The following is a 72,089-nucleotide window of genomic DNA, read 5'->3' as shown; positions in this document are numbered from 1 at the left end:
ACAAGAAGAAACAAGTCCACAAGAAGCGTCGTTTTGAGGGACCAACCATCCGTTACCATTCCGTCCTGATGCCACTAGTCTCTCACTCAGTCCTAAAAGAAGAAAACGTGGATGTTGAAGGGTACGTGGGATTTACTGCTCGGCTTAATTGGCTTCAGGGGAAAATATTTTTTAACCATTTGTTTACAGTTTTGTCAGCTCGAATAGTCTGCTTCATCTGAATGACTCGGTAGAAAAATGTGAAATCATCATCATGTAGAATATTTGTGTAAAAGTAGTAATGATTTTCCCATTCTCTAAAGGTTGGATCAGGATGTCCCTCAGACTGCACCACAAAATCCAACGACACCTTCCCAGCAGCCTGCTGGAGGCCTGTGCTCTCGTACCTATGTAACATTCAGTGAGGACGAGGCTTTCGAGGCGTCCTTCCCACACGGTGCCCAGTCGAGTCCTCCGCTGCCCATCCAGGAGGTTTGTCCTGTCACCCACAAGGCTGCACTGTACAGAGACCCGGTCACTGATATTCCTTACGCTAACACGCGGGCCTTCCGCATCATCCGAGAAGCATACCGTAAATACGTGGCTGCTCATGGATTTCCAAACACTTCGGGTGGGGTGACGGGACTTGACTCCTCGGCAACGAAGGCTTCCCGCCAGAAAATGGTTGTCAAGCAGAGTGCTATGGCAACATAGATTAGTTAAACAAATGATTCATGAAAGAAGTCAGTGCTTCTGGTTTGAATTTATTAGTTCAAGTGGAGTGACTTGATCAAGTGACATGAGGAAAAAAAACACAACCAGTCTCTGTACACCACCATGGTGTAAAACCTGTTCTTCATCTCCATTCATACAAAATACCCATGGCATCAGAGATTTACTGCAAACGTTTCTGGGATATAATAGTCTCTGTGATTAACATGTTAAAAGTTGTTGAAGCAGCGAATCACCTAAACTATTTTTTCCATTGCTACTGTTGACTCGACAGTATGACATTTCAAGAAATAAAATAAATCAGTTAGCACATTTTCTTCAACTGCCAAAAAAAAGGTCTTACTTGTGTCTCTGTTTAATTAAAGAAATGTATGTTGTGCAAAAACACCCCGACACATCCAGGTTGAATCTGACTATGAAGCAAGGAATCTCTGTCTGAGTCTATGTGGGTATGTCCTTTGCATATCTCGACAACCGTTCATCCAATCTACTTCACACCTGTCACACTGCGGGTGTATTGCCAAGGGACTGCCGTGTCTGCAGCAGTAGTGGCGAGGCTTCAGCCTCTGGAGTCCAGCATGTTGTCTGCACGACTTGCATTCATTGTACTTCTTTTTGCTGCTGTATGGTGGACAAAGCCTGCTAATGTCACATGGGTCCATGAATACTACAGTTAGCGGATAAAATGTGACAACCGAGCTGGTCTTCACTTCCTTGGAGTCAAAACGAGCAGATAATCAACTGGAAGCAGAACGGAATCGAATCAGATTGTATTTCACCCGTGTGAGCGGGAGTAAGCCCTGTTCACATGGGTGAGTAACTCTGTATTTCCCTAGTGTATGACTTGATACTAAGTTGGAACACTAATATTGTTACTGCCAGCAAAATACCATATTATTAAATCCAGGATCTACTTCATAACTGCGGTGGTGATGTCAAAACAAGTGACTAATACTCCTATTTGGAAATGACCTCGCTGTATTTCACAGATGTTTCTGACCGTGAGTAACCTCGATTTGGGTGTGTTTCAGGGCAGGCAAACACCGTCTTGCTTTAGTTTTCAACCTTTCTCTAATGTTTGTATCGGCAGTGTCGGAAGAAATAGGCTAGTCATAACCTGCATTTTACATTTTCACTTCAAGTGGAGAGGCATCATCAGCACCATGCACACAATGCATTATATTACAATTGTTCTGTTTTGGAAGTGCAGTGTGTCGAGTGTGATGTTTGTGTGAGCTGCAAGCATCAACACCACAGGCCAAGCATTTGGCCCTCTCTGAACTGGCATGTTCTCAATGCAAACTGCACTAGTACATGAAAAACTGCAGATTGGCTTTGGAAGCAAAGGAGTTCTCCATCTTTACATCAGCATCTTTTTTTTTAATGAATTTTTTTTTTTTTACTGTCAATATAATCGATTTCTACAAATGTTCATATTTCTCAACCAAAATAAAAATGTAAGCTGATTTAATGTTTTTAATTCTGTAGTCGTGTTTTACAGCCTGTCACAACCAATCCATCGGCATATTAAAATTAATTCCATCTTTAATGCCCTTCACAACTTCAAATCCATCCGGAGTCGACCTTCACAGTGAGAGGTTTATGTCATTAAAACGAGTTAAACATTTCATATTTGTTTAAAAAAGAAAATAACGTATTTTATCATTCAGTCGAATGTCATTACTGAAACCGTTTAATAATTTTCTACCTGTATCTGGCAAATCATCGTGACAGTCTTAAACAATGTAATTGTAATTCCGTCGTGCTGTTTATTGCTAAATTTGAACAGAACAAATAACATTACAATATAAAATACCTTGTATGGTTTGTTATTGACAGACAACTTCGCGTCGGCCGGGGAGGTATTAGAAAAGGTGTTATTTCTGTTCCGTTTGTTGGAGTTCCAGTCTTGTATGTCACAGCGAACAATACTGCTATGTTGATCCCTCAAAGACGTTAAATGATGTTTAAGGGCACAATCACAGAGCAACAGGGTTTCTCTGAACACTGAGTGTTCGTCTAGTGTGGCACCTTTGACCCCTCTCGCATTGAACAAGAATCTCTCCCCTGCACGGCATCCTGGAACTTTCGGCCATCTCCACCACTTTGCTACATAAAAGTCCACCTGAACAAAAATAAGTTAAATATAAATGTTTAGTCACCTCGGTTTCAAGGGTAAAAACCACGCTGCTGAACTACAAGGAGTAGCTTTCACATTATTACTTTGATCAGGTTGTTTTTCAGCTGCAAAGTCTGACAGCTTTGACTTTCACACTGATGAGGCTGACGGCGTCATGGCTGACTGGTGAAGCTGGCCTTGAGTTCTTTTGGAGTTTGTTTCAGGTACAAATCTTGGCGAGTCTGCATTCATTTCAGTTCAGCCAGAAGGCATACATTGAACCTTTTGAAGGAACTCTCCCAAATTTCAGATTTGATGTTGCTGCCAAAAGGATTATGTTGCATTCAAGCGGATTTCCTCCTGCTGTTCTTCGAATGTCCTGGTGGTGTTGAGCGGAGCATCTAGCGCAGCACCCACGCAAGTCTTTGTGTCTGACGCACAAAAAGCACAGGCTTCATTTGATGATCTTTACCTGTCAAATGGTCTTTGATTCAGGGGAGAAAAAAAATGTAGAAGATCTCATGTAAGGCTCACTCATGTTGTTTCTCATTTGATTTGATTGATCCCAAAAATAATCTGATTGAAAAATTAATTTAAAGTAGATTCATCACCAGGATGAAATGACCGATGACACGATTGATTGATTGAGTGACATTATATTGGTTGAAATTGAACCAGCAACAATTTCAATAATTTGTCATGCAAAGACTGGTTTCATCCTCTTGAATATTGATATTCATTTAAAAATGTATATTTGATGCTTTTCTTTCTTATAGAAATCTGAATGGCTTACTCTGGTTTTTAATTGCTGTTGGAGAAAAAAAAGCAATTTGAAGACATTAAATTACATTCTAGGGAATTGTAAATGGCATGTTTCCTCTGTTTTCTGTTTTTATAGACCAAACGATCACCGGAAAACTAATATTCAACATGTCAATTGTGAACATTTGCTGTTTTCCTTAGTTTGTTGAATTGTTAAGAGAACATCTTTGGGTTTTGAACTGTTGGTCGTACAAAACCAGATATCTGAGGATGTCGTTTTGAGAAATTGTGACATGCATTTCAGACCAATCGATTCATCGAGAAAATGATTTGCAGAGTAATCGATAATGAAACTAATCATCAGTTGCGTTCTTATTAAGATTGATATCTTCCATGACGTAATCTCTATAGACGGACTCTACATTTATGTGCAGAATTCTGCATTTATATGCAGGCAACAGGACAATATTTTGTCATTGGAAGTGTTCTAGTTACCGTTTGTAGTCCGAGTCATATTGACCAATCACGTTCGAGCAGGCTTTGGTTGAATGTCGGTAAACAGTCTGTGTGGAGACTATGGACTGGACAAACTATGCACCGTGCACCATGGACTGTGCACCGTGCATCGTGGACTATGCACTGTGCACCAGGCACAGGACGAAATGCAACCTCCACCAGCTATTGTCTTGATGATGATTTAGCTTTTTATTGGTTTAGAATTAGCTTGTAAATTGCTACTTGTTAAACATTCCGGTCATACACTTTTTCTCTCAACTCCAACATCAGCGTCGCAATGAAAGTTGCTAATCGGACGGTAAACAATGAGCAGTGCACGGCTGGCTACACCGGAGCCCCAGAAGTACAGAAGCTTTTCTGTCGTCAGACAGAATGGGTTCTGAGAATTGTCCCTGACGAAATCCTCTCTCAAATTGCTTCAGCTTTTGGAGGAGTTAATGGATAGGCAACACTCTGTCAATGAGAACCTTTTTAGAATAATGTCACTTTGCACAGGTGAAGGTGAACAATAAGTGCTATTAATTATGACTGATCGACTAAAAGGAATAAGTTAATTACCCATTATACAACAGGAATTCACACACATATGAGCATTGATTTTCATGTCATCATAAATGGAATATTGAGGGCTGGTACCTTAAGTGACGTCAACACTTCTTTAACAAACCAGGCTGCTCAAATGACTCCAGGGATGAAGAACAAATCTGCTTCACTTGTCAGGCAGTCAGACGGTCTCTGTCATGACACAAATGATGGGGTGAAGTGAGGAGCAGAGGCGGATCGGCCATCTGGAAGTCTTCCTGGTTCGACTATCGACCTTACTTGCTCTGTATTTTTCATATGCCGAGTTGATAGTGACAGACTGTTTACACTTTGTCATAATCATGACAGCCTGCCAAACAAATTAACATCGACTTGACAGAAGATCAGACAAAGAAAATCCCCTTTAGACTGAGGTGACCAAACACCACAAATTGATTCTTTTTTGGTATCATGAACAAAGTATTCGGTTTGCTAACTGCAGCATAGGGCGCTGCTTTGGCAGTTAAACGAGCAGTTTTGAGACAACAAAATGAATCCAAAACGGGATGAAAGGTTCTGTGAAAAGATTGCTTAAAAAAAAAAAAAAAAAAGGGTGGTGGGTGTAGCAAAGACACATTGTCTTGAATAATCTCACCAGCTGTTTTAGGGTTAAGGTATGTAATTTAGCACACATTGTGTGCACATTTTCTCGTCGCATTTGTTTCCCACAGTAACGCCCCAGGTCACACTGTATTCAGCGGAGTGTATCTTTACTTTTTAAGGATGCAGATTACAAAGAACATGTCGCACAAAACCCTGTCTAAAGGTTTTGAATTGTCATGGTGTCACTTTACACCAGCAGCAACAGCAGGAGTGAGATTGGAGAAAAGGCATTTATTTTATTATGCCTTTTCAATTCTATCAACCTCAATACTTGTTCTTTGAAGGCAACTACTGCCCACACACTGTGCCACTTGCCTTGCCGAGGAAGAAAAATCAACAACACATTTAATTCAAAAATAACAAGTTATCCCTTAAAGCGATGATGATGAATTCAGTGTCGGGCTAAAGCCAGAGTCTCTGGCGGATAGACGGATGGAACAGGATGTAAAATACAATTAAAAGATATTTAGCCAGTAGTGTCTTTCAGAAGCATTACATCGATAACATTTATCATATCATCTGCAACATCAGAATACTGAAAGCTTTGTCTCCCACATACTGCACAGTGCATATGGTATCAATTGAACAGTTTTCAGAATCGGAAGAGAGGGAACTGCATTATCACTCGTTCTAGTGTGGTAGTTGCCATGGAGACGAGTGTAGGTGGTGTTCTGTGCTGTACTCCTTCCCTTGTCCTCTCCCCTCTTCTGTTGCCCACCCTCTCTCTTCTGCTATCTGCAACATCCGCGCAACTTTCATTCCTTCATATTTTATTCAAATAATTCTCCTTGGTTTTGGATTCTGCAGGATTTGGATTGAGAACATTTTCAGTTTGTACCACACTCGCATGAAGCCCGCCCAAAAGAACACATATGCAGAAAGTAAAATGGGGTTGAGAGCATTTTAGGTTCATGAGTATCATATTATTCAGCTTCTTTGACATTAGAGTTTCATTTATCCCGTTTGTCATGTTCGATGACTGCCTTTGTTGATCCCTCAGTTCATTCCAAGATGTCTTCTTTCCCCCATAGATTAGTTTATTGCTTTTCATCCAAGTTCTCGTGTATTCTTTGTCAATCGCTTCTTTTTGCAGACCTACTCTTTTATCAGTTGCCATGGAGATGTATGTGTTTCTGTGTGTGTGAGTGAGAATTGAGGGTGAGTGAAAGAGTGGGATGTTTCATTTCCAGTTCATGTTTTCTGTGTATTTTTGAAGACTGCGTGTGCTGTCCAGCGTCCCAACTTAGTCTTTGACATCAGCTGATGTTTGCTTCTCCCCATCAAATCTTTTCTCGCAACCTATACTTTGCTTTTGTTCGCTGCAGTTGGATCACCTTTGAAATCCCAATATAATATAATAATAGTGAGTAAGAAAGTACGCTTAATGCATGTTGTCTGTGCATTTTCAACAGATCCAACCGTGAATGATTGATTAAGAGGTGTATTACCATTTAGGAAAACGGTTATCTTCACTCACGTCTTCGTTTTCTAACCATTTTATATCCACCAGTGTCATGTGTATGTGAAGTAGAGACAGACAAAGACATAACCGGGTTACACCTTCTTTAATGGGGATTTATGTAACACAGTCTATATATATATATATATATATATATATGCCCACGAAATGATCGATGACACATTCAGGATTTAACAATTAGCAATACACATTTATGTAACATGTTTACATAGCAAGCATCCAAATACAAATTGCTGGTACGTTTGCACCATATGGACAGTGTTTGTTGGACTGACTGAACCGACAATTAAAGGGATTACAGAATATTAAAATACAAATGAGTCACCCACTGACTTTGACTTTTCCGTCACATGCCCATATGTATTATAGGAGGTATTGGTTTTGGCTCATATTGCTCCTCCACACATATGTAAACATCTGTGAAGCAACTAAATCCACAATCCTGCAAAACAAACGTATTCTGAATGAAGCCCAAGCTAAAAAGACAGACACTTTTGTACATGAGCATCTGTTTACTTGTCCTTAAGAGTCCTTCAGTTGTCATATTTCCTTCTGTGCTCAAGTGCTTTGGTGCCACTCGAGCTTTCCAAAGTTTGAGAAACTAAACCTGGTGATATCATCTGGGTTTTCTCAATAAGGGCTCTTAGACGTCTGTTTTGTAACAGAAAGCCTGCGCTATACACGGACATTTGAAAGCCGTCCTTTTACCAGACAGGGGAAGTTTAAGGATAGATGCTCTTGAGTTGACCTTTGGGAAACGTAGCATCTGGTGTTTTTGGACCTTGATGCATACTCGGGACTAAACTGGTCTGTTATTCAAACTGGACTTGGCCTCGCTGTACCTGAAGCAACATTCCCTCACCAACGCAACCTCTTGTTTTGTTTTAAGGCCGGGCTGATATCAGTCTGAACGCCCACTAAAAGTCTGGATATCTCTGCCGCTTCAATTTTAGTTATTCTTTATGGGTATGTACTAGAGAAACGGTTATTGATCACTAATTATCTCAATGTTACACATAGGCATGTGAGTATTGTATTACGATGGGCGAAAAGAAATCTGAATCTGTCCTTCAATCGGCCTCTGTGGCTGATTTGAATGAACTTTAATGGCCTGTGTGCTACATTTATCCATGGCAATATTACTGAGTTAGGGGCATTATTCCCAAGCCTGAAATATGACATAGTCATTTTTTAATATTTGTCATAAGAAACTAGATTTTGATGGTATAGGGCCTCAAGAATGGGCATAATGGTTGTGCTTTAGTCGTGCATTTCATGTTGAAAAACTATTTCTAAACTCTGAACCTAGGTCTTTTGGGTCCTCTGGTTTACATAGACACCTTTCAGCTTCAGACACCAATGTCTTAAACGTTGTTTACATAAAATATTATTTGTACGTCTTGACGGGTCCTAAAGCTATACAAAGCATAACTAAATAAGTTTATAGAAGTGTTTCAGGTGTGCAAGGTTGAGCCTTATCAGGAATGCAACCTGCTTCAAGAATGCGAGAGACAATAATCCCACTACACATATTCAAGAAGGAACTTGGATGAACTTTGTTATACTCAAGTCGTAATTATTCAGCGCAGTGTGTCATATAGTTTTATTTTCGGGCGTAACAAACTCAGAGACGTTTACAGCGCAGGGCGGGCGCGAGCTGCTTTTGGAGGCGTTGGTTTCTGTTTCTGTCTATCTCACGCGCTATCTCCGCCCTCGAGGGAGAGACTTCAACGTTTACCGGCCACCTTTTTCACGCACCGCCGGTAGATCAAAATCAGGTGTGACGGACTGCAAAGGACAACGGCGTCAATTTATCACCGGATCACCCCCCATCCTCCGCCTCCTCCTCGTTATGAATTTCTGGATTATGGGGACGTCGGTATGCCACGCAGCGTGAACTATAGCCGCTTTACAAGATACAATCACCACCGCTAAGGAGCACGTAAAAAAATAAAAAATTGTGCATGAATCAGATTCTGCTGCATATCGTCGGGATACCGCTTGTAAATACCGCTGGGATGTTTATTTGTGTGCTTTTCTGATTAAGTGCGCCCAGTTTGCAGGAGGCTGCGCGCCGCTCTGAGTTGGCGTAGCCCTCAGCATCCTTGATCGATATCCTCATTTTGATATTGGTACCCTGGTGGATTCATGTGCAGCGTGCAGTAGTTGGGACCATGCAGAACCCTCGCGGGGTCGTCGATCTCTGCAGTGCTGTACATGTAAACGCAGGTTAAGTGATGCATGGTGAACTAATTGGCTCCGCGGATCTTTAGAGCAAACGCGCTGATAGGACTTGTTATCGTCCCCGTATCCTAAAGCGACGCAGGGGGGCGTTTGAATTCACATGTGCCCAGAACAAGCAACTAAGATGACAAACACCGTCTTCAGAGGAGATTCTCTTTATTGCCGAGGAAACTGCATTGAGATCACATCTCCGTTCCTGGATTGCGATAGAGTTGGAGGACAGGGCGCACAGGAAGAAGAGAGGGAGGAGGAGCAGAGGAGAGCTGCTGAGCTGCACAACAGAGCCACTGCTGATAGGCGAGCTTTGGCTTCCGTGATGGACTGAGCTATAGGTGACGGGACCCCTGTGACAGCCAGCTGCACGTTTTCCTCAACAGCATTCACACTTCTCAAAGACATGTATGGACACACTGCAGCATAGGTGAGAACAGGAGGAGCTGCATGCATTGAATACATGCAATTGGCCTAATGATTGAAATACAGCTGTGTCTCAAAGTGGACAACACTGGCCTTTTATTTGGAAACAGCCTCTCAGGTCAAACTGATTCTACCTTTGTCCCAAAAAAGCAAGTAAACCTGGAACCTCAGCCCCTTCCCAAGTGCCCTGGAAACCCACCGGATTCTATCTGCAACCACAGATGTAACTAAGCTGTCAAGATTTCGTCACCAGGAAGTCCTGTGTTTCTGGGTAAGTGTTGTACGCATGTGTGGGCGGAAAGTAAAGTGGTATACTCCAAATATCTACCCCATCTCGCAGTGAAGTGTTCACCAAATGTGGCAGCTGGCCCGGAGAGGCTCGCTAATCGAGGTGTTGAAGCTGGTCGTCCACCTTCCAGTCTGAAGATTATTCTGCAACACAGGCAGGAGGCTCTGTAGTGCTCACCGGCGTTGCCCAGGTGTTCAGGTGTGCGGGGGCAGGCTCCTGCTCAACCTGTTTTTAAGGAGATGCATTGTAGGCCAGATGACCTCCGACGTGAATTCAGCCAAATGGGGACATCAGTGCAAAGGTAGAGCATCTAAGATTTGCCTAATGGGTCCTTGTGCAATTTGTCTTTCATGTGTTTCATGGTGCATTTTTTTTAGGAATCATTTGACTAGTTAATGTTGGAGACATTCTCCTAAAAATGTGTAGGTTGTTTAGAGAATTTGGCACAAAAGCAAAATGGGCCACTGTTGTGATTTGTTTGCGGTACAGCAAGGCTTCCCTCCTCAAGCATTGTCCAGTTGAATGTTTGATAAGACAATTTATGGAGGGTTTCCACATGTAAATGTTTTGATTATGCACCATGTTCTTTGCAGAATATGAGGCCAAAAGTACCACATGCTAAATTGACAAAGTACATAACATGCATTTTGTGCAACAAAATATGTTTTAGTACATTTTAGTTTATTGGTCTGGCATATGAAGCCACACAAGTTTCATAAATTAGCATCTAAAAGTTGCATTTCTAACTGCAAATTGTCACAAAGCTGCTTTCGTGAAGTGTCACTGCCCCAAGAGGCATTTAGGACACATAACAATAGATATCACATTACCTAAGATATCGTGGCACAAAATGTGACACTTCGTGCCCCACACTGAGTAAATATGATTTATTCATGTAATCTATTTTTTAAGAGAATTTAAAATCAGGTCCCTGCAATTCCCCACAAGGTGAAGTCAGTTTAAGGACCTGATTGATCGACCTATTGGTGTTGCACATTGAACACCTGCATAGTCTGGAGGTCCTGAAAGCGTCTTTCATTTGACTTAAAGTGGACATGGAGCAGTCAGCCAAGTTAAGCTGGTTTAATTAAATATTTAACTCATCTGACTAATGTAAGTATTAAACGGAGCATCGTAACTTTAGCAGCAGGAGCGCCGCTATGTTGCAGAACTCCTATTACGACACAAGGTTGGTTGGCTTGCTTGAGTTCAACATATACAACGGTAGAGACGGTGAAAGACAGACGCTGAGGAGCCACAGGACAGAAGAAGACAAAATGGAGGCTGCTATTGTACAGCTTACAGTGGAAAACAAATTGGTGAACAGGACTGCTGTGCAAAAGCCCTCCGATGGGAACTGACTCCAGCTGCAGCTGACTTGGTCTCCCCATCTGACTAGCTAGCTGCCAGCTCAACATTAGCATACCAAAACCCCCGCCTCAAAGTAACTTTTATTTTGGTTGATGTCACTAAAACAACCACGAGGGACCTTATTGGCCTCATGTCACCGATATGTTCTTCTCTGTCTTTTGCGCCTAAATCCTCCGTTATTCTCCGAACCTCTGTTGATCCCACATACTGTGCTTTCCAATCCACTGTTTATTCCTCAAAACAGAGGCGACTGCCGCCGTATATATCCTCAGCAGCATTTCTCTCGTGTCTTTTAGCTTTTCCTGTCGCCCTCCTGTTTTTAGGATTTCTTCTTTTGAATTTCTTTCATGCGTCTTGTTCATGGTTTTATTGCTGTAGGATTCATTGTTTTCTGTCTGCCTGTAATTCATCACACCTCCTTTAGTGGCAGTTTAAAAAAAATACCGCAGCTGTTACGAACTAATGTAAAGCATAAATATTACTTTTTGAACAATATCTTAGTTTTTCAACCCAAAGTGTTTCTGACCAACCCTGTTACGAATGCAACGACGTCACTCCAACATGGAGGCTCGCTAGCTAGATAGCTTGGTAAAAATCACAAGAATGAATCTATCATTTCATTCATGGTGTTTTTCTAATATATTTGGGCACTACCAATGCCATAATATGCATGTTACATGTCCTCTTTAAGTAGGAACAAAGTTGAAATTTCCAAATGGGATTTTGCAGGGTTACTTTACCTTTCTCAAATTAGTTTACTCTGACATTTGCCAAAAATAGTCCCACTTTTCCAGGACATTGCACTGTGGTTTCTGTGTGATGAATAGAGGAAAAGATAAAAGATAGATGTTTTTTTCTGCTATGGCAGTTTTCCTCCATTGCAGCTGGAAAATGGAGCTGGTTTTATTTGATGTTTGAACACTGTAAAGTATGATTGTAGGGCACTATCTTTACAGTCCATTATATTGCATTGCAGGCTCCTACATATTGAGCTAAACACACATAATGCAGTGGAGAGAGAGAGAGAGAGAGAGAGAATAGCTTCAGTTAATGAAATGTCTGAGGCTGCACACTTGATGGAACGAGAAAAGTCCGGTTCACTCTGACTTATTGCCCCTCGTAGGATTTCCTCATCCTCCTCCGTATGAAATGCCTTTCAGATATGACCTAGCCCATACATCTCTTTATGGAATTATTTTCTTCGTTTAGCTGAAATAGAGAGGCGAGAGTCATGGACATCTATTAATCTTTCTCTGTTCCTCGTGAACTGTTGAGAATCTGGACTCCTTGCCTCTCTGCCACAGTTGTCAGCCGGGAGCCTGACAGCCGGCAAAGATCTGAATCTACTCCAACAACAAGTTTCCATCATAATTCTGCTGCTCTTCAGCCATCTTCAATGCAACGCATGGAGGGGGCTTTCTCTCGCTGCCAAGGACAGAAAGGCTTTGTCAGTCTGTTTGTCAGAATGTTCTCTAAAAAAAAGTAGGTACTCCTGTCAGCGAGCTCCTGTCCTGCAATCGTCTCAAATTGTTTTCTTTTGCCTCAGGCCATGGATTTCTTTGTCATCCTCATTTTTTGAGCAACCCAACAGAGAAAACACAATATATTTTACCCCTCTGGTAATGCTTCTCCACCCTGAGCCTCTGTCCTCACTCAACACAGTCAATGGCACATTATACTCTTGTTTTCTCTTGCAGAACTGCCTCACAAACCGCTCCTCCTATTCACCGCCTCTGAATGTCTTCCTACATTGCCACTAGTTAGCCACCTCAGATTTTCTAAATGACCCAGTTGAGAAACTGAAGACAACAATATGTATTGCTCGTTTTTATTTTAGTTCCAATAAGAGAACCAGGCACATTAAACACAGATGTGTCGGTAGGAGTGCTTATCAATTAATCATAGTAACAGCTTGTGGTATCGCAGCATCATGACATTTAGTCTACACTGCTATAAAGGGCAGCTATGATAAGTTGAACCTTGTCATAAACACAAATATATAACTTACATTTGAACTAAAATGATCAAGTTTTGTTTTCTTCATATTTGTCTATATTATTGTTACTTTCCTTTCTTTTTTTATTTCCATGCACAATAGCGTTAATCTTCTTGCCATTATTGTTGTCAGTGACGGTGTATGAATCTTACAAACTAAAGAAACAACTTGTGCCTGTGCGATATAGCTGCATGGACACACCTTCAAAGACGTGGCTGCCGCATCAGAGTCAGTTTGGGTTGGTTGGTCAAGCGGAGGTCTGCAGTGGCGGACCTGGAGTTTTAACCCCAAGTGAGTCCTTTCAGACGTCTACTTCTCCCTACTGTCAACTGTACCTCACATTTACTGCCTCTTCTCCTGTCTGTTGTGGTCCAATGAGATTTGTCTCTGTTATATGTGTTTTTATATGTTCCCCTTTCCCCTGACATCCATCGACACCACTGTTGCTTATGGTAAACGGGAGGTTAAACATGCACTCCAGCCTCGGCTGTGACACTCTGCTCCTATTCCTCTGCCATTGCTTTTCAGCCCTATAAAGCTTTACAAAGTACCTCAATATATTGAGGATGTTTTACCCCTCAGTCCTCCACCGGAGCATCACTCACCCTCTGAGCCCTGCTTTGTCACACTCACAGAATTTTATTTTCGATTTTCTCTAGGTTTGATAGCGCCATTTGCCTTTTACACTGGCTTTGATACACTCCAGTCTTCCTCCTCCCTATGCTCTCTTTACTTCCCCAGATGAAAGCAGCCATTTCTGCTCCCTCCAGGGACAGGAAGGGAAATCATTTTCTGTTAGTTAGCGCAGCGTGTAAAGCTGTTGTTTCATTTCAAACATTAAGACCTACGCAGTAATGTTTTGAAGTGTTTAGAAGAAACAAACAAGATGCTGTTCGTTTTGTAGAGGAATTCTTAGTTGAGAATCACCTTGTTTTAAATGTGATGAGATAATACAGAAGTATTTCAGTACAGTAAAGAGCTTAAAATTGCTGCTTGATCTCTAATTTCATTTTCACAATTTTCAGCTATTTAATTTGGCTCTGCTCATTTACAAGCGCAGCAATAATGCTTCTAAATACAGTAGTAAAAATGAAGGTAGTTTGATGGAGAGCTGTGCACAAGCTGCGAACATGTTCCTATGGTAACTAGGCCACACTCCCCTTGGCCAGCTCTCACACACAGGCAGAGGGACAGGCAGGAGAGAGACGGGAATGCTGAAAGCACACGTGATGGAGAGCAACTTGATATAGGTTTTTTCCCAGGTTACTGCTCTTATGCCTTCTGCGCTTGAAGGATATTTACATGTTAAAATGTCAGTCTCTCAGCCTTGGGAAGTTGTGGTTACATTGCAGGATGCTGGAAGTCACTTTCTTTCTGTTCCTCCAAAATATCAAGACTCTTTATCGTGGCTCCCTCACGCCCACACAGCCGCTGCTTCTTCAACCCCTCCACCCACCTCTGCCTTGAGATCCTGCAGCTCTACCTCTTCTGAGCATTTTACATTTACTTGATTACGGTGCTGTTTCTATTGCACAGCTCCGGAGTGGTTCTGGAGGGTCACTTGTACCTTTTTTGGCCCTTACTGCCAGCAGTGTGCGTCTCTGTGTGCTCGGCATCTCCAGTGTCGTCCTGTGTTTTGTAAATCACTGCTCACACTTGAACCGTGTCGAAACCTCCTGGGTCGATGCCTCCAGCCTGTCAAAGAGCCACAAGGTTGATCCAGCAAAGCTTTGCGTCTGCCAGTCATGCCGGTTGATTGTTTGGACAGCTCGCTATTAATGAAAGGCCTTTACTTTCTGCACACATTTGCACTGTCTGTCTTCTGGGATGCTGTGATGAATTTATGATGGCTGATAATACTTTTGACAAGGTGTACTTTGGCAATTGGCTTTTTTATTTTTATTTTTTTAAACATGCACTTCAAGAGTTGGTTTCAAGAGTCAATTCACCCAATTTAAAAATGTAAAAAAACAAATATATTTTCTCACTTGCCCCTTGTGCTATGTATCCATTTTTTTTGATGATTTAAAGTGTGACATAACACCCTGTTTTGGCTTGAATACCTTTTTTGTTTTTTGTTTTTAATGATTCAAATCCAGCAGGCAATGATCGCAGTGGACTTTAATTTGCTTTGTACTTTGTGGGCATGGAGCACAAGACGTCACAGACGTTGTTGCTTTTATTTGTTTAGTTAAGAGTGTTTACATTGTTTGATACGGGTATCTGAAAGTATACGTTTGAAAGAGGTGGGACCTGCAGTATATTGCAGATTTGTTTTTCACATCTAAAATCACTTTTCAAAAAATCTAATCAAAGTGGTTTCAGTTGTCTAAAAATATATAAACAATTGAAATTAAACAGTTGTGTATATAAACAGCATTAAGTTAGATCCGTTTGAATAGATACATAACCTAAACTAGTAACTTTGAACTTGAAATGGCTGAACTGCTGTGATATATCAATTATTTGTCCAAACGTAATAATCTTGCATTCATTTGACAGTTTTACAATTAACCCAATTTGCCCCGACAACTGTTTTATGATTGACAGATCACAACAGGATTAAAATATGATTTAGTCAGGATACTTTGGCATATGGACTTATGTTATGGACATATTGGAGCTGTATGAAAAATATTAAATTCAGAGCCGTAATTACCATGATGTTGGTGACATAAACAGTATTTACTAGTCGGAATATGGCAATTAAGGAGGCTTCCATATGACATGAAGGTGACATCTGCCCCAGCAGGCCCGCCTGTGAGTCACCAGAGGCTCCTCGTTGTCAGAAGCTCCAGACCAGACATAACAATATTTTGTGTGTGTGTGTGTGTTAGGAAACACTCTCACTACAGGACAAAGTTAACTGCTGCACCATCAACACTGTGGACAGTCTCTATGAAATTAAGCTCACTCAATTTTTTCAGAAGGCTTGTCTTCTCCAAGGCAGTTAATAGTAAGATGTAAATCATAAAAGAGTCTTTTGTAGCCTCATTTGGTAGCATAAACAATGCAATGCAGACACTGATCATTTATCGCTGTGTAAATGTGTTTGGGGATGTTGAGTGGCCTCAGTAATCCCATAATATACTGTATGTCGAAACCAAAAAGTTAGTGACTTTATTTTAGGTGTTTAACTACACATTGCAAGTATTTATATCTAGCTGCAGTTAATAACATTACTTCTCTGTATAAAACAATTTATCACCTTGACATCTACAGTGTACACGGCCCCAGCAGTATTCCCTGTGGGTTAATGCCTTTTTCTTTTTCAGTCAGATGTCCTTGACACAGGCATCATAACATCATAACACAATTAAAACCCTTCCTTTGTGATTCCCTAACCTTTCCTCTAGCGCCACCATGAGGTTGACATTTTTATATTTTCTTAGTGAATATATGACGGAAGTCATTTTGAAAAGATATTCAAGTAATTTTAGTGATCTCTGATAGTTTACTGTTTTAGCAGTTACTAAACAGTTTAACATCACAAAACAAAAAGTGTCTTTCAGATTGATATTTTTTGTTGTTGTTTCCCAACATTTTCTGGAGCTCTTTCACGGCGGCCGTGTTTCCTTTGTGCATTGCATTATGGGAGTAGTTTGCATCAACAGCAGACCCAAAAATGTACCGTATTTAGTCAGCACTTGATTTTACTTCATTTTGTAACTTTTCTCGCGTGAACCTCTCTACTGAAAATCTGCGTAGAACTAGTTTGGATTTGTCAAATTGTCAAAGAAAAGGTATTTAATGTGGATTGGTGTCATCATAGCTGATTACCGTGTGGTCAATGAGGTCGTCCGTATTGGTGCTGATATCGATCTGGCGGATATCATTAAGTAGATCTTTTGGTAAATGTATAGCTTTTATGAGATTTCATGGCTATTTAAACACAACTTTGCAGTTTGTCCTGGGTAGAGCTGCTTATTTCGCGATCACTTCGCTTGAGGGATGGCAAGAAATGATACTTGCAAAAAAGGTAGTGATTTTATTCAATTTATTAAAATAATACAATTTCCAAATGTGTATTAATATAGAGATACTAAAGGTTGAATATGTTTCTCCAACACCCACTCAGTCTTCTTCTTTCTGTCTTTTTCTCCCTCTGTATCACAGTTAGCTAGAGGCTGTTTCCACCCACACACTCTGTCCTGACAGCAATTTACATTCAGAATAGCCCATGTGAACACATCCATGTGTTATAATGTTACGTTTATGTAAAGCACCACATGTAGCAGGTGACCGTTTTAGTGGCTGTGGTGTTAGAAATCGTAATTATGCTAATATTCATGTGCACGGGTCATTCGGTAAGAAGTGTCCGGATTCAGGCCCACGAGAGAAACGGACATTTCCTTCAGTGGAGAAGAGATCTGATCAGTTCTCTCTCTCCGCTGTTACCAGGAACACAGTGTTGTGCAGCGTGCTACTTTGTGACTTTCTTCATCTTTATTGTGCCGTTTTGTGCCGATCTCTTCCCCGGTTCAAGTAGAAGCCCTTGGAGTTGTTTCCATGGATACCAAACAATTAGCTTGGATTCAGAATAGAACCTGGAGAGCCGCCTATTTAGAGGCTTTGGGAGCTAGGAAACCATCGGATGACAGAGGATCTTGTTCCTCTGTTGCAACGCTAAAACACTGCTCCTTTGGGTAAAGGGAAATTCAAAAAAATGTTTATATATATATATTGCTCCAACAGATCAATCGCTGACAAAAATAGCAGAATGAATGTCAACATGAAACAAAATGTAGATTTTAGCTTCAAGACCCACCTATGGATGAATCTGTAACATTTTATGCCATACTTTCAAAGGATCAAATTATATGATGAGTGGTTTTGATTACACAACCAGCTTAGATAAAATGCTTAAATGCATTCAAGCCTAACAATATATGAATATATAATATGATGTAGCGTTGTACAACTAGGGCTAAAAAAAACGTCGCCTGGCTTTGTTGCATCTTTGGGCATGTGAGCGTGCTCCACTAGCTAGCTCACGCACGCCACGCTGCACTGGGCTCATGCGGCGCTTACAGCGGTTAATGCCGTCCCAAACGTCATCGTTTTTATTTCGCCTACTAAACTGCGATTGTTTGATTGTTTTATCGAACAGCCATCACTGGGCATAAAACCAGACCGATTTGAATTGCGGAACAAATTGCATGTGGGTGGCGATTCAGAGGCCTAGAAGCAGGCCAGGAAACAGGACAATTTTCAAGAGGAAGAAGAATTTCACACAACGTATAAATAAACATAGAAAGCTCTGTTTATGAAACCCTGCATGCATTTCTGTTGTTGTTTATATGCAGAGAAGAGGATTTTGGAGTCCCAAGGATGCTCCTGCTTTTGTGCGTCGGCCTCATCTTTCTTAGCAGACACACAGCAGTGTAGAGAAAGCATCAGATCGTATTCCCTACAGTCAGCTGTCTATACTTTTATAGATCCGTCATCATGTTATTGTTTGCACATGCCCGAAGTCAGACGAAGACCATTACGTTCAAGATGACTCATTGTTACTTTCCCCGCTAGATAAGGGTTCAATATTGTTCTCACATCAGGGTTTGCGTCTTTTGCATTGGCCTTGGATACAGGAAGTTTTACAATGGAGGGTTGATAAAAAGCCTCTATAACTGGCACAGTGTTGTTCTTTGTGTGTTTTTGGAGGCTGTAGCTGTCTGTCCTTGTTGGTAATCTTCAATCACATCCTATTCTGCATTTTTGGTGTGATGATGGGTTATTTGTGACTATTATGCGTTTGTCAGTTTTTCATGCTATTTCTCTTTCTGTATGTGACCTAAGCAGCTGCAAGGTAATGAGATAATGTGATAACTTTTCAACATGTAAGAAAATGTCCCTTTTTAAATGATTGGAAATTGAGTTAAGTGGGATAAGACCTCCTAAAGGGTGCGGACATATTGTACATTTTAGTGTTAATGTAACTATTCCATCAATAAATACCAGATAGTTTACGAGGAAAATAATACAACAATTCAAGTTATTATATCATGATTCATTATTATAATGACATTATTTGTCAGACTGTTAAGCTGCAATATTGTTCTATTGTGCTTTTTGTTCCTTTTGTGACTCATTTCAAGGGTCATTCTGTTATAACAACAAAACACTTTTCTTACATAATTTATCCTTTCTTAACTAAATCTGGTAAAACATTATATTTGGATGAGCTCAAAAAGTTATTGTCTTTTCTGATTTCAAACCATTTTCCTGTTATTGGCTGCCAAAGTAAGTGTGACACATTTGACATTAAATTGTCATCATTGTTGAACGTGTTGTGTAATTGCTTTTTAATTTAGATGACACAAGCACAGAGCACAATTTGATGGAAATTTACTCAGAAACAGCCCGACAGCTACAGTATATGAGACATTTAAATGGCCTCAACTCAGCACTCAGTAGTCTGATTCACAGACAAGGTTTGCACTTAGTTTGCACAGTTCATCATCAAAATCCTAATATATCAGCAATTTTGTATACTCTAAAAAGCATCTTTAATTACACATAATGTATTTCAATGTTGTGCCTGGATTCAGACGCAGGAGAATAATATCCTACATTTAGGAACTTGTGCTTTCATGTTGAACATCTGCTGACGAAGTATACATATTCCATGTCTATGTTCTTATTTATTTATCTCTTTCTTTGTCTTTTCTCAAAGACCAATCCCGCAGGGCAAGTTTTGCCTCTGTAAGACAGTCAAGCATGGAGACCCCTCCCAATGCCACCCCACAGCCCTTCAGACAGCCGGTGAGTACAGCAATGTCGGTCACACTCTCCCGATGCATATTTTAGCTTTCTGCTCACATAGGAAACACGTACACGGGAGCTTTTTTGGGCCCAGTTTGATTTGGATTTGAATTCCCACTGGTGAAGCAAAGTGTATGGGATGCTCGAGGGAGAGTCTACACTTTTATAGATGCTTTTCATACATTACGTTTCTAGCTCATCCTGCGATTAATATATGAATATTTGTATTGCATTATACAGTTGGGGCAGTGTTTTTACACTATATTATGTTCTATTTTACCTTATTGAAACTTCAGAGTTTTCTCAATCGAAGGCTGAAGGGCTCCATCAAGAGGGCCAAAAGTCAGCCCAAACTGGACCGGACCAGCAGCTTCAGACAAATGATTTTGCCGCGGTTTCGAAGTGCTGACCAAGAGAGGTAAGTTACCTTTACTGTATGGAGCATGGTATAATCCAAGGTAAAACCAAGTGTTATCTAATTCATCAGGGTTATAGCCTGTCCCAGCAATTGGCCGTAAGTCAGGAAAATACAGTGTACGAGTCTCAGAGGTCTGACAAATATATGTATTGTATATTGTATATGTATGAGTAATTTACTTGATATACATGTCCTTTGCTGTCAGGTTACCATAAAGTGTTTCCTTAATGCATGACTGTTGCATGTATGCTACCTTTTGTGTTGAATCCAGATCATGCTATAATGATGTGATCATGCGAAAAAGAAACATAATTATAACCGCAGCATGGATACTGTGTTCCTCGGGATCATATTCTTGGACTGTGGGAGGAAGCTGGAGCACCCAGCGAACACCCACACAAAGCCAGGGAGCGTACTCTTAACTCCACGCAGAGAGAACCAGAGACATTTTCCTATTTTTGCCTTTATTTGATAGTGTTAGAGCCTCACAAACGTAAGGAGGAAAAGAAGGGTATGGCACAGCGGAACACTGTGGCTGTATGTGTTTTAACCACTAGGATGCCCCTTTTTTACTGTGAGACTGTTGACATGCTGCTTCGTGTAATGAGTGTTACTTTGTGTACTGAGTGTTACTTTAGTGGGTTAGCTGTGACTACCTACTAGAATTGCTTCTGTCTGGAAACCTCTCACTTTAGCTGCTGAAGAATGCATTGAGCGGCAGCTACAACATTGCTAAACTCTATACCAAGCTTTAGAGTTGCCTCTTATTACAAGCTGATTATGTAATAGAATTATAGTGTATATTATAGTGCGTGTAATTGATTATCGTGCACTGAGTTGAAGTGAAATGGAGCCATTGTTACTAAAGGAACTGTTTATGAAAATACTTTTTTCAGCATATTTTTTACAGAGCAGCCTCTTGACTTGAACTGTGGCTTCTTATCAATCACTCTAACAAAAGCAGAATGCATTTGCATTTAGTTGTACATTTAGTTATACATTAACAGATTGCATTTTCTAGAGCTTTCAGGCACCCTGGGGGGGGGGGGGGGGGGGGGGGGGGGGGGAGGGGGGTGTTTGAGGGTTAACTACATCGGTCATCATGAAGCCTATCAGCCTTTTGGTGCATGCATATATATTTATATATATTTATATATATATATATATATATATATATATGAAAATGGTGACCATGTTTAAAGATTTTGACCTGACTGGCATTGAAACCTTGTCTTATTTAAATTAATTTGTGTTTTTTGCAGATGTTACTCTTTTCATCAGTGCATAAAAGGGAAAAAACATAAATACTGTCACGACTGTTATTTGGAAAAATATCTGACTCTTAGAGATCAGGATGCAGTGGCTTGTAACTCTGCCTCACGACAGCTCTTTCTTGACTTCTGACTTGAGGTCACACCCCGGAGGGTTCGGGCCTGCACAGTGACCAAAATGTTATGCAGTTTTACACAATCCAGTCACGACACACATATGGGAAATGTAAAGATGGAGAGCGGTAGAGGCAGAAAGTAAAAATGGAATGCTGACAGTACACTTTCCTCCCGCCACAAGAGATGCATAATAGACATTTTCAGGCCAGGTGTGGATGTCCATACTCAGAGATTTAAAATGTGTTTTTGAGCACAGGATGGAAACATCCCTTTTTAGTAAAATACAGGGCGAGTGCCATGGCAGAAGTCCAGTTCAAATGTTAAAATGAATCCCATTATTAGAAATGTATTCTGCGGAGGCTGCGCTGGGGAGGTGGTGGGGATATCCTCATGGTGTTGGGGATGGGGGGACTTTCCCCTCTAACCACGGCCGTTAACCAGCTCCGACCACTGCCTCAGACAGCTGCCTTCACAGCCCGCTTTGAGTTCTGCCCACACTCTTAATCCACTCATAGTGTTAAGTAGACTTTGCTATATACCATCGGCATCCAACTTCACACACTAGCTTTCCAACGCAGCTGCTCTACCTCTGCTGCCAAGTTGGTTTAAAAAAGCCTTTCTCATATACTGCATTCTGCGATGGTGCTGCTCCTCAAACAAGACGATTCACTGCACCTCTGACCAACGTTAAATCTGGGCTTAAATTAGTGCTCCTTATTTGCTGCATAATTATCAGGTGTTTCTTCAAAGCTTCTGCTTTTTCTTTTCCCTCAGTTTCCCACCATGTTCAAAGCCAGTGTTAATAATGCAGCGTCCTAGCTCTAGCTTCTCAGTACAGATAAACTCCACGTTGGAGTACGGGAGACACAGCTAGCCTGGCTCTGTCCAGTGAAAAGGGAGAGATACTCTTCTTCACTTTTTTTGCAGAGATGAGAAGTTAAAGTTAGATGAGAAGATGAATAACACTTTCATGGATGCATGTATGAAAAAAACAGCCTGCAGTCAATTAGCTTAGCTTAGCACAAAGACTGGAAACAGGGAGAAACACGCTAGCCTGGTTCTGTTCAAAGGGAATACAATCTACAATCATCTTACCCTCAGAATAAAGTGCTTTCCTCACTTCATTTTTTTTCAATTGGCCCACTGACCTTGCTATGCCTGAGAGACACAGTCTCACCTTTTTGCTTCCACTGCCGCTTTTCTTTTTCCTAATAGAGCTGCCCTCTTCTAAAGGTTAGCCAACGATCAGCTCTAATTTTTATAACTGCATTACAGTATTTCTGCAGACCTCGCCCCACAGAACTGCTTGCATTTATCCCCACTTACACAGCAGTCAATAACATTACATTACAATTTAAATTTTGTAATTATTGTGCCATTGTAGAAAATATAGGATTTGTATTTCCACAAACTGAGACGCTGTGGGGCAATTTCCCAAACATGCAGTATGAGTCACTTGAATTGAGTCAATAGAAAACACACACCAGAACTGAAAACCTGGTAGTCTTAGCTTTTCCATAAACTCATTTCAAAAGGATCAGATCTCAAATATCATATTGAAATTGTAGGAAGGACGATTTCTGAGCTGCAGTGACTACATTTTTGTTATATAAAACCCTTTCTTGATTGATAATCAAAAGACTATAAAATAAAATATGATTATGATATATATAATCAAATCTGAATTCTTCTCTCACCAGGACACGCTTGATGCAGAGCTTCAAAGAATCCCACTCCCATGAATCCCTACTTTCTCCTAGCAGTGCTGCGGAGGCTTTGGACCTAGTTTTAGATGAAGATGCCATAATCAAACCTGTACACTCAAGCATTTTAGGACAAGAGTACTGCTTTGAGGTGTGTTGTATATCCATGTCCTTCTTCCTGGCTTTACCTGCTTTCTAATAGACTTAAAAATGAATTGTGGACTTATTTGACCAATCAATTTAATTGAATACAACATAAATGTCTTAGTATGTCAAATTATGTTAAACTATACAGCTACTTCTCAGTTCTCTATGGAATGTGATAAATAGTGTTTTATTTACTGTAAATTAATAATCCTAGTGTTATGGAAAATGTGAAGACGTTAGCTATTCTATATCACATTTTATAAACCAACTGAGTAATCGGGGCAAACCAATCAACAGATTCATCGATAGTGAAAATGATTGTCTGTTGAAGCCATAATGCCATAACTTCATATTTCCTCTGAAGGTGACCACCAATTCAGGGACAAAATGTTTTGCCTGCCGTTCTGCCTCTGAGAGAGACAAGTGGATTGAAAATCTGCAACGAGCTGTCAAACCTAACAAGGTAGATAGCATAGATTGTGCATTTTAAACAGGGGTAAAATGACAAGATCCAAGGTGTAATTTAAAGGAAAGATGTTAATAAGGACTGATATAATGCAGTAACAGAACTCCTCGTTTCCCTCCCAGGACAACAGCAGACGGGTGGACAATGTGCTCAAGTTGTGGATCATTGAAGCTCGAGACCTTCCGGCTAAGAAACGCTACTATTGTGAACTGTGTCTGGATGACATGCTGTACGCACGCACCACCAGCAAACCCCGGACCGACACCGTGTTCTGGGGCGAGCATTTTGAATTTAACAATCTGCCTACCATTCGTAGCCTTCGTTTGCACCTCTACAAGGAAACTGACAAAAAAAGACGAAAGGTAATGGAAAAAAAAAGAAAACAGTAAAAACACATTTGATTGTGCTCCAAATATTTAGAATAATTGTTGTTGTTGTTATTGGTAATCTAGGAGAAAAGCACATATCTTGGCCTTGTCAGCATCCCTATCTCCAGCATCACGGGCCGGCAATTTGTGGAGCAGTGGTACCCGGTGATACAGTCCAGTGTCTTGGCCAAAAGCGGTGGTGTTGGAAGTACCAAAGTGATCAACGCCTCACTGCGGATCAAGTCTCGTTACCAGACGATGAACATCCTTCCTATGGAGCTTTACAAGGAGTTTGCGGAGTACATTACTAACAACTACAGAACACTGTGTGCCGTTCTGGAGCCGCTGTTGAGCGTTAAAAGCAAAGAGGAGGTTGCGTTCGCTCTGGTGCACATCCTGCAAAGCACAGGGAAGACAAAGGTAAACCGGGGGTCAAATGTAACCGGATTCCACGTGCACCTTGTTTTTTTTACATACTCTATTGCTGTTATCTGTATGATCTGTTGATTCCTTTACTACTGAACTTAAATGTACTGTTTTCTTAGGAGTTCCTGTCTGACATGGCGATGTGTGAGGTGGATCGGTTCATGGACCGTGAGCACTTGATCTTTCGTGAGAACACGCTGGCTACGAAGGCCGTGGAAGAGTACCTCAAACTGATAGGTCACAGATACCTCAAGGATGCTATAGGTGAGGCTGCTGTCGATCAACCCAACTCCATATCACGGTGTATGTAATCAGATGAAAGGAGTATTTTAAGCTCAAAGTGTGTCAGACGAGGCTTAATTCCATTATAAACATCTGTCATTTAGAAGAAAATGACCATGACATAGTTTAATTTTGAGCTCGTTTGATCTACATTTGTAAATAATTTGTGACATTTTCCAAATGACTGTTATTTGTTTGTGGTAGCAGCATTTTACAAATACGAGTTTCATGAAGACCTGTCTAAATGTCACATCTACAAATAGGAATTATAACATTTCAGTGGCACAACATTAAATGCTAATTTATTGTTTTATTCTCTAAAATAAGTAAGAATAGTTGGATTCACTGTTAAAGGTTTTTCTTGATGTACATAAACGCAATCAGTCTACTGTACTTAATACCAAGAAAGACATGTTGTATCCCATTTATTACAAATGTATATTTTACTATTAAGTTTGAATATTAACTTCCTCCAAACAGCTTTGCATATGTGCAATTGTGTCTTTCTGATCCATCCGTCAGAGTAGTTTATGGCAGAACGTTTTCTGGTACAAAATGCCTGCCTTTTGGGAAACATAATGGAAGTGGGATCTACAACCAACAGGTGACTTCATTCGAGCCTTATACGAGTCTGAGGAGAACTGTGAGGTGGATCCCATGCGTGTCCCGCCGTCAGTCCTCGCTGACCATCAAGCCAACCTGCGAATGTGTTGTGAGCTGTTACTCTGCAAGATCATCAACTCTCTCTGGTTGGTTTCCCCCCATATTTATTTTAAAACTGGATACACATATCTGTTCTGTATCTGTATTGATTGCCCTAAAACCTGCTAAATGCAACTCTCTGTCAAACGTGAATTTTCCACCATACCCATCACTTTGTGTGTAGAACAGTGTAGAACATTCAGACTGTTGGTTCCTACATTTCCTGAAGGCGGCATGATTGAGCAAAGGTTTCAATCTCACCCCTCCACTAAAGACTTGAAACAGAAAACCGGAAAAACAAAAAGATCTGACACAAAAAATATTTTATATTGAAAAAAAATCAAAAACAAAAGCAGAGGGCTTTACAATCTGTACAGCATACATCACCCTCTGTCCTTGAACCCTCACATCAGAAAAAGACCCCTCATCCAAAAAACTAAACAATAAACAATTATTTATATAAAATAGGTTTATATGAGATATGTATTTCCATGCATATATAATGATTGAATCATTCCAGAGATGATATTTAAAAATGTTTATGGTATAGTTACACTGTAACTGTTACAGGGTTTAAGATCTAGCTTTCTCTTTTTAAAGTTTCATCTTTACATCTAAAATTTTTGCTTTTCAATTTACAAAACCTTTGACCTCCATTTGTATCCATAGTAACAACAATTTGAAAACTTTCTTTGTGCATTTGAACATGATTATTTACAATTTAAATGTTTTTTTTCAGTGATTTCATCCACGTCTTGTTCATAAACACATTCTCCATCCGGATCAGAGTATGGTCAAATGATTTTCCAAATGTTTTAGGCTCCTGACCTTGCTAAATGCCTGAAGGCTTTAGATAAGCTTTAAAATGACCTTGCTGTTCACCTTGACAATGTGGAAATAAAATAATCTTCTTCTTTCAGCATATTTCCCCGAGAGCTGAAGGAAGTGTTTGCCTCTTGGAGAGCCCGATGTGCTGAGCGTGGAAGAGAGGATCTTGCCGATAGCCTCATCAGCTCCTCCCTATTCCTCCGCTTCATGTGCCCAGCCATCATGTCCCCCTCCCTGTTCAACCTAATGCAGGAGTACCCCGCGGAGCGCACGTCCCGCACGCTCACGCTTATTGCCAAGGTGATGCAGAACCTGGCCAGCTTCAGCAAGTGAGTCCCTGTCATTGCCTTTCCTCTTTCAACAACGTTAACTTGATTCAGTTCACTTTTAGATGTCTAGACGCTGACGCGTGTGCGAGATGGGATGCGTGTCACAGACACAAATTCCCATTTACGGAAATACAGGCTTGCAGTTTTAACTGCGAGGGTACAAGCTGTTACTCACCCACAGCGAGCTCCGAGGCTTCTAGCTGCGACACATTTGTTCCTACCTTCCTACCTTCAGTTCTTAGAATATTAAAACAAATCTTTGTGGTTAAATATGTAGGTACACTTACTTTATAATTAAGACGTCAAAGGTTTAATAATTTAACAGACACTTAGGGAACATTGGATACAAATTATCCTAAAATATTATAACTTATGTAATTTGTTTCCTCATTGACTCAGGCCGTAGTAACAATTTCCCAAAAGGAACGCACACAATAAAGAATAAATACCAAAAAGGTATCGAACAGAAACGACTAGAAAGGTGCACTGCGTAGAATGCAGTCTGCACAGCCACTGTTGTATTGTGTGATTGAACGAATACAACCCATAATTGGCTTACCCCCTGTCAAGCGCACCAAACGCCTGTAAGGCAATGTTAAACACACTTCATTCAAAGTAAAAACAAGTGGTGATGAATGCAGACAATCATCTCAAAGTCATCGTATAAGACACTACGTACAATCTTGCCAAAAACAAAAATTAAACTCACCAATCTGTCTTCCTTCGTAGCGGCGGCTGAGTTTCGGTGAGGTACATCAGTGTGTGTGTGTACTGATAGTTCTGCTAGGGAGAAACACATTATAAACAATGTAATGGTGGTCTATGTTAGCAACTATTATCAAAACCAAGATATGACTAAAAAATGGTGTGTATAACATACTCACTGCTCAATTGCTTTACATGCAGAGTGAATATGAGTAGGTAAAGGAAAAGGCAATCACTGTCACATAATATATATGACACAATATAATATAATAATATATTCAACTCAACTTCTACACATCCCTTAAGTGTAAATATTAGATCCTTCCGCAGTGCAATTTGGAGTATGTTTCATCTTCATCTTTCCTATTATTATTGTCTATGCAGATTTGGACCCAAGGAGGAATACATGTATTTCATGAACGAGTTTCTGGAAATGGAGTGGGGCTCCATGCAGCAGTTTCTCTATGAGATCTCCAACATGGAGGCCGGAGGAAACGCTGGAGGGTTTGAGGGCTACATCGACCTCGGAAGAGAGTTGTCCATGCTCCACAGTTTACTGTGGGAAGTCATGGGCCAGCTTAGCAAGGTGGGTGAAATAACATGCTGGAACTTTAAATAAAACATTTTAATATGATTTCTTTCTCTCACTGAAGAATGGAGAAAGAGTTGTAAAATGAGGTTCTGCAGTTATTTTTCTGTCAGACAGGATTTATATTATTTGAACTCCATTAAAACTGAGGTAGAATTAGCACTTTAATATTTAACTACAGTGCTTGCAATGTTAATTTATATATATATTTATATAGTTGTAACGTAATGAAAGTAATACATATTTTATGTTCAGCCCTAAATTGTCTTCAAAGTATGTGCTTTTTCATTTCTGAATTCGGTGTTCCTTGAAAGATATTCTGTGTTTTCTGAATGACATTTACATTTTATGAATGAACAAGTGAATCATATTGTATACAGCAGCGATTTACAACCCCTGGGGCAAATTAGACTGGGCTGCATGAAATGCTGAATAATCTAATCTCTCTTCCAATACCTACTCGGATACATAAAATTAGTGTATCTGCCATTAATGAGTACAAAGCTTCCTTTATCCCCAAATTAAATATTTACAACACATGATAAAATGATAAGGACTTTAAACTAAAGTTGGTTATGAGTACACAAGGAAATCAGTTCCCCCTTACCTTCTTCCTAGTTGTCATGACAGCTATATGAGAATAAAGGTCGGGAACAAAAGGCACGTGAGAATTGTTTTTTCTTGATTTTTAAAATGTTTCCGTGTTGAAGGACGCCATTCTCAAACTCGGACCCCTGCCAAGGCTGCTGAATGACATCAGCGTGGCCCTGAGGAACCCGCAGCTCCACATGCCTACAAACCACCAGCCGGACAGACCGAAGGACAGACTCTTCTCGCGCCCATCTTTCAATCGTCTCATGTCCTCTGACTTCCAAAGCCTTATGATGCGTGACTTAAACAGGTATCCTCGCATAGTTTCCTTTCTCATGTATTTTTGATTTCATCACTTCTACACATAACATTGGATTTGCATATCGTCCAATAGGACTGAGCCAAGACGGGTAATGCTAATGATTTTAAAATTTAAACAGATTGATTCCTGCGGACTTGATCAAGAGAGTGTGACTGGTCATATTGGCAAATATGCACCTGCAGCACATAAACAGAATAATTACAGTTTATGGGTGTAATTAACAGTAGCACATAAATAGGACAAGAAAAAATAATTAATAAGGATTCAGTTGCTCAAAAACAACAACACTGGAATATTTCTAAAAGCCCATAATGCTAATGCACCTCTTCAGGCCTTTTAAGTAGTTTATCAATCAGCAGTTGCCAGCACCATCTGTTCCCAGACTCTCTTACCCAAACCTGTTTCCTCTGTGTTCCCATTCATGTCGGCACTCTGCTATTGTCAAGAGACAGTTGCTCTCATTACAGCATAACTGTTTAAGTAAGAACTCTTAAAGTAAGAGAAACACTGTGGTAATATCAGAGGACTCCACTGCAGCTATTTTTGTGTCTATTATACTAAGCAATAGCGCTGTTTCGAGCAAAAATCTTTAGCAGTAAACATGTAATTGAATGAGAAAGACTTTAATCAGCTGCTGTTCGGCGTGAGAGGAGAAACTTCTGGAAATTCAAAGCAACACAAGGAACGACACACCTGCTACGAGTGATTGGCAGGATGGAGGTCATGCCTTCTCCTTGCTGGGTTTCCACACAGTTCAGAATGCAACAATTACATAATACAACTTATTTAGTTCTTCAACAACAGAAAATCTAGTCGACTGTGATTATATTGAATGACAGAATTCTTTGGTTTCTTCACATGTTTCACATGTTTCATTATGAAATGAGAATAGCAAAGGAATAATGCTACTGTCGTTTTTATTTATTATTAATTGATCAATATATTTTCTCCTGTTGATCCTTGGCTACCAATCTGATCAATTTGTTTTATCTTTATTTTATTTGAACATTTATTTACAACAAGCTATAGCAACAGCTAATGAGTGCATTTTATGACCACGTAATATTTATGTAAAACAGGCCAATAGTCAGACCCTTGCAAGGTGGAGCGAGATTAATCTAGTGGGTTGTATAATAATTTATAAATGAGGAAAAAAATTAAGATTATTCACCAAAATCACTTGATTAAACTTGCAATGTCATTCATGCAATGAGGAAAAAGAGATCGGACCATCTGTCCTCTGCTTACGCTCGTCTTTCTACATACGACGATTTAATGGGATAATGTAAAATAATAGAATCCGGTATAAAATATCTATTTGAGATGGTGTTTATAAACGCATCGAAGCCATTTGTAACATGTCTCTCTTGTGTTTCTGCAGTTCAATTGACATCTCACGCCTGCCATCCCCTACGACTGGAATCTCAGCTGTAGAATCCCTCTCGTCGAATCTGAACATGAGGCGCCATGCAGAACGAGACCTCCGCTCGTCGAGGGAAGTGTTCTACGTGACGCGCCCGCCGCTGGCTCGGTCCAGCCCCGCATACTGCACAAGCAGCTCGGACATCACTGAACCGGATCCAAAGGTACAATGTCAAGGTCAGGTATCACACTGTTATTAAATTGAGGTGAGCACTTCGGCTTGATTGCTTTGTTTCTGAGTTAGTTGGGGCAACAATTTTTTGAATGAATTCCTATAACAAGATTGGATTATAATTACACTTTAGATCACAGTAACAGGTTTTTAGTGTTGTATTATTTAATCAGCAAAGCCATTTTCAAATCTCAAGACTTTCGATTTGATAACATAGTATTTGGTTGTAATGTAAGATTTTCTGAAATAATAACATTAAAAGGCCAAACATTACATTAAGTAAGTGTCACCTCATTTCCGGTCATCTTTGTGTGCTGATTTTACAAACGAAAGACAAATGAATTAGTTTTTAAGTAAAATATTTGGCATAGACTTTTTCAACACAACAGAAAATATAAAAGAAAAACAAGCCAATACATTTGTTTTTAAAAAACATGGAAAATAAGCTCAAATGAAAAAAAAGAACAGGAGAGTACTATAGTACTATGAGTAGCATACATATATAAACACAAGTAGCTGTCTAAAAACATCAATATAACTATATATGACTGCTAAATCTGTTTTGAAATTCAATTTAAAACTGAAGATATACACATTTACTGTACATTTAGAAATGGAGTAATGTCGTTTCCTTGTTGTGAGTCCTTGTATGTACTGAACTCCAGTCCAAAGTAAGGCTACAATAATAGATTTTACTGTTTTTCTCAGGTCCATAGTGTGAATAAAAGTGTGTCCATGATGGACCTTCAGGACTCTCGCATGAACAGCATTTCCAACCTCAACTCTGTGGGAGACATGCTCACCTCCTCTCAAGCCTCCATTGCCGGCTTGGGCCACAGCTTCGGAAACCTCTGTGGTCCTCTCCGTATGGGAGGGCATATGCCAGCGGGCTCCGCAGGCTCTGGTCTGAGGCTGAGCCAGATGGGCCACATAGGGGGGCCCACCGAATCCATCTCCCAACAGCAGCAGCAGGCAGCAGCCGCCATGCACTTCCCCCTGTCTTTCCAGAACCCGCTATTCCATCTGGCCGCCCAGAACTCCCCGGCTCAGTCTCAGCCTCCTCCCCCTCCTCTCCTCCTCGCCCCGGAGCAAGAGAATGGCCACCACGACTATGCACCGGCTTTTGGCAACAGTGCTTTCTCCCGCAGCGAGGACTTGTCCGCCCTGCGGTCACAAAGCAGTCTGGTGCAGCCCAGCATTGTCCACTCACACAGTTACAGTGATGATTTCACCCGGCAGAATCAGAGCAATGACTTCGCCTGGCACCAACTGTCACTGCAGGTTCAGGTAGGAATCTCTAATTTGTCAGAAAGACAGTTTGTAATGATATGCAATTTTCTTTTGCTTAACTTCTTATTTTTCAAATGTTTGCAAATCTTAAGCAATAAATATAGAGAATAATAATAGATAAAACATATAACTTAATTGTATATACAGGTGACCTTAACGGTTTGGTGTATACAATTATATTTATGGATGTAATCTGTAACTATCTATAATGAAGGTTTTTTTTATACAAACAGTGGACAGTGCGGTCTAATTTTGCAACAACATCTGGTATAACTACTCATTTTATAGGCAAAGAGCTGACTAGTCATCATTGATTGTAAAGCTAAATTGGTAACAACAGAACGTCTCTCACCTATTAATGAGTGTACGACCTGTAAAAGACAACTTCCATCAGGAGAAAAATTGGTCTCCATATTTATTCTGAAGTGTAGCTGAATACCCAGAATGATGTTGCATTTTGAAGCGTGTTTTAGCTCTCACTTATATTCACATCCGTTGTTCACTTGTATCTGTTTAAGTGTGATCTCTAACTACCTCTCTATCCATCTGTGATGTTTACAATGATTCAGATCACATTTTAAATCTTCAAACTGTTGAGTGTTGATTGCTTGACGCTGGATGGTGGTGGTTGGTTGCTTGCCTGTCAGACTTGTCACAGTCTACACTCATTTGCCACTTTATTGGAGTGCATTATACGAACAGGTTCAGTTATATTGTCCTCCAACATTTATATCAATGAGGGTGGGCTAAATAATAGAAACACCTCTGTATTTTTATGCCACTTGAAACTCCTGGCTAGCTTCTATACATTTGAGTGGCCAAATAAGGTTAAAGTCTCAACAACAATTGATACAACTTGATGGTTTTAAAGCTTCAAACTGCAGAGATGCCTAATTTATGGGACTACCTCTAGTCTAAAACATCAGTGGATCTTTTTTTTTTTTGTCCTTTCACCCTTGCAGTTCTTTGGATCCTGCTTAAACTTGTTTTCACTGTGTTCAGACTTGATTTTCAGGTTGCAGAACAAAGCTTGAATCCAACAGAATAGGAATGCCAGCAGAGACAGATACAAATCTAACAGCCAGCCTTCATCATCCAGACAACACTCTGAAGCATGATCACTGGTCTGCTCTGCTGAGCTCGGGGCGATCATTACTGTTGATACTTCTCATAATAGGTTCTACTATACATATTTTAACCCTCTTTGTATGTAGATCAGAGTCCATACTAGAGTTTGAGCATTTCCAGTAAAGCCGATTAACTTTTGAGAAAAAATATTTTATACACATGAAATAAATATATGTATAATTAGTTTCAAACTTGTTTTTAAACACATGGGATCCCAAATTATAATCCTACATTTAAATGTCCCTTGTTTGAGTGCTTGATTCTTGTGTTTTTGGGAACAGCTTTTAATTAATGTAAACTGACCTTTTTGGCTGAGACTTGATGATGTGTGCAGAAGTCTGTACAAAATGATAGTGTTTAGTGATGTGGTCATGTTGTCTTGAGCTATTTATGTCTCACTGCGTGGGCTTTAATAGAACAAACATCACAGGCCTCCTGTTTATTAATGCAGATGGTGTGTCGGAACAAGGATCTATCTATCCATCCATCATCCATCTACTTACCTTCCGAGACATTTCTGACCATCCAGAGCTCTCAAGTCGGCTGGGACAGCTATGCTTCTGTCCCCAGACTCGGAACAAAACACCAGTATTCAGTTTCTGTGCACATTTCTAGAACAAATCTAGAAAACCTTCTTTTTGCCACTTCCTTTCATTTAATCCAATAATTTGGGTCTGCTTCCTTCATATCTAGCCCTGCACTATAAGTAAACAGTGATTTTACTCTTTTGTAATTGTAGTCTTTTTATATGTTTATATGTTTCATATGCTGTTGGCTTTGTGTCTTATTGGACCACTGGGGGTCATCAAATCAATCAATCCTCTTGTCTCCTCTCAGGAGTCTCTTCAGCAACAGCACCTGATGGGAGTTGTATCCCAGTCAGCCACTGGGACGGGGACCCCCGCCTCCTTGGCCACACCACCTACTACAGTTCACCACGTGCGCCAGTCGTCCATGGCTGCGCCACAACACCTCAAGTCACAGCGGTCTATTAATACTTCAGCCACCGCCACACCTCCAAAGGTTCGCCCGCAGAGCAGGAACCTCCTCCTCGACTCTTCTGACCCAAACTTCAGTGGCAGTCAGCCGAAATTGCGCCATTCTCAACATCAACATCAACATCAACAGCAACAGCAACAACAGCAACTACAACAGCAACTACAACAGCAATTACAACAGCAACAACAACAACAACAGCAACAGCAACAGCAACATCAGCAACAGCAACATCAGCAACAGCAACATCAACTGCATCAACAGCAACATCAGCAGCATCAACAGCAACATCCGCAGCAACAACAAGAAGCGCAGCTGTCGGTGACAGACAGTCCAGCTCCCGGACTCCCATACCAGACAAGCTCCGCCAAAGAGAACCAGGGCCCTCAAGCAGCTGCAGAGGAGTCAACAGACACGCCCACAAAAAGCACCAAGAAGTCTCAACAGACACAACTGCAGACGCCACAGCCGCATCTGCTCAAACCAGGCAATAAACAGGTAAATCTAACTAAAGTCTCTTCATTTAAGAACTGTCCAGCCTAAATGTGGCGTTGTCCTGTTGTCAAGGCATTTCTATTACGAAGACGTGCGTTGATGTTGTTTCAGGGTTCTCAGTCGACCTTGAACACCCCGGCCCTCAATGAGCGGACAGTCGCGTGGGTGTCCAACATGCCACATCTCTCTGCTGACATTGAGAGCCTGCGGCCAGACCGTGAGGGTCAGCTGAAGGAGTACTCCAAGAGCATGGATGAATCGCGACTAGAGAGGGTCAGCAAGTTTTGGTTTACTCCCTTTTTTCATGAAGTTAACTCACTTGCTTCCTATGAATACTTAAAATATAAAAAGTATCATCTGGTCAGTTAACCTACAAAATGATTGTATAGAACAAACTCTAGTAACTTCTTTACTTGCATTCAGAGATGTTTAGTTTCAGTACATAGACCTTCATCAGGTTTCTTTACAAAACAATGGGAGAGAATGTCTTAAATAGGTTGGTAGACCCACGTAGACCAATCAGGTCACACTACACAATGACATCACTGAATCAATCATGAACATTGCATCAAGGCCTAGAATATCAGCATGAAAACATATACATAATTTCATACGGAAAGAGTTTCTTAAAAATTATTTGAAATAGACATAATGAAGAAAAGCTGCCATACCAAGATAAATGTTTATGCAATGTAGTTCAGAAATGGTTGGCGATTGACAAATATGTCACCTAGAATATATATATATATATATATATATATATATGTATATATATATATATATATACTGTGCTATAAGTAAGTGCCATAGGAGCGCTACTAAAGTGTTATTAATATACGAGTGTAATTCATTTGGGATGAGTACAAAACAAACAGAAACATAACAGAGAATATCTCATATCATTGCATTGAGATGAAACTCATCAGTCAAACGAAACAAAAAATAGTTAAAAAACATTTGCTTTTTCTAATATCTAAATATGCATCATCTGTTTCAACCTTTTCTGCTGTCTTGCAAGTATAAATTACGGCTATAACAGAATCGTACATGAGTTGCATAATGGTGGCTGTTGTGCATTTTCTCTGATAAACATCCCACATTCTTGCCTTCATTATAAATGCATGTCTATGCAGTGCTTATTGTACAGAATCAAAATGTGTGAATTCACACATTCAAGCCGACCACAGTTCCGCTGCAGGTTTGTCTGGTCTTTCCCACTTGCAGCTGAACATATAGAGAGGCACACCACAGCTCCGTGTCATTCAGGAAGAATCCTGAATACGAGTGTCGACACAGGTGAAGTGACTTTATTTTTATTTCAGGCAAAAGAGTACGAAGAAGAGATATATTCCTTGAAGGAGCGGCTGAAGATGTCTCATCGCAAGCTTGAAGAATATGAGCACAGACTTGTGTCGCAGGAACAGCAGACAAGCAAGATATTGATGCAGTATCAGAACCGCCTGGACGACAGTGAGCGCCGGCTAAAGCAGCAGCAAGTGGAGAAGGACTCTCAAATCAAAGGCATCATCAACAGGTGATTAGTGTTCAGGTTGAACTAGAGGTGGCAGAAATGAGGCTGTGCAAATTACCGCTGGGCTTTCTCTATTGACGCAACTTTCTACCAAGTACATAAATCCAGTAAAATATAAGTGAAAAGATTGAAGTGTAGCAAGTTATGGATTTCACCTGGAAAAACAAATGTTAGATTGCTACAACAAAACACATCTGCAAGGTAAAATGTATGAAAGGTGGTTAAATGTGGTGACGAGCTTTACAAATGATTTATTTGCCTCCATTTAAAACCCTTTATAGGGCACTCATTGAAATACTTTGTGAGGCAAATGACCATATATGGTTACTTGCACGATAGAGAGCTACAGAAATGTGTTTGGTCTGCTGTATAAATACTCAGACAAACACCGTCCGTCGTGAAGGAAGATGTAGCAAATGGCAACTTCTTCTTAACTTTAAGAGCTTCACAAAATATGATTAATGGCAGAATGGTAGGATTTGTTTGTTGCAGTATATAAAACACAACATTCAAAGGTGGCCCATCCCCCCCAGCTCAATGTCACCAGAAGCGCACACCCCCCTGACCACTGTTGCCAGAACACACAGTGCCTCACATGCAGTAGCAATTCAAGAGCGATGTACCTGACTTTGAGCTTTGTCTGCTTGGTGTTTCGACTCGCTATATTTGCGTTTTCTTTGGCGCTGTTTCCATCATTTTTGTAGCCTCCTCTTGGATGGGTGATTACAATCTGACACCTAGTCGCTATGCTCTTGTGGAATCTAGCCCTCATACCCTGCGCCGTGTGGCTGGAGGCTACACACCCAGTTACCAAAACCTGATGCCAAGAAACGGCCCGAACATAGCAACCCTAAAAGAAAAAAGAGAATGCAGGCAGAGGGGCGTGGTCTCTGCACACACAGACTGCCACACACCTCTAGTGGATCATACGTGATGATTGCGAGGCATTCCTGTTGTAGTAGACCATACATAGTTTTTTAAGAAAATTCTACTCATTTTGCAAGTCAAATATGACTTGCATGATGTCATATGTATCAATTCTTAAAGTAATGGTTCAACATTTTGGGCAGTATGCTTATTTGACAAACTTGCTGCAAGTTAAATGAGAAGATACCGCTCTCATGTTTGTGCTGGGAGGAATTAAGCATAGCTTGGCATAAAGACTGGAAGCAGGGGCAAACAGCCCTCCTGGTTCCTCCTGACTTTAGCCTCAGACTTAAAGATACTCCCTGGAGTTTGTGTTCGTCAACAAATTAAGTATATATTCACATAACACTATCCATTTTGGCACTTATATACATTTAGCTAGATTTCTAGCTGTTTTTATGCGCATCTTTGTAAAACACAATTTCTTTTGAAGGAATGTAAATACTGCAAAAAAAAACAAAAAACATTGTTACACTTTCCTTTTATTGATACCCCACATTTTCGACCTCAGCTAAGTGCAACATAGTTCAATGGAAATGGACTACGCACATGAAGCATGTGAATGTAAGTGTCCACTGAAGCTTCTGCTCCACTAAAGAGATGAAAAATGCCGCCAGACTAAAACATCTGTGTGGAGCTACGAGAAGAAGGTAACGTTCCTCAAATTAATATATGACACAAATATAAATACCATATTTTCTACATTGTTTTCTGTCGTTTGTTGTTTGACTGGCGCCTGCATTACAGTCGTGAATGAAAACGCACTTTGATTAACATTTTCTGAAAATTTGCACCACAATAATAACTTGTAACGCTGTAGAACTCAAAATGGAGACATCCAAAGGACTCACTCATCAACACATTTTCCCCTCGCACTAGTACTGGTGAAAAACTCCACAGGGTACCTTTCATGCACAGACAAGAGTGGTATCGATCTTCTCATCCAGCTCTCAGAGAGAAAGCAAATATGTGTATTTCCCAAAATGTAGAACTATTCCTTTAAATGTAGCTCATTTAAATATCACAACTGATATCAAAAATCATACCCATTAGGCTCATACTTTAATATGAAACACGTCACAAGTTTGGTTCAATTTATTTCAATAACTTGATTACAAGGACAGAAGAAAGAAGCAGACTAATTCTGACTGTAGCTCCATGTACTTAAAGGAAATGTTTCATGGATCAAAGTAGGATTCCTATCCAATGAAATGCTCGGTGCATCACATTACATTTATTTCTGAAAGCCATTTTTTTTAAATAACTTGAGTATACAGCACTCACGTCTCATTTCATTTGGTAGAAAACCTCCTTGAGTTAAATTAAACATGTTTCCCTGAGTACAGATACAGCAGACGGGTGCACACTGAACTATCCTGCATGCACTCATTTCACAAGTTGTGTATCTGAACAGCTGAATTTGAACTGCCGGAATTATTCTGACCACAGTTCCAATTCAGCTTCAGGAAGCTCTGAGGATAGCTGAATGCACCCAGAAAATTGTCAAGACCTTAATATCATCATATGGCTACATAATCCTACAATAAATTTGAAGAACACCGGCTTTATAATTATTTTTTTTTTTTGTCAACCGGTATGTTTGTTTCTATTTCCCTGTTGTCAGACTCATGGCTGTGGAAGATGAGCTGAGAGTGGGTGCCATTCCTGATATTAAGCCTCGAATCCTCACAGACCAGGTTTGTGCCTGTGTCTACGTCTTTTATCATCCCTATTTGCTAAACCGGTCATGTCCTAAAACAGCTTGCATCATTCTTACATCACATTCAGTGCTTTTGCCAAAGCCAGAGCAAGGGAAAAGTTTGCAGCTGTCAAACACTTCACCTATACCCATCTTTCAAAAGTACGTTTGTCACATCTGAAAAAAAACATGTCGCCATTATACCGCCGCGGAGGGGTAAAATACAGTGCTCATCCTAAAAATCAAGGGCTTGATGGAGCTTAAATGTTTGTGCAGAGGTTAATCTAGTTCTGTGAAGGAATAGCAAGTGTTCAGGGCTGAAGCTGGATATTATTTACCACGAAAAGATTATTACTATTATGACACAGAACGCATCCTTCGTCAGAAAACCTTGACTGTGACTCACCAGTGCGTCATAGTAATTCTGCAGGGCTCAGTGGCGTGAATGCACCGTGCGGGCTCAATGTGAAGTGTGTGTGTGTGTGCGTGTGTGTGTGTGTGTGTGTGTGTGTGTGCGTGTGTGTGTGTGTGTGTCGCTTTTACGCTGAAATAACTCAGTAGAAACAACATTTGCTGTCCTTGAAATACACTGTCAGTCTTTCAGTGCTCAATATCAAGAGCAAATAGACTAAATTTGCCCCCTTGAAAAATTCAGGGAACAAAATACTATTTTCTCCACTGGGCCTGCTGTGATATTGTTATTGTTTTTTTCAGCAGACTTCTTAAACAAATAGGAATGTGTGATGAGAATAGACGTCCAAACTCTGCAGCCCAATTTAGAGTGTAATAGAGCAGGATTAGTTTGCAAGCCGTCCTTTTTGGCTCAAAATATAGTCACAGCTGTAAAAGCATCACTCACGGTTTCAGTTAATGGATTCACAGTCAAAATAAGTGTTGAGAAATGCTTGTCTTTAGGATTATGAGCGTTTTGTTCATTACTCATTGTGAGTGTGAATATAATTTTTTGCCATGGACAGAAAACTGAATTAAGATTTAAAGGAACAATTCAGTATTTTAGGAAATATGTCTAATTTGCTTTCCTGCCAAGCGTTGAATAAGAACATTAATACAAGTCTTGTATCTGGATGTTAAATATGTAGCTGGAACCTGCAGTCGGTTAGCTTAGCTTAGCACAAAGACAGGACACAGGAGCAGTCATTTCCACAGGTCCCCGCTGATTACCTGCCAATGAAACAGTCAAGAAATACGCAAGCACATGATACCCCGTAAAATGTCAAAGTGACATTTTTTTTACTTTTTTGTATGGTTTAATCAAAATCAATATATAATGTGAGTGCTGGTAGGCAAATGTAGTTGCCTTTGGACAAAGTGAGGCTTGCTGTTTTTGAAGCTAAGCCCAGACCATGCGGGGCTGAGGTCCCTGCTGCTCTGCCTGAGCACGGCTGCCTAAAATGACAAAATGACATCTGCAGCTCAGCTGGGAATTCTCAAACTTATGGCACCAGTGTTTAATTGGTACGTTCCTTTTTTTATTCAGTTAACATTTCTATTTAACTGCTTTAATATCAATTATTATTAATATATGTGTTACCATCATTACTATGCAGTTGATTCAATGTGTTTGGGACACATTCAGTAACAACAATACAGAAAGTAACAGACTCCCTTAAAATGAGTTTTGTGATTTTTTTGAGTTAGGGGAAATTTTATAAACCTTGTGAAACGCTGTTCACGACAAACTCTTAATTATTTGTCGCCTCTTGTAAATTCGACAAATGTAATACATTATTACAGTTATTCAGAATCAGCTTTATTGGCCATGTGTGTGTACACATACATGGAATTTGACTCCGGTTACACATTGTTCTCGTTGTGTATATATATATATATATATATATATATATATATATATATATATATATATATATATATATATATATATATATATATATATATATATATATATATATATTAGATACAGTAAACAAGATAAATATAAAAAATACATTAAAGCCAACAGAGTAGTCAGAGCAGTGCATGGAGGTGCTGATGGAGGTGTCTGATTAATTGTTCATCAGAGTGAGGAGGTCTCAATATAAAAAAAGGAGTCAAAAGTCAGTTTATCATGGTGTGTTGCAGCATCGCCTTGTCGGCTAACATCACCATGTGTCTCGTAGTGAGCTGTAACTTAAGTCATAACTCATGCTCTGCTTATATGTTCACGTAACTTGGAACTCTTCAGACATTACACACTTTGTCGTCCTGGCTCAGCATGAGTTTGTGCCACTGCTTCCCTTCTTTTTTTTACCAGTCAACAAGTATTTCCACATGTGTTCCTGTCAACCATCTCTGAATTGTCTCGTCTTGCCTCCATTCTATTCCACATTTAAAGTGTTGAATTATTCGGAGCTAAATGAGCAGAATGCCCAGGCCAGGTGGCACCACTTTGCCCTGTTTCCAGTCGTTATGCGAAGCTGTTACAGACATGAGTAGTATTTTAGAGAGTGATCTTCTCGTCTAACTCTCGTAAATAAAGATTCCTTAAAACTGAATGAAGATGTAAACAGAGTAAGTAGTTATTTCATCTGTTTTCTCTCCCTCCTGTGTGTCCGGTCTGTCAACCAGGGCTATGGCCATCCAGGATCCTGACTGCCAATACCAAAGTGACCAGAGTTCTTGAAGGTCACTCAAGTGTAAGAAGATTCACATCCTACAAAACCCCTGAAGAAAAGCTCTGCAGTGGATCCAGCAGGACCACTGGAGGCTTCGTCTCGCAGCGTTCTTAAAAAACTTTGCACATATTCAAACTTTGCCTGTACCAGAACTTGACAATCAGTTAAGCGTGAGGACCAACGTGTGCAGTAAATTCTCTGCACATAATGACTGAAATATAAGCCAGTGCCACAACGATGGCAATACTGTACCTAACAAGTTTATTTATTTAAGAGGAAAAATGAGAAGAGATGCGTAAAGCACTGGGGATGAAGATGGATTCATGATTTCCCCCCGCTACAAGCAGCACACTTGCTTCTCACTTCAGTGGCTGCAGACACAATGTAGAAAAGGCTTTAATAAGCACAATATCCCCTCATGGTGACCTGTGACAAGCAACAAGCATGTTAATCAGTGGATCAGTTGCCATCTATGATCCTCAGAACAAGGGTCCAAGCAAAGACCTATATTACTATTTGATTCAGATTAAATCATTTAGTAACATATTCTCACTGCAAAACTCTTTTCACTGACAAAAGGTGGTTATCATTATGATTTTGCATCCTTTCTAGTACAGCCATCGATCTGAATAGATGCCAAATGTATCTTACAATCAACTAACTGCTTTAAAAACAATCTAAACCTTCTCGTTGGTAACATTGTCCTTCAGCACACAGTGTAAAGCCAGAACTAGTCTGTCTTTCAGTGTATAGAATAAGTATTTCTTAAAGCTACTAAACCTTTTTAAAAATGGAAATACTTTATAAATAATCTGACATTATAATGCGTTTTGTTCACTTTGTAATAATAATATTAATCATGATAAAGACTATATATGACATTTAAAAACAGTGATACAAAGTGCTTCGTAAAAGAAAAATCTACTGAAAATGTAAGAAAACATTGATTGTAATGTCTCTGGAGGAGCCTTGTCAAGTCCGAGACAATAATATCTCAGCTTGGCCTTGGAGACTCCAAATGTATAACACAACAGGCAAGGGCATTAACCAATCAATGAAAAGATGCTATTGGTTGCATTATGGGAAATTAGGGTCCTTTAACTTAATGGAAGTGCAATACTACTTCACTGGAGTTGCCCCTCCCCCTTGAGGGAAAACAAACTATACTATATCTATTTAACATTGTCTTTAGAGAAAAGTTATGTCCGAAAGATGATAGTGATAGCTGCAGTTTCTCCAGCAGCAATAGCAGGACTCCATCTGATCTTTAAAAGCCTCAAAAGTAAAGTATCAATCAGAGAAAAAAATCATGGCTTTCACTATTAATCTTTTTGGCCTTTTTACGTTTTGTTGTACAGCACTTTGTAACATTGGCTTGAAAAGTGCTGTTTGAATAATTTTTTGATAACTATGATTATAAACATTATGTGCAACTGGAAACAAATCATATTATAGCAAGTAGTGAATTACTCATCTGTTGTGTTTAATGTTTCTGAAGCATAGATGTGCAACAGTTCTGCATGTGCTTTTTAAATGCGAGGACGAGTAAGTCGATTTGTTGTTAGATATTATTCTAATCTACAAAAAAAGAAAACCTTTGACGTGGCTTTCTTATTGGAAGGCATCTTTTTATATCCAACCTGCTGACTTTTTTTTCCAATAGAGAGTGGCGTTCAGCCTTTTGCATTATACAACATCAAAGTACTGAGAGAAAGGACCAGAGAACAAAAACGGGAGTGACGGGGAAAACAATAAAGAGTTTCCAAGCAGGGATATGTAGTATATGTGCATAAAATTTGACTGCCTTACAGTCTGTGCCACAAGGCCCAAAATAACAATGCCAATAAAAAAAAAAAATTGTAAACTTTGTATATTAAATGTCCTATTTTGTAGTCAGGTGATGAATTAAAAAGCAGTGTGTTGGTTAACTCTGTATGTTAGTCAGAATCATTTATATTACAAATTTCATGGTTGATATCATTTATCTTAACCTCTTGCCTTTAAAAAGATACAAAGGTTTATGTTACCAGAAATGTATAAAATAGCTTAATGTATATCTATTCTTATATGTAAAATGTATTCAAATCAAGGGTAGGCCTTCAGGCATGTTTAACTTGTGGTAAAAACTGATTCTTATGGTATTAACTCTTAATGCTGCAATCCAGAGCTATAGTGCTATGGTGAGTCTGAGTTCATGGGATAAGAGCTGAATAAATTCCCAGCATAGCACATTTCTGTCCTGTGGAAAAATGAGACGTTCTGGAAGTATCTCGCCTATGTTTGTGTAACCAAAATAGCAGTGGTGCTTTCAACAATACTGGATTGCAGTTTTAAGTTATCTTTTGAAATGTGCGTTTTATTTATTTGGCCTACATTGCAATACAGTATGTTGAAATGTTATACTGCACATCTGTTTTCATTCAATGAGAAGCTGCAATCCATAAACTGGCAGATGTTTATGAAGACATACAAATCTATGATATTCCCATGTATTCTTGAAACGTTCATTATTTTAGCTGCAGTGGTACAGTCTGCTACCTCTGACATCTCTATACCACAACCTGAGAGGAGACGTTTTTTTCATGTGGCTAGATAGCCTCCATTTATTTCAGAGACAATGCTATCAAAAACCTTATGATTTTAATATAATTTGTCCTGGTTGCTGGTTCATTACTATTTTCGGATTTTCTATGTGTAACTTTTGCCATCACAGGGCCATTTCTAAAGTTCATCCTGTTTACTATTGTATTAAGTGCCATTACCATAATATTCATGCACATCTCCTTTACAGGATGAGATTGATTGTGTTCCAGGTATTCGCTCTCAGGAACACAGAGGTATTGCTAGCAAGAACTTTTGATATCTTCGATGCCAAATGCACAAGAGTATTGAAACACAATCTTTGGCAAATGTCCGAGCAAAGCTAAATACAATTTAAAAAAAAAAGAACATGCAAAAAAAAAAGCAACTACACTGCTTTTATATTTGGTTGTTTCCTGGCCCACATCTCATCCGTATACATGGTGTAATGAAATACGTTCTCTTGTATTATTTGTGACATAAAAAGGAAAGCTGAGTTTGGATTCTTGGCCCAAATGAAAAACATGACAAAGGATCCAGCGTAAAGCTTTGATAAGGCTTGGTGAAGAATATTATTGAAGTTACTGGTGAATAAGTGCTTTATGTTTACAGAATAAAGAGATTTTAGAAGATGTATGAACCTTTGCTGACCCAGGGGAGAGGAGCCTCCGCTTTGCTGCAGCTAAAGCAGGACCTAATAAATGAGATATCTTGTATATTTTGAATAACGGTATTTAACACTCATCAGCACATTTAGTTTATAAAATGGATGTATATCATAATATAATGAAACAAGTATTTTTCTTGGCAGCTATTATTCTGCACAATGAATCTACTGTGTCACAAATATATAGTTATTGGGATTTCTGACTTGAATTGGGCCTACTGGATGTAATACCTTAATTTACTTGACATTTCTTTGAAATAAGCCATGCCCCATGGATAAGCCATACCCTCCAGTCCCCTGATGTTGTATGGTGGATGTTTAATGTTGGTGGTTTTATTTACAATGGTAGTTATGTAGGTATGATTGCGCTTGTAATTATTATTATTATTATTATTATTATTATTATTAGTGTAAGTACACTTGATTGATATGATTTGTTTGAACTAAGGGAATGTATTCATTCTTCAGGTGATTTTTCCGAGTGATTTAAATAAACTAATAAATCCCGAAATGAAGATCTTTTATTTGAAGTGAGCAACTTAAGCATTTTTAGAAATTTGACTGAAATAATGGTATGTATGGTATTGTTGTCATACTATAATACAACTTTTTCAACATAATATACTTACAAAATAATAAAAAGCTTGGCATACTACACTGACTTTTTACAACATATTTTATGATAACCTTTTATCAACATACTAGACGATGACATATTTATGACTTTTTCGACATACTATTGTGACGACCCTCCACCTCTCATACACTAGGTGTCCCTGTTGCTGTGCATGTGGTTGTCTGTTGCAGGCGCTGAATGGAGGGTCATCAGCTGTGTGTCTGCTCTGCTTTTAAATACTCCTTAATTCGGCTGCCTTGTGATAAATAATGCATGCACGTTGGAAATAATTTGCTTCTTCTTAGTATCCCTGTTTTATCTCAGTCTCTAAGCTGGGCTGTAACACTATAATATTACTTTTTAATGATTTTTTTTCTCCATAATATGACAAAAAAAACATTATTTCGTATTTGAATATTTAGTATACCATAAGAATACCTTAACAAATGTTATAGTATAGATTGCCATAACAATGTACTAAAAGTTATAGTATATTGTCATTAGTAATGATTCACGAATAATTGATTCACTAGAAAGTCAATAGTATTTAATAAAAGAAAGATACAATTGTATGTAAGTAGTATGCAATAAAAAGCCATAATATAGTACAGCACTACACATTATGCCATCCATTTTTATGGCATACTATAGTTTATGACATTTGTATCGCATCATAAAATAAGACTTTTTATGATATTCTCTAAAATTATATTATTAATGGCATACCTTTTTATTACCCTTTTGGTATGGCATAGTACACTATGGCATATATATTTACTAAAATAATAATATGTCCTTATCACAAAGAGTTAATATTTAGAAATCTACAAAGCTGTAGCTATGTGCAATAATTTCAGCAATTTAGCTGTGAAAAATAGCAATTTAGTCACATAAAGCTTTTGAAAAGCCAACGAATAAATGTGCACACTCACATGCATACTCACACACACGTAGAGAGATACACGGATAGACTTGTGAAAGCTTTATTGCACATGAAGGAGGGGTACACTTGTTGTGGGTCTGTGTGACATGCAAAAGCACAGTAGTGTACAATGGGCAGGTTAGAGCAATTATATTTATTAATTTCTATTCAAATAAATGACACATGTTTATACTTGGACAAGACAACCGCAATACAACCATACAGTGCAATTGTTCTACACTGCAGTGGTAGACATTTGTGCATTACTTTTTTTCAATAAGACAACAATAAGAAGAATTGGAGAAGAAAATGAATAGGAGGGACATCTTGAGCAACACATTTGTAGTGAATCCGTGCATACATTTTCCAAAGTTTAATTTCATGCCTTCCCTATACAAGATACAAGTTGTGCAACCCATTCAGAAAGGTACAACTGTAGAACACAAGACCTACAAGAGCTTAAGTGTGTTTAAGATCCAGCTTATTCACAAAATATCTGAATTATACATGCTTTAAATTCTAACACAATCAAAGCACACTGTTAAAGAATTTGATCATTGCGTTGTGGTTTTACTGGGTGGACACCACTGTTGGAAGTGTTGTCAGGGGTTCGCATCTCCTTGAGTCAGTTTGGATTGTCTCGCTGTAGATGTTATTGAGTGGAATGGCCATCTGCCCAGTTTGTCCCGACCCCTCCTCAGAATGAATGCCATAGGGCATCTTGGACATGACAGCCAGGCTCAATTTGAAGAGCACGTTATGGAGAGCCACACGGTATTCTTTCCTCACCAGACAGTAGATGACAGGGTTGAAGCAGCTGCTGGTGAAAGCTAAGCAGTTGGCCACAGGGAAAAAGTATGTTTGAGCCAAGTAGAATGAGGGGCTGATATCAACGAAGTCAAGTTGGATCAGGACACCCCAAAGTGTGAGGATATTGTAGGGGAACCAGCAGGCGCAGAATGAAAGCACCACCACCGCCACAGACTTTGAAATGCCAGCCTTTCGCAGAGAGCTGCTGCCCTTCAAATTATGCCGACAGAGAAAACGCATCAGGAGCAGGTAGGAGAGGATGATAATGGCGTATGGCAGCAGAAATCCCAGAACAACTCGCAGAAGCTGGTTTATTCCAAGCCAGGCTGTACCATCTGGGAAACGGAGGAGGCATGCTGTGTCGTTGCCACTGCCCACATGTCTCAGGTCTGCAAACACAGCTCGGGGGGCTGCTCCTATGAGTGCTAAAGCCCAGATGAAAGCTGTGGCCACTGGAGAAGTGCAAGATCTGCTACACAGGGAGGCGCTGGGTTGGAGAGCAGTGGCCACATAGCAGTACCGGGTCAAACTCATAGCTGTCAGGAAAAAGCAGCTGGCATAAACATTGAGCCCAGTGAGTAAGGACACAGCCTTGCATGTGGCCAGGCCAAAAGGCCAGCTGTAGTCCATTGCAATGTCTACGGCCCAAAAAGGCAAGACCAGGGAGAACAGCAAGTGAGCCAAAGCTAAGTTGAACACAAAGAAGTTGATGGTGCCGGTGGTGATGGTGTGAGTCGAATACAGAAGGAACATCACGAGCAGGTTGCCCAACACGCCTGCTGTGGCCACAATAAAGTACACCACAGAGATGATTATTCTTAGCCAGGGGGCTCCATCATCATCAGGAAGCTTCAGCCCATTGTCGAAGCTTGTGTTGTGGAAAATCAGATGGGAGTTATTACAGAATGGACTACCACTGCAACCATTCAGGATACTGCTGAAGAGCTCAAGTCTCTTGAAGTCAGTGTTTGACATTTTTCAAAACTGAGGGCAATCCTGCTGAGGGTTCAGGTTGTCCAGCTGTTATTTGCAATGTTTGTTCTCCTTGTGCCAGTGCCAAAAACAAAATGTTAAATTCTGGTCTGTTTATTAGCTAACGGACATCTATCCCTGCAAGGAAAGAGGAAATGATTATGACATAATAGGCGCTGCAGTTTACGAGTAAATAAGGACATTAGCTTGTCAGATAAACAAATTACACTTGAGTGTTACCCACAGAGTTAGATAATCCAATTTGGATCTCAAAATGTTTCACTTTTTTGAGAGGAAACATTGAATACAAAAATGAAGTCATTAAATTAATTTCACCCTTTGAAGTGAAATTGTCATATAATATATATATTTTTAATTATTTTACAGTTTTCAAAGGTTTCAACTCCAAACGTGTTATTTATGGCAAGCAAAATGATTGGAAGTAAAGTGTTCGGAACTGGGTTTAAAATCCCTTTATTTAACATGAATGACTTAATTCTCTCATTAATGTCAGTATGTTTTCATCATCAAAGATCTGAAGCTGTTAACTCTGAGGCTGAGATCTGAGACGGTTAACTCCAAAGACAAGAATTAATTTTGAAGCAAGATGTGCTCGAGGCAGTATGCACCTCAGGAGTATTTTTCTCTTTTGGACTATAATAATTAAAGTTTTAATTTATTACTTGACGTGTGATAGATAAAAAGTGTAATAAACAAACACATCTAAACTATAAAGTTACAAAGAGATAGCAGACTGTGATGTGCTTTGCCCCTACAGTTCTTTTTTGGAATAACTAAATGTTAAATAAAAAAGATATAAAACAGTAAAGTAAATATATGGAAAATGTGCCTGTTAAACTAAAATCCACTTCCACATTTGTTATACATTTATATCTCTATATATTCTAAGCTATATGGAAAAAATGTAATCTTACCTGGTTATCATAAAGGAGGGGAATTGTCAGGGCGCAACAGTTTGTTTTCTTGAAGTCACCAGCTCTGCTGCACAACATGGGACAACAACAACATTGTGCATGTCCCCCATCCTGAATTCATGCTCCACCCCATCCTCATTTCCTCTCTGCATATTCAGACTGGAAGTCACCTGCAATGGCACCACTGAAACACACACGAAACAAGTGCAAGATAAAGTAAAAAAGTAAATGTAACCCCAACATAGATCAAAATACTCAAAAGAGAAATAACTGCTGTGTCGGTCTTGATTCCAGACAAAGAGATACTTTTTTTTTATTACGATTTTTTTTTCACTTCTTCACATTTCATCATATTGTCATCAAACATGTTGGATAGAGATAAACGCAAAACATGTCATTCATTATTGTTGTAAATGTGTTTATATTCCAGTGATCCTGTAACTTGTAGATTTTACCTGTCATAATGCTTGAATGCATCATGACAGAAGATTACACACGTACTCGAACCATTAATGCAATATTGAAATTTGTACCTTTATTTGACACTACGCAACAGCATACATTAAACATGACCACATTACAGTTGTCATGGTCTGACTTGCCTCTAAAAATGCTTGATTACATTTTTTATTCTGCTATGTTTTCCAATATAAAATTTTATTTTCTTCTTGTCCTTATTCAACTAGCACAGTTTGTATGGTGTCTCATAGATATATTGTTTAGTCTTAACTAAAACATAAAATTCAGTTCAGGATCTGTCAGGAAAGGTTAATGAATGGATTACTAGAATTTCAACATTCACACGTATTGCTTACTATTCTTTGCCTTTTGCATTAATTGAAAAGAGCACATACACTTCTTTATGCAGAGTAAATACTTCACATTAAATGGTTAAATTAGGCTTCCTAGGTCTTTGCACAGAGGCTGCAGGTAACAATGTGGTCAACACGTTGATGGTAATGTTGAAGGCACTTGGACCTTAAATGTACATATGTGAATAAATGAAGTGCATCAAAGCCAATTTGTTTTTTTTTCTATTTATATCTAGGGCATTGCTTCAAGATTAGATTGAGCAGCAGAGATGACTCCTAATTATAATTTGTTGATAGTGGAAAGAACATCAGCAGTGAATTACTAAATGAAATTAGCTTGGAATGGGCGGAAGAGTGGGTAAGTTGATGAATGCTGGTCTGTCAAAACTGAGCCATTTTCATAATCTAGCCGAACAAACCATGGAGCTCCCCAAGTGTTCATGTTTCCATTGGCAACAATGTGCTAAACAACCCATTAATTCCAACCTGAATGTTTTCCTCTGTTGCTTCAGCTTTGTTTAGATTGCATCTACGAACGGGACAATTCATTATTTCCTCAAATAAAAGAGGCAGAGATATTGTTAACTATTTTTTACATTGTGCTTTTTAAGAGTAACAGTTTGGCTTTTTTCTCTAATTCACCCGGTTTATAAGTAACTAGATAGGCCGCTTGCAACATTAATAAGTTAGTTTAGCCTGCAACAATAAGCACTGACCCAGAACACACAAGTCAGGAGACAGCTAGCTTATCTTAGCAGAAAGAGTGGACACAGGGAGAAACATATCTTTCAACCAGCATCTCTAAAACTCATGAATTAGCATGTCAAGTATGTTTAATTCTTACAAAGAATGACGAGTTACAATGATAACTTGTGGTTAAAAGGGGGGTTATACTGTATATGGAACTGTTTATTGGCCAGGGGAAATAACTTATTGTCATTGTGAGGTTGCCAGGTTGTTAGGTTGAGATGCACTCATCTGCTTCGGCATGAAGATCGACACCATGCTCAGCTCTATATGTCTAGATGTTCACTCAGAGCAACATAAGACCAACAAAATTGTAACAAAATGGTCCAACTTTTTGTGACTCCTCCCTCCGTGCTTTTTCAAATAATACAATAAAGAAAGTTACAATCCCTTTCAAGTAAACCAGATCGCTCCATCAGACAAAAACTAATAACATGTGCAATGACATTATTATAACATTGCAAATAAAGTTTTATCTCTGCAAAAAAAATACTTATTGTGGCTCCAAATAACCTGTTTTTCACTGAATATATTTTCAAGATAATAACAATAACGTTCAACCTGTGCAAAACAAAATGAGTGCAGATGTGTGAGCATCACGTTGTATCAGTATTAGTGGCTGCAGTGAGCTGCTTTCCTCTATCAATATTTTTTAAATGAGATGGTAGATTTGATACGGCCGCTCTTAATTCATGCTCAATGTTGAGCTTAGATCTATATTCTGTTTTGAGAGACGCAGCAGCAGAAAAGACCTCACGGAGATCTCACGGAGGCTTTAGCAGAACGCGAATTGTCGAGTCGCGCAATCGTAACCTGTTAACGGCGTAACGTAAACATTTCCACGAAAGTACAGGCATGTCTCCATGTATTTATTAATGACGTTTTATGTCCGTGTTACTTTGTACTTTTGTACTATGTAAAGTTATCATGTTCATGGAGAGAGTTCGTCCCGAAACCACCAGGTAGCGGTTCATCCCCATAGTTTCATGTTTAAGTGTCCTTGAGCAAGACACTGAAGCCCCAGAGCTTCACAGCAGCACACAACCCCTTAATTACTAAGGATGGGTAAAATGCAGAGAATAATTTCCCCACTGTGATATTAATAAAGGATTACATTAAAACATATATATCATTTTTATTTATTTAAAAAAAAACATCACCCCCCCGCGCCCCACCTGTAATACCTCTGCGCCCCACTAGAGGGTCGCGCCCCACAGTTTGAGAACCACGGACTTAGAGCCAGGACACCCTTAGCTTATTATAACATAACTCTGAAAACGGGGAAGCATCAGTATCTTTCAATAAAATGACTCTGAAAGAAAACAACGTGCATTCCCACAAATATATATATATATATATATATATATATATATATATATATATATATATATATATATATATAGAGAGAGAGAGAGAGAGAGAGAGAGAGAGAGATACTTTATATTGAATTTAGTATACGTACTGAGTCAGGTCTTATAAATTAATCTGCATATTAGATGCTGCAAAAAGACACCCAAAGAAGTTTTACAGATTCATATAAAATAATAAGAACTGATGGGTTATTTGTTTATCCTGAGACCCATATATTTTCTTGTTTATTAACATGTCAGGAAAATCTATGTATTGAATGACTCAACATTGTTGTCGGAGACATAATTCAAGCAAAAAGAATGTTGTATCGGATAGTTGAGGGAGAATCAGATTTGGAGCGTTCAGATGATGAGAGAGATGAGGATGAGTTTGAGTCTGGTGGTGAAGAAGAAGAAGAAGAAGAAGAAGAAGAAGAAGAAGAAGAAGAAGAAGAAGAAGGAGAAGGAGAAGAAGAAGAAGAAGAAGAAGATGATGATGATGATGATGATGATGATGATACAGGAGGCTCAGAGACAGGGATGAGCAGGAACAACGTGGTCCTCTGTGGGCCAGGAGCAGCACATAGGCCGATGTTTGATCCCAATGATGCACTACGACCTGACTGCATTTAATCCAAATAGATTTGTGTGAGGTTTAATTATTATTCCTGTTATTAGCTTTCATTTAATGGTGTTATTTTCCATCATAATAGATTCACACCTGTCTTACCTGGGCTTCTATACTGTCAAGATGACTCTACAACCCGTGCAGACTGGAGTCCAATTCAGGACTTTACACAGTACATTGACAGCAAAGTATTGGAAGATTGAGCAGCATTCATTCAAAGATGAAGACTTATTTTGTTTTATAATCCAGTTGAATGTAGTATTGGTTTAATATCACTCTATAGACATAATTTGTTAGTTTTCTTATCTTCTATATTTGGCTGTCTTTTCACATGGACATTGTCCTGTGGTCCACTACAGTGGACATGCTGTAAAATAAAAAATTCAAATAATTTTCAAAAAGTCTAAATTGTAAGATGTTTTTTTTTAACTCTGAATCGGTAGTAAATCACAAAAAATATGAATTTGGAAGACACTATTTTCCCTCAGTTCCCAGGAGGATGTGGTTAAAGTAAGTCCATGTTTAAAAATCTTCATGAAGGGTTTTTTTTTGTTACCTGTGCTTTAAAAATGGTAAAAGCAGTGTAACATCAAATTAGTGATGCAAAGGCTAATCACGAGAACAACACCATATTTCTCTGACAACAATCAATTGAAAAAGTACAAAAAAATAATCTAAATGTAAAATAAAGACAAATATAATATAATTAAATATGCTAATTGGAACCCACAATTGGGTCAGTGGTGTCATAAATAGGATTTTTGCAACAAAAATAGAGCTGGTCAGATATCTCTCAGGATCCACTGTTAAATGGATCATATACTTGGATTCGTGCTGCATTACTGAGCATGCCAGCTGAGTTGTGCCACGGGAATTGTGGAGATCTGTGAGTATTAAGTAAGTGTAGTGTACTGATGTGGCTTTGTCGCCACCCATTGTAAAAATGAGAATACAACACTTCACATGTCAGGACTAGGAGGAGGTCTGCAGCTTTCTTTAGAAGTGTGCCCTCTGGTGACAAATATCTGACTATACAACAAGCAGCCTGAGCCCATTAATGGTGGGACAAGTTGCACAGTGAAATAATATATCATACAATTCCTATTGTAGAATAAAACTATACATATATACTATATATAATGTAAATTACGTCTAAAATAAAAAGCAGAATCTAGGACCAGCTATACCTGCAACAGATTTGCAATAAAGATACTTTGTTTGTTGCTGTTGTTATTGTTGTTGTTGATCATCACATTTGGTGGTGGTGGTTTTGTTACTGTTGCCCCTTTGCTATTGCCATACATCTTGTTGTTGGGTTTTGTACAATGAAAACAGATAATCTTAATCCTGATAACACAAATTAAAACTAATCTGCACAACAATACAGGAGTACACTAGTACAATATAGGATATACTCAAATATGCACATTTACAGTAGCAATAAATCCTACCTTCATGAAGGTTGTATACCTATTGTTCAGTTTGTATTGACACAGTTTCAGAGACGTTGAGATGTTGATTGACCATTAAGGTCAATCAACAACACTTTTCCAAAACAAATATTTTTGTGTAAATGTTGTATTAGACTGAATACATTATCCCTAAATGCTACAGGCAACTGAATGGATTTTAGAGGGAATTTTCCACGTAAAACACAAGGTTAGTAAAAGGTTGGCTTTAGAGATTGACAGTTTTCATTGTTTAATTTATTTTAGCATTAATCTAAAGTAAGTATAATATCAGTGTCAAAATATTACTTAGACTAAAGTAAGGAGCACCAACATATAATATTATACACCTTAATCCATCAAAAAATAAATCCTAATGTATTTGTTGATTCATCTTTTTTGTTTAATCAATTATCTGAATCTGCAAAAATAACTAATGTTGTCAAATTAAGTAAAAAACACAATATTGGCATCCAACATGTCGTAAAGAAAATGTAATAGCCTATCTCAAAATCGTACAATAAGAAGCCCTACCTAATCACATTCCACCTGTGCTTACCATTGTTTTGTACCGCCATGATAGGTCACGCGCCATTGACACATTGGTGAAATGTGGTCTAAAACCAATTATTTTACTTCGGCTACTTTTTTTTTAGCTTAATAACACACGGAGTTCGACGGAAACTTTGTTTCCTTTATCGGTGGGAGTAAAGACCGACTGGAGACCACCGTGAGAGCTCGTGCACCTTTATATTTAGGGCACGACGTAAAACTACCGTTAATCTAAGATAAGTGTTCCGCGCGCGCCCAATGGTCGCCTCTCAACTCAACAGTTGCAGTTGAACGGGGCCGAGCCGCGCGCACGCAAAGATCACTCGTTATTAACGTTAATAACGTTATCTCTCGCGTCACTCATGTCCCCAACAACCACTGCTGCCGCTGCGCAGGAGGAGGAGGACCACACTGCGGGCCAGGTGCACCGCTGTGATTGAAACACACGGAAGTTTCTAACGCCGCCGAGGAGGAAAGAGATGAACCCGCAGCGGACGGTCGGACATCCTGATCTGGTGAAGTGTTAATCCGGTAAACGAAGCTCGCCATCGTTGTTTTTGTTTTTTTCATCGGTGATGGGATTCCTTCAGGAGCGACCTGCCGCCCAACGTTAACCCCCCAAGGTAAGTAGCGAGACGACGGGTAACTAACAAAAGATAGTGTGGCGACCAGGAGCGGGGTGCCGTTTGTTCAAAGTGTGGGTGCTCTGCTCGGGGGGAGTTTGTGTGGGCAAAGTTAACTAGGCGACAACAGCCGCGTCGCTATTATGGATGTCAGTTATAGGAACACACTCGGCCAAGTGTCCTCTGGATCTCGTGCTGGAGCAGCCTGCTACTCCTCCGCTGCCCACACTATCATCACCATCATCGGGCTATTATTATCATTATCATTATTATTATCATCTTTACTGCTGTTTGGCACAGCTGGGAACCGGCTACCAGCGGACATTGTCAACGCACGCAAACTTGTGGTAAGTGAGTGCAAATGGGACAGACAACAAGGCTGCCATTGTACCAGATCAGCGGCGGATTAACGGAATTCCTTTTCTCCGCACTGTCTCAATGGCCTCCAGTCTCTCTCTCTCTTCTCTCTCTCTCTCTCTCTCTCTCTCTCTCTCTCTCTCTCTCTCTCTCTCTCTCTCTGCCTGCCTGCCTCTGTGGGTATAACATCTTGATTTCTAGCTTTCTTCCCCCTCTGGTACTTGTTATAGTCGGTAAACTAAAACACCTCACAGCCAGCAGCCACCAAGCCAGAGATGTCCAACTGAGCCATTGTGGAACATGTGGATGGGATAGAGTTGACCAGTAGATGTTGTAGTTTGGGTTATTAGGGTTTGTAGCTGAAAAAAAGGTGTTTAGTAAACCTCAGGGTTGCAGCTGACAGTTCATTGCTGCTAAACAGTTTTATTTTTTTTTAATTATGAGAAATACCTGCTGCATATCTCACGGCGACGTCTCTAACTTGCTTGCTTTGTCCGACCAACAGTATACAATCAGAAGACATTTAATTTCCAACAGCAAAACAGAGATAAAACAATAACTTAATTTGCCAATTATCACAATTTCTGCTTCTGTCAATCGTTTAATCAACTTATTGCTTCATTCAAGTACTCAGCATTTGCAAGCAAGGTGTTGACACTGGCCTTTAAAATAGGTCTTTAGGGTGTTTTTGGTCTGTCCTGTGTTGTCTCATGACTGATCATCAGTGTTCACATTGAAGGATAAATTATGTAGGCTGTAAAAAGCCTAATTACATCCTACAGGCAATCAGACATGATGGAGGTTATATCCTCGTTCTGTTCTCGTACAAGAGAATAAGCAAACCCAGATTTTCTATTTCTTACTCGTCCACCCTTCCTCCATGCACTTGCACATCATGCACAACACAACATGCACAACATGCACAACATGCACCATCCCCAGCTCTCCCCCCTCCCCCCGTGTATGTGGCCAACCAACATGTGGGGAGGTAATCCCAGCTATTAGGGTAATCTCCTCAGCATGACGATCAATAGGGGAGGGTGTGCGACAACTACTAGACAAGAGTAGCGGGGGGACAACATTTGTGGTAAAGAAAAATGATTTAATCATCTAGATTAGGTCAGGAGGCCGGGGTCTGGACAGGGGCTTGTTGCTTAACGGGGGGAGGGGTGCAGACAGGAAGATGTGAGAGGTCAGACCATCTCCACTTTGGGCAGCTCCCTTGTGTGACAATGGACTGAGACATTTTGTTTTCCTTAATCTGGACTGAATGAAAACAACAAAAACACGGCTTTAGGTGGCCAGTGCCAAACTTAGACACTCTCTGCTACAAAAGTGTTGGTGTAATGAGGAAGCACATTCAATAATAAAGCAGATAACTACAAAGACATTTCTTTAGCAAGGTTATATTGGGGCTACACAAACCTGAAGTCCTAAACCAAAACAGCATTTAATAAAATGAAAAAATCCTCATAAATAGCCACGAGAAACTGTGGAGATGACCGATCCCAACGAATTCCATGTCGAGTCTTTGAGAGGAAATCTGGGTGTTGAAAACAGGTCAAAGTCATTATGCTGTTGTTCCTGTGAACGCTTTGTTGTTAAAACACTGCATGTGTCGATGGCTCGCATATTATCTCGTATAAAAACTGCTATTTCTCGTGCACATATGAACATGCTAACAATTTGAAAAAGTCACAGGCATGCCAGTAAATTACAGCAATTTTAATAAACAAAGTTACTATCTCTTCAAAAGCTACAGGATGTCATCACTTGACTTGCTGTCGTTATCTCAAAAACATAATTATTTTTTACTGCAGTTGTTATAGACTCACGGTATGTTTTCCCCTGTGTCATTGTGCAGTTTGTGTGATTAAAACACAAGTTACAAGTAAGAACATAAGCCGGTTCAATAGTTATATATACTGAAATACTAATATATAATGTTTCAAACGGTAAGAGTTGCACTTGGATGTAACTGCACATGGTCACAAGTCTGCAAAATATGTGGATATGCTTTTAAGAAATGTTGTGTGTGGATACATGCGCACGTTCTTGCTGAGTATGCATCCTCTTTTCTGATGTTCTCGCCTCACAGCAGAACATGCAGACGGGCCACGTACTGGATGTAGAGCAGTGCCAACATATGCTACCTGTCTCCCCCATGTTGTCATTGTCTGGATGGGGCGTGTTGTTCAAGCTACCTGGACCCCGAGTAGTCCAAACATATTAAACATTTTATAGTGACTACACATGCACAGATGGGAAAGGAAACAATAATAAAAACAATACCTTTTTGAAACGACAAACATTGTATTTACCTAGTTGCTGTACTATGCCATGGAAATAATTTTGATTTAATTCGATCCGAAACAGACTTCAGTGGTTTCAGCTTTTCAAAGATGAACATCTGCATTTCTCTGTTTAAATATATAAACATGGGCATCAGGAAATCGTGATAGACATTATTCTGCCATTTTATTATCATTATTTATTAGGAATTTTGCACATCAATTTGTAGTGAAAATAACTGCTAGTGTTAAGATCTGACAATACATTGTGTACAACATGTAACTAATTGTTGTACACCTCAAACATTTGCATCTCTGTTCCGTGGAACTGTTTCCACTGTAGATTCACATACTACTTGTTGTTATGAAGATTATTGTCATCTAGTTAAAAAATAAGGTACTGGTCTAATGCAGTGCAGCATTCCTCTTCGGTCACTAAGCAACTTTGCTTTGTTAACATCTCACCCACCAAAACTAAATATTAGTGCAAGTAAGAATGGAATGGGATTTGTGATGAATCAGACAAAAATAACCTGCCCAGTAAGCCTCCAGTGGAGGAACTGGAGTGCAAACACTGGCAAAATGTCCAGATGGAAGATGGGAGGGATGAGTAAGGCGTTCACAGATCCCTTCTGTTTGGCCCCATCGAGGCAGAGGGAGACGAGATTGGATGGTCTGAGGGAGTCGGGTTACTTATCTGCCCATTCTACTCCGAAGGAGCGGTGGTGTAAAAGATGCAATACTCCCCATGGGAAACCTAATCCAGACCCTGCTGCCAGCTGTCATTCTTTTGCTCTGGGGTAAAATCGCAGGTATCGCCTTACCCTTCAATCCTTACCTTAATCATAGCAGGAAATAGTAAATTGCACACTTTGTCCTGTACGACAACTCAACATCTTCTTTGTAATTTGAGATTTTTGATCATATGCATGACAAAGTCAATTTCAATTTCAAAGTCAAAAGCATTGATGGTACTCGTTTGATTTAGATTTTTTAAAATAAATTATTAACTTTGGCTAAAATTAATACTAGATTCTTATCCAAGTCACAGAAGGGAAAAAACATGCCATGTTCAATGCTTTTAATCTGGCAAAAAGAGCTATTTAACTGTGTCAAATTGGGCTCTGGTGAATTGTGATGGCCCTCTTACTATTTTCTAATGTTTTGTAGAACAAAAGATAAAATGACTAATTGAAAAAATTTGGTAATGAAATTAATCATTAGCTGCAGCTCTATTACCACACAACGCTAATTGATATGAATTTGTATTAAAGTGTCTTACAAAGTCAGACTGAAGGTGTCCTCTGGGTTTTCAATTCTGAAATCGCTCCACTGAGAATAAATCAAGTCCGACTATAACGGTCTCCTTTTCCAGGTCAAGCCATATGAGCAAGATTGTTTCTTACTGTAATCTAATCTTATTTTAATCAACAAACATGGTGTGGGTATTTGACGTTTTAGTTTTTCCGTGGCATCAAGCTTTGGAGGAGGACACTGTCCCACAACGTCCTGTATTTTTAATCTGTGTTAATCCGTTATGTCTTCTTTTGCATTGGCAGCGTGCTCTTTACGTATAAGACTGCAGCGGATGGCTGTGCGGACATTTACACCTGACAGAGGTTGTGGCACAAAGGATGACAGAAAAACTGATCAAGTGAAAGACAGGAGGCAGAGTGATGGATAGAGAGACATAAAGGGAGACAGTCGGAGCGAGTCTGAGCTGACCTTGCCATGATAATCTAATCCCTGTCGAGAGTGCTTTTTTTAGAGAGCAAGTTAATGCCAGCAGATTATACTCCAGTGTCTCCTACACTAGCCAATCCACACTGAAAAGAGAGTAGTAGAGATTTTCACAGTGGATTCTCAGACCTACAGCAAATGCATTAATGTCAACAATTGTCATTTCAGAATATCTCAAGAAATCACATCTCTTAATTTTTGCAGACGTCTTCTGCATTTGTGTAGTTGTTGTTGAGAAACTGTTCATATTTCCACAACAGGTAAAAGCTCTGCCAAGATTCTCTCTCCTCTTTGTGAGTGTCTGTTCTCTGTGTGCGCGTTATAGCACTAAAGGCCATCCATAATAAAAGGCCACTCATCGAGCAGCTCATCTCATGCTATGAAGAGTAATCCCTGTGTATGTTGTGTAACCGAGTGCAGAGTTGGACAAGGAGGGGGATGGGCTCGATTGTGCACAAGTTTGTCCGCGCTTGTGGCTGTTGAGCTCCTGGCGTTCTAATCTCGTAGGTACATTAGGCTGTTTCCCCACATCACCGTGCTGCCTTACTCTTCATCATACAATTAAGTCATTCTAGGAACAGTGTTTGTCTTGATGCCGGGGTGATACATGTTGAGGTATGTGTTAAATCATACTGTGCTCATTATACTGTCAACGTGTTCAACACAGAGCAGTGTGTCTTATGCTCGGGAAATAGAGCAAAGTGCACACAAAAAAAGAAGACAAATCAATAATCAATAATCCTGCACTAACATGTTTGTCCTGTGGTCACAATGATGCTGTACGGGACTATAGCCTTGACAGTGTGGTCTGAAAGGAGTCATCTGGAGCTGTTGTCCTTTTTGTGAACTTGAAATGGAAACTGGTTTTGCTCACAGACTTGCATGGTGAGCATGCTAACTAGAGCTGGAGAGTCATTACACATGTCATCTTATGCAAGCACCTGGGAGTGTGTTGTTGACTCCCCTGCATCTGGAAGGAGTCATCTTCAACTGCATCAGCAGTGAATCTGCAGAGATTACATTTTCTGCATACTTGCTCCAGAACAGATGTAAACACACAAGAAACATGTTTTTTCTTCTCTCCTTTGCTGGAGCATCGTTCTGCACAGGTGTTCAATACGGCTCTCTGTCGGGTAATTTGGCTGATATCTCATGAAGAGAACGGCTTGTTCTATCCAGCATGACTTAATAAAGGAGTTATTTCAGGATGTTGCTCAGTTGTCATTGGTACAAGCTGCGAGAGGTCAACAAATGCATTTCAGACATTACAACCCTAACCACTAACCATATTTAGGAGTTTTTTTGTTGTTGTTGCAATTTACATTCAATGCAATGTAAGAGAGCTGTCTCCTTCAACTGATTCTGTCAGGAAATACACTGACACTAATATCCACCATGTGTTGGAGTGAGTGCAGGATAGTACACCTTGTTGACACAAAGCTTCCAGGAACTTGATATTTACGTTTGTTTATGATTGAATACTTCCATAATTATTAAGTGATTGGATTTTGTGCATAATCATAATGACAGTGCCCACAGCAGGCAGGTTTTAGTGTAGTCTTAGTTAAGCTCTCAGCACTTGAAGATAAAACAAAAACAAATCTCTGAAATCATCCTACCTTTGTATTTATAACTACATTTACAGCAAATAAAAACATTCTCCGTTTGTCTATTAATTTAGTTGTATGCCTCGGTTGTGTTTGCAGTTGGTGGAAACAGACAGGATTATTGGACACAAAACGGTAGACGCGAGCTGAGGCTTAGCGAGTGACTATGGCTTTGAACACTAGCATAAGGACGGTCACATGCTATCTCCAGTCAGGGGTATGCTGGCACAGGCTTGTTGCTGGTTGTTGAGAATATTTGGATGACTACAGCACATATAGCACACACTCAGGCAGGCACATACACATGCACAGCTATGGGGTTTATACGTACTGGCTTCTAAAGTTGCTGACTTTGGCAGATATTAATAATACAAGTGGACATTTCTGAAGGTATTTGTGGTATTTTGGATGCTGGAGTATTTTGCAAAGTAAAATCAGGGGAAATGCTATTTCCAGATCCTGGCAAGGAAATTACACCCACGGTTTCAGTGCAGCAACCGGGCACACACATAGGACACACCGGCAGTGGAGATTTTCACACACGCACACACACACACACACACACACATCACAGCACACAGACCCTCTCAGCATCAGTGCCCTGACCATAGGGAGTTTGTGCTGAGCTGGTTGGGACGTCAGGATGAATCAATGCGAGGACAGCTGACTGGACATGCCTATTCATCTGCCAAAGAAAAGAGAGAGAAAAAGGGAGCAAGGGATTCTAAAAGAAATGAGTTAAGCCCCTGGAGCAACATGTTTGGCTATCTGCATTACTTAACAGATCCTCCAAAAGGGCTTTCAGTAGTGATGGGATGAAGGCAGAAAAGGTGGAAAACAGAGAGGAGGGAAAAAAGAGACAACTGGAGCGCTCAAATGGTTTTGTTAGAAATTAATACACAAATTTCTTGTTTAACACAAACACGACACAATTGCATTTTTTGGTGGGTGTATGATTTAGCAAAAGTAGGATACTGCAGATGCAATTATAGCACAAACTAAATAAGCACATAGGCTTTGACAAAGGCATAAGCTCATACTATAGAGTTGGCTAACTCCACACTGATGGCCCGTTTATTCCCATCTGTTGCCCTCAGCTCTCTGACTTTATCCCCATTGTGGCAACTCATTACATTCGCCTTAACCTTAACCCCCTAATTGCCACCCTCCAGTTTTCCTTGCACAGCCTCCCCCTCTTGGAGACAGTGTGCCACATTGCCCATACACTAATCTGATGGCGTCTGCCTACCAAACACCTGCCATATGCGGAAAAACCTCCCAAACTCCTCCCATATTCCAGATACAACACCCATTACAGCGTGAGCGGATCAGCACACATGACCGCAGGCCGGCATGCAGACAGATGCGACTGTGGATGCAGATACAGATAATTAGACAACCTCACCCCTTGAAAATCACGACCAGAGTTACGGTCTCTCTTTCTGGCCTTTATGCGTTATGTGCACCTAGTTTTTCCTTACACCCAAAGACTGACAAGACAAACAAGAGGCTCCCTTTGTCCTGCCTCTTAGCTCAGACATGTGTTTGAAGACAGTGACGTGTCGGCCCAGGCCTCTTTGCTTTAACAATAACTCTCGACCCCCCAATGAGGGGTGGAGGGCCAGACATGAGGCAATGTGACAGTTCTGGTGCGGCCAACACAATAGCAGGTTTTTCTTTTGACTGCCTGGCTGGCTGTGCGCCACTCCAGCAAATAGTCATGTTTGCCCGAGGAACATGCTTCACCACATCAGACCCTGTCTGTACCATGTATTGTTTTTTCATGGAGAGGACCAACCAAATGGCTGTTCTGTTCCTTGATGATTTTGTACTGGCCTCAGACCAGATCAAGTTTTCCTCCTGGCTGCAGAGGGGTTCCTTACATATAATAAAACGGTTAACACACATCACATTGTGCAAGACATGATTAGTGACTCCCATTATTTAGACAGTAATATTTAGAAATATATGTACCTTGTTACTGATACCCACAATGCCATGTCAGCACTTACCCCAGAATCAGGTTCTGTGTCTGTATGTGAGCTTCTAAAATGAAGTTTGTTGATAATGGATTATTGATCGTGAATTAGAGTGGACTGCCCCCTCAGGGCTCATCCTTGTTGGCCAGGAATGAATACATCTCTTCATGCTTCACCTCACACACTCAATTTAGGCATAGGAAACCAAAGACCGACACACACGCATGTTGAGACACTGACCCGCACTCTAATACGCACAGACAGGCGTCGCTCATCCGCTGAGGGACAAAGGTTATTCTAAAATCGGTGAGATGCAAATTGCCTCACCGAGCTATCGCTCCGGTTTGTTGTTTTGGCACACACTGGGGAAACTACCTTAAATGTAAGCAACTTCTGCCTAGTCTGTTTCAGGGAATCCAGTTTCTGATTTCTGTGTACCTACGTAAAAGCAAAAGAAAACAAAAGACATTATTTTGGCAGTTCTTTGATTTGGGAATGTGTTTTTTAGGCAAAATTGTCACTAGTTTATGATTTAAATATAATCCACAGTCTACAGCTTTTATCTAGAAAGAACTATTACTTGAACCACTTCAATAAATATTTAATATCCTGGATTCTTGAAGTGTGTGTAGCGTTCAGGGTTTATAAGGCGACAGACTGATATTTACATGTTTAATTTTAAGCCCCAGTAGTTTGTTTTCTGAATTCTAAAGTTTGCCTTTAAACCTTTAAAGGCATGACATCCTTTAGTTTGCCGAAAGCACCACACAATTTGTATACTCTTTATATGTATCATCTCTATTAAAGTATCTCAAACTAAGTAGCCTAACAGTTTGGTGCCCTTTGCACAGCTCCAGCTTTACAAGTATTGACAAATTGTGGCACCTACTGCCTCACGGATTGTATGCTTACATTTTATAGGTTGTATGTATTTTGCTGTTTTATTGGTTTAATTAGTTTTATTGGTCCTATTGTTTTTTTTACTGTTGAATGTGAAAATTGCCTTTTTTATCGATTTTATTTTGTTCTTGGTTTATGTATTCAATGTACAGCCTTTATACTGTAAGCAGTTATACAAAGCCCAAACACAAGAAAGTAAATACATTAGAATTTGTTTGAATAATACATTTTTGGGAAATTCATTATTATTGAAAAGCAATCTGGCTTAGTCATAGTATTATCATCAACTCCTCTTAAGACTGATTATATTATATAATCATTTTGGCAAAAATATATTTAACTGACCTTTTTTCGATGTTATTTGTGAAATTTGATCATACGTGTAAATAAAACAAACCTAATTTAAATTATTTTGCTATTTCCTCCAGGTTTTCTTGGCAAACAGAATGCCAGGTGAAAAAGAACATCTCTTCAAATATCAGGATGGACAGCTGTGACGTTTTGCAAGTTTTTAATGCCAATTCTGAGGACTCGCTAACTTTTGGCAGATAAACTTTGCATTATTAGAGGATTTATTACTCAGCTGTGGTTTTTGACCGGGACTCCAGGAACAGTAATGGAGACAGAAGAGAGGGAGGATGAATCACAAAAACTCAACACCAATATAAAGGCAGAGCCAGTCGATGAGACCTCTGGCCACACCTGTGGGGTGTGTGGCCGCAGCTTTCCTCTTCTCAGCTCGCTGTCGCAGCACATGAGAAGACACACGCGGGAGAAGCCGTACAAGTGTCCCTACTGTGAGCACCGGACGGCTCAGAAGGGCAGCCTGAAGGCCCACATTCGAAGCCATAAACTAGGCCTATTCAGCCATAACCTCAGTGACAAGGGTCAAGACCAAGAGCTGAAAGATAACTCAGAGACCCCTGGTGACCCTCAGGAAATTGTCAGCACATCTGACAAAGCTCATACTGTTAATAGTAAAGTGAAGAAGAAAGGAACAAAGAAAAAAGTGAAGGGCAAAGATGCGGCTGAGGTCAGTGATGAGGTTGAGGACTGTACCTGCACCATTTGTGGCCAGGTTTTCCCTCAGATACTACTCCTTAAATCCCACATGAAAAGGCACCGCAACGTACAGGATCACGGCTGCCGGATTTGCGGACGCCGTTTCCGCCAGGCGTGGTTCCTCCAAAGTCATATGCGCATTCACCGGGTCAAAGCCCAGCTACGAGGTGGCAAAAGCAATGAGCTGCCTGCCACCATCAATGGAGTTCCTCAGGACTCAACGTCGCTGACAAATGAAGAGTGCCTCTTTGAGCTCTGTGCTGGCTGCGGTAACTTCTTCTGTGACCGCAAGACATTACGAATACACGAAAAGCTTCACAAACCGATCCACAGCCGCTCTCAGACACAAAGTCTGCCACAGGAAGACGTTGACGCCTCTGAGCTGCACGTTGATAAAAGGCATTTTTTGGAAAGCCTGAACCTCACTTGTGCTGGATCAAGAGAAACGTCTGAGGACAAGAGCCTGGGCAGGCGGATTCCAGAGCTGGATCCAATTTGTAGTTACCAAGCGTGGCAGTTGGCCACGAGGGGACGACTAGTGGAGGCCACGGAGAAGTGTCTGGGATGGGAGGAGAGGCTTGCGGATGCTGAGGTGGCATATGACACCGAAAAGGGCGAGTACGTACCGCTGAAGCATGAGAAGAAGAGGAAGCAGATAGACACTTCCAGCTCCAACATCAAGAAGATTAAGGGTGAAACGGTCCTCGATCACTCATCAAACAGCTTAGCTCACACTAAAAGTGGTGACAAGAGGATTTCTCAGAAAGACCGTATCTTGTTAAACGGACTCGGTCATGCGTTTTACGAGGCACTGCAGACTAAGAAAGTCAAAGATGTTCACGTCCCCAGACACAGCAACAGCAGCAGGAGTCACGACCAGGAGGGTAAGTCATGTGCACCACAGCACAACATCTGTGCTACTGTTTGGATGAGACAATCATTCTAAATCCTTGAAAATGGGAATCAATTACCAGGCCACAGTTGCTTTCTATTAGATATTGCACCCTTTTTGTTTCCATTAAAAGGCATCAAAGGTTATGTTTGTGGACATGCAGATGTGTCACTTTTTTTTAATAAAAAACTGTCTTCAATATAGACTTGCTGATATTGCTGAAAGGGAAGGCATCAATGTGAAAATTCAACATTTAACATTGTACTGTGGAAAAGGGAGACATCTAGTGAATTTATAACTGAATTACAGCAACTGTAAATGCACTTGTTTAATACAAAAAGATTTAGCGAATGCTAATTAATTCCATTAAGGCTCGGCTTCAGAAAAGTTTTTACGGACTTACTAAATTTCATTGCAAAATGTTTTTATTAGCTAAAGGAACATTTAGTTATACTTCATGGATACACAACAATATGGAGTAACTGGTTTGTTAGTTCTGGTGTTTTTTTTTTAACATATAGAACAGCTAAAATTAGAGGCTGATTAAAAAAAAAAAGAGAATATCTTTTATTTTGGCAATGAGTGTCTTTCACGCTGATCAAGAACACTTTGATGTGTTTGTGGAGAATACAAATTCTGCTTTTATGGCAGGAAACATGTTAAACCTAGACTACTGCTAAATAAAAACCTACAATCTTGTTTTGTTCAACTCGAGTTAGATCTGAGAACCTGGCTCTCGACCACAATCACAAATCTGTGTTTGTTCAGCCCGATTTAAGATAACAATCATTTAGCGTTTGAGTAAAATTCCCTTTTTTAAATTAAGAATCTTGAAGCAACTAAAACATTCATTATAAGACTAAGATTAATATATTTCTCAAAGGTTCTTTAAAATCAGTCAAAACTCAAAGTCACTTCAGTATCAGCAATGAAAGATGATGTATTCATATAGAGCAGATGTTTACATTATGAAACTTAGCCTAGTTTCTATGGTCTGTCTTTAAGTCAATGTAACTCCAGACTTTTAACTATACGTTTCTTGCTAATGTGATCACTGCTACTGTTCATGTTGTCGACACACAACACTTAAATATCAGCTACGAACTTTACATGGATTCTTCTGCTCTCTCCTACAGATAAAAAAACATACTTCTGCGAGCACTGTGACTTCCACACTGCCGACGCCTCACTACTCAGGTCTCATCTGCACAGGCAGCACCATGACCTCCTGGGTCCCCACAGCAAACACAGCACCGGTCTGGACACCAGCAGCCAGAGCGGTTCCAAAGCCTCTCGATACATGGACTACCTCAGAAACAGGAGCATGTTGCTCAGTCAGCCATACTGGAATCCTTACACATGTCCTCCTGGCCCGGGTTCAGCAGAACCCAACATTAAAACAGAGAAGTCAAACGGTACGGAGGTCAAAGGGCAGGGACCTACTACTAATGATGCTGGAAGTCTTCTTAATCTGTCTTCATTACCCATAAGTGATGGGGATGGCCCCGTGAATGATCCAATAAAGACAGAGGGTCTGGTGAGACATCAGTGCCCATACTGCTCCCACACTAGCAACTACCCAGAAGTCCTGTGGATCCACCAGCGAGTTGCACACAGGGTGGATGGCAGCAGCAACATGGCACCAAAGTGGGCACCCTGCATTAACAGCCACAAGAGTCTGAAGGCAGGTGCTAACCAGTGGAGACGCACAGGGCCTCCACCATTCCTCGAAGGCAAGGACTGCCCTCCTTTACCTGCTCCAAGAACTCAGCGCACACAGCCTCCGGGTTTGACAACCAGCAGCAGCAGTAGCAGCAGCAGCAGCAGCAGCAGCAGCAGTAAGCGCTCAGCTCCCAAGGCCCAACAAGGCGTCCCAAAGTCCAAGCATCAGTCGAAGGACTTGGGCTCTTCAGATGGGACTCAGTCTAGTGGGATGACGGGACTCCTACCTCAAAAGAAGTCTGGTGAACATAACCGGGCAGAGAAGGGAAGTAAAAGCTCCAGCAGCCGAGCTACTTCATCGAGCAGCATTGTGCACAGCAAGGGCTCCCCTAGTTTGAAGCCTACAAACAGCCCCAAACACAGAAGCCACAGAGCTGCAGTGGAAGGAAACTTCCCACAGGAGGGTTTGGGTTTCATGTTGGCCAGAAATCACGGCGGGACTTCATCTAGTGTTTCTGCAGACAGACCCCATCCCCGAAGGCAGTCGTGTGACTCCTCTTCGGGTCCTAAGGGTCCTGATGTGTGGGCTGCCATGAACATGTGGGGCCACAAAGCATATTTAGAGCCAGTCCGTTTCGCTCAGGTAAAGAATGAATCAACAGGAGAAATGCCAATGGACATTGATATTTTGAGTCTCCTGAAAAACTACAGTCCCCATGATCTGGCTGCTCTTTACCAGCACTGGGGGTTTGTTGATCCCAGGATTGATCCACAAGGTGAGGAGGAGCTTTGCTTTCATTTAGTGTAAAAAGACTGATTCATGTTATGATGTTTTACACTGAAGGAGTGATGGTCAGCAGTAAGCCTTTTTTTTAACTTGTGACTTGATCATGATATTTGTTTACATGCTCTTTTTACAGCAATGTTGCAGTTAAATGGAAATTTTGGCAAAGAAGTTCACTCCACCTCTGAAGCTTCCAAACAAGTACGTTTCCTTTACAGCAGCCACTGATATTGTAGTTTTGATAGAAACGATCTCCTCGTCTTCAGCCTCATGAAACTGACTTTATTTCTTATAAATGCAAAGGCCCAATAACATATTTTTATATATTGTGCATGTATATTTATAATTGAAGGTTGCTGTTTTACTGCTGTTAGGGTTGTACAGTGGAAGTGAGTAAATACATGAATACCTTCAACAGAAAAAGAGTTGAGATGCAATTTCACACAAAAAAGCCATACATTGGATGAGTGTGGCGACATTTAAGAACTCAAGTGATCGCACGAAACACAGTTTTTTACAGAAAGATCATTTTTGTAAACACACCTTTAGCCCCATGAGAACGCATTATATCTTACATTTCGTGTAGGGTGCGTTCATTTAGTAAAGAAAATGCAAGTTAGTTGGTGGTGGAAAAATGCTTTTTAAAATGTTGCTCTTCATCAATTCATTTTCTACAATTAAGAATGGCATAAGAGTCCCTTTCTCCCTCACATGTCTGCGCCGTACAGCTTCACTGACTGTGTGTGAGCTTGTTCCTGTGTGTCTGTACCTCGCCTGCGTCCGAATACAGTCTGTCACTTCTGTGCACACGTGCGTCTGTGGATTTTCATTTTATTTGCGTGCGTGGTTGTCAACTTGCGCAACCTGGCTGTCTTTTCCTCCTCGTTTCCGCAAAAGAGGCTGACAGTGATGAGGCAAACAAATAATAAAAAACATTGCTGTCCCCCTCAGGGTAGAACTCAAGCAGCATCTCCATATGGTGTGTCATCAGCCTGCCAGTCAGGCCTACTGATGCTACCTACCACTGTTCTCCTCTTTCCCCCTAGAGTAATATGTAGGCAACTTTTTAAACACTAAAGATGGGCAAGTGCAATGTCCGTGGGGGTGAGGAATTACACACTAGATGAAACTAATATGGATAACACTGTGGGGGTATAGAACATATGTCGTGCTATAATAACTGGACAAAGTATGAAAGATTGTTGTATTTCTTCTTTGAGTCTTTCTTGGTCTTCTGGTCATTAAACACTTATTTTTAAGAATGAACCAGCTTCACCCTGTTCATGTTAATGGCCAACATTAAGCCTTTTTAAGCTTCACTGTACATTACTGATGCTTGTATGTCAACGAATACAGAAGCTTCAACATAAAACATTATAGCATAGTGTGATATGGCCGGCTGTAGACCTCTTCACATCATCAGATGTTGGATTATCATCAAAGTAAGTCTAACTGGTGTCCTCTTTTGTCTCCTCCAGGTCAGCAGCCGCTCCACTCCCTCCTCAGGCTCTCTTCATAAAGGAACGTGAAGTTACAGCGCGTTCCTGTTTACTTCCAGCCTGATAGTGCAGAACAAAGAGACCCGCTGTTCTCTAAAGGAACCAGCCATAACTTCTAAAAGGACTGAGGCACTGGATAATGCAGAATATATTCAATGCAATGAGGTGGACTCTTATTTTGTAATATGGTTGTTTAATTTGAAGTGTTTTGCATGTTTTTTTTTGGGTTTGTTAAGAGTGTAGATATGTTAGTTATCAAAACACACATGAAGATATGTTCTCTGGAAATGAGGTAGAATTGTTTGAGGGGGCTCAGGCAATGTGGAAATGAAATGTTAAGCTACAATGTTAACCTACATTTGGTTAAGGATTAAGAGGGCTTTCTGTATTGGCTAAAGGAGCACAGATATCTGCTGGTTTTGAGTGAAAACAATGACAGACATTCTTTGTTTTCGGGTTAGTACCAAATTTGATTGTCTCAACATTCATTTTATTGTCACTTTCAATTTTAAGCCCATATTTACATAATTATCAAAATCCTGATCTGAGAGAGGGCAGTTGTCATCACTGCGTTATTACAAGTATAGTGCTGGCACTTGTTGCAGTGATGGCTCAGGTGGTTCAGGGAAAGATTGCTTCCACAGTTTTAAAGTCATGATTAGGCCGTAAAGCATCTGGAGTGGTTTATTTAGAGATCTGACCAGAATCCAGGCTCTAGCAATATGAGCTCATTGCCACACACACATTAAGGGTACACTGGCTATATAATTCTTCTCACACTGAATGTTGTGGTCTAAAATCTCTTCAGCCCACAATCACAAGCAGTGGACTGACGTCAGTTCAAACATCTGGAAACATAATTATCTTTGGCATTAAAGTTGCTACACAAAAGACCTTTTATGTGCTTTTGGGAAAATACTGCAAAACAGGATGATCAGATTCAAGGTAATTAGATTTTCTTTATGCAAATTCACTCTTGATCAGTATTTACTCAGTGCTGAAGGGCATCATCAGCTATCTGTTCGTGCCAAGTTGACCGACTGCTCGCTTCCAGTTCACAGGTGCAGGTTGAACCACTTATTGTAGATCTACAACTAGTCTCGCATTTAATTCTTGCATTTTTGACAAGTTTTGAATCCATGTCAAACAGAGAAAGCAGCACCGTGGCCGTCTTCAGTCAACATAGTACATCAATGGCAAATTCATAGCTACTGCCAAACTTAAGATCCAGAATAGACAATCATTTAATGTGAGAAAACCAGAGAAAATACTTAAATTGGCGGACATCGTCGTAGCCAGTCTGTCAATCACATTAACGTGTCAAAATGACACAATCAATGGAAAGCGGTGTCCTGCTTTATCATTCTAAGTTTAAGTTTAAGTCTAAGTTTTTTTTTCTCCTGTCAGAAAGATAGCATTAACATCTGCACTCATTTCACATTGTGCTGGTGATGTAGCAATTTAATGCTGTGATTTTTAGAAGTAGAACAATTTAGCAATAACGATTTCTACTGATGGTCCTGACTTATCAGTTCGGCTACTAAAGAGAGTGCAACATATTTTGTTTGACTTTTTGAAGTTCACCTCATTCTAAAATTAGTTTTTGTGTGTTGTATGTTTGCAGATTTGTTTAGTAAGTTTATATTTTAGTTCACATTCAGTGTATTCATCTCCCATAAAGAAATAGTCTATGCATTTGACAAAAAGCCATCAACTTATGGATTCTTGGGTGATCTTGAGAATACACAATGTATTGTTGGAGTATTGACTTTGATCTGTGTGGAAACTTTTTGATAAATATTGTAAATGTTAATTTTATTTTATTTAAGGTTATTTTTTCGCTAAGAGTGTGCTTTTAACACTCCAAAGTACTTGATATTTGTAGTAACAGAAAAAAAGAAAAAAAAAGTCAGTGGCCGCTCGAGGCCAGAGTGCAGGGTCTGTACGGAGCGATCCTCCTGCAGCTGGTATTATTGAGCCTGTGATCTAACAGCTGTCTGTGAAGGACAGGACACCGTGAGACAGGGATTTTCATGCAAGCCGAAAGCATAAATCTGAGCTCTCACTGGGTTAATGTTTGTGACTATGTAAACATAGTTAATAATAATTATGTTGGTATCAGAATCTCTATTTTCACCAGTTCCACATTTTGTCTGACTGTTAAAATATACAAATAAAGTTGGTCAATGTAGATTTATGTATTGATAGTGCTGTTGTTATTAGCACACACACACACACACACACAC

General features: G+C 39.9%; 4 protein-coding genes across 4 annotated transcripts in view; 3 read left to right on the top strand and 1 right to left on the bottom strand.

Annotated features, from left to right (window-relative positions):
- vps72a (vacuolar protein sorting 72 homolog a) overlaps positions 1-2,098 on the top strand; it is a gene marked incomplete at its 5' end in the record, with an annotated part of 5,536 nt that extends 3,438 nt beyond the window's left edge. Inside the window, 2 exons of the mRNA XM_079231532.1 lie at positions 1-121; positions 303-2,098. The exon at positions 1-121 is cut by the window's left edge and continues 24 nt beyond it. Of these exons, the coding sequence (XP_079087658.1) occupies positions 1-121; positions 303-693 (512 nt within the window). The 3' untranslated portion in view covers positions 694-2,098. The remainder of the gene's footprint in view (positions 122-302) is intronic.
- An 11,183-nt stretch (positions 2,099-13,281) lies between these two features.
- On the top strand, positions 13,282-44,269 carry LOC306748388 (ras/Rap GTPase-activating protein SynGAP-like; the record flags this gene model as incomplete). The annotated part of the gene is made up of 20 exons (XM_079231554.1): positions 13,282-13,381; positions 19,764-19,852; positions 20,149-20,270; positions 23,359-23,512; positions 23,873-23,971; positions 24,097-24,336; positions 24,427-24,762; positions 24,888-25,032; positions 25,655-25,799; positions 26,673-26,909; positions 27,999-28,200; positions 28,914-29,104; positions 30,498-30,702; positions 31,419-31,997; positions 33,966-34,226; positions 34,389-34,622; positions 34,731-34,892; positions 35,942-36,153; positions 38,702-38,774; positions 44,201-44,269. 20 exons carry the CDS (start codon positions 13,282-13,284, stop codon positions 44,267-44,269), a joined length of 3,855 nt encoding a protein of 1,284 aa, XP_079087680.1.
- Positions 44,270-46,764: 2,495 nt separating this feature from the next.
- LOC306748387 (relaxin-3 receptor 1-like) lies at positions 46,765-47,979 on the bottom strand (the record flags this gene model as incomplete). Its single annotated transcript, XM_079231553.1, has 1 exon — positions 46,765-47,979. The coding sequence occupies one exon, from the start codon at positions 47,977-47,979 to the stop codon at positions 46,765-46,767; it is 1,215 nt and encodes a 404-aa protein (XP_079087679.1).
- A 16,581-nt stretch (positions 47,980-64,560) lies between these two features.
- Positions 64,561-69,873, top strand: LOC306748565 (zinc finger protein 516-like; the record flags this gene model as incomplete). The annotated part of the gene is made up of 4 exons (XM_079231745.1): positions 64,561-65,890; positions 67,035-68,336; positions 68,481-68,545; positions 69,823-69,873. 4 exons carry the CDS (start codon positions 64,561-64,563, stop codon positions 69,871-69,873), a joined length of 2,748 nt encoding a protein of 915 aa, XP_079087871.1.
- Between the last annotated feature and the right edge of the window lie 2,216 nt (positions 69,874-72,089).

This window comes from Taurulus bubalis, assembly GCF_910589615.1.
Source record: "Taurulus bubalis genome assembly, chromosome: 16".
Taxonomy (NCBI): Eukaryota; Metazoa; Chordata; class Actinopteri; order Perciformes; family Cottidae; genus Taurulus; species Taurulus bubalis.
This window is presented reverse-complemented; position numbering and strand designations above follow the sequence as displayed.